This window comes from Peromyscus californicus, unplaced genomic scaffold, assembly GCF_007827085.1.
Source record: "Peromyscus californicus insignis strain IS unplaced genomic scaffold, ASM782708v3 Scaffold_8__1_contigs__length_139910024, whole genome shotgun sequence".
Taxonomy (NCBI): domain Eukaryota; kingdom Metazoa; phylum Chordata; class Mammalia; order Rodentia; family Cricetidae; genus Peromyscus; species Peromyscus californicus.
Window position 1 is genome coordinate 117,768,375 of NW_026294606.1, and position 63,129 is coordinate 117,831,503.

General features: G+C 43.8%; 1 protein-coding gene and 1 long non-coding RNA gene across 16 annotated transcripts; one reads left to right on the top strand and one right to left on the bottom strand.

The window, feature by feature from the left end:
• Positions 1 to 13,642: 13,642 nt before the first annotated feature.
• On the bottom strand, positions 13,643 to 56,442 carry LOC128104491 (peptidyl-prolyl cis-trans isomerase A-like). Of its 15 annotated transcripts, none has more exons than XR_008216030.1 (5): positions 56,172 to 56,442; positions 55,634 to 55,705; positions 22,432 to 22,667; positions 14,468 to 14,588; positions 13,643 to 14,136 (listed from the first exon to the last, which is right to left on the bottom strand). XR_008216030.1 is itself a non-coding variant. In XM_052729433.1 (5 exons), exon 5 carries the CDS (start codon positions 36,594 to 36,596, stop codon positions 36,102 to 36,104), a length of 495 nt encoding a protein of 164 aa, XP_052585393.1. In that variant the 5' UTR covers positions 36,597 to 36,639; positions 40,752 to 40,890; positions 41,340 to 41,600; positions 55,634 to 55,705; positions 56,172 to 56,429; the 3' UTR covers positions 34,177 to 36,101. The 15 variants fall into 15 exon arrangements, 10 of the variants coding, with proteins under 10 accessions (XP_052585393.1, XP_052585392.1, XP_052585390.1 ...); XR_008216029.1 differs by having other exon boundaries at positions 14,468 to 14,652; XM_052729433.1 differs by lacking the exons at positions 13,643 to 14,136; positions 14,468 to 14,588; positions 22,432 to 22,667 and adding exons at positions 34,177 to 36,639; positions 40,752 to 40,890; positions 41,340 to 41,600 and having other exon boundaries at positions 56,172 to 56,429.
• On the top strand, positions 25,507 to 36,477 carry LOC128104494 (uncharacterized). The gene is made up of 4 exons (XR_008216032.1): positions 25,507 to 27,707; positions 28,510 to 28,658; positions 29,694 to 29,894; positions 36,364 to 36,477. It is a non-coding gene; the product is annotated as an uncharacterized LOC128104494 (long non-coding RNA).
• Positions 56,443 to 63,129: the final 6,687 nt, after the last annotated feature.

The following is a 63,129-nucleotide window of genomic DNA, read 5'->3' on the forward strand; positions in this document are numbered from 1 at the left end:
CTGTCTCTGGTTTCTGAGGCTTGGCCACCATGCCCATTTGGCATTTACATGGGTTGTAGGGATCCAGACTTCTGTCTTTATACTTGTGTGGCAAGCACATTAACCTCTGAGGCACCTTACTGGTCCGCATTGTCTTTTGTGGACATAGATAAGAATATTCCCAAATCTACATGGAAAGACAAGAGAATTCGACTAAGATAATTTTGGGAAAAAAATCAGTTTACTCTATGCTGAAATTTATCATACAGCAGCTGTGTTAAGATTTGTCTTAGGACGGGTGGTGGTGGTGCACGCCTTTAGTCCCAGCACTCGGGAAGCAGAGGCAGGTGGATATCTGTGAGTTTGAGGCCAGCCTGGTCTATCAAGTGAATTCCAGCGATATACAGAAAAACCCTGTCTCAACAAACAAACCAAAACAACAACAAAACAAACAAACAAACAAAGATTGTGTCTTAGTTATGTTGGCAGAGAATAAACACAAAGGACAAGGGGGCAGAATAGAAAATGCAGAACTAGCCAGGAGGTGCTGGCACACGCCTTTCATCCCAGCACTCGGGAGGCAGAGGCAGGTGGATCTCTGTGAGTTCAAGGCCAGCCTGGTCTACAGAGCAAGATCCAGGACAGGCACCAAAACTACACAGAGAAACTCAGTCTCGAAAAACCAAAAAAAAAAAAAAAAAAAAAAAAAAGAAAACGCAGAACTAGACCTGCAAAAATGGATCCGACTGATTTCTGGCAAAGGGTAGAGAGTAACTCAGAGGGGAGGAGAGCCTTTTTGAGAACCTGCCCCTGAGCACCTAGACAGTTGACACAATAAAACGGCAAAAACATAAACCTCACTCTGTCTCACATTTCACACAAAAATTCACCCCAAATCAATCATGACCCTACATACAAAATACAAAACTACGAAACTTTTAGAACAAAATATAGGAGACTGTTAGAATCTAGGTTTAGGCAGAATTCTTAGACAATGTGTTACAGCACAGTCCATACAGGGAAACGCTGATAAGTGGGCTTCATTAAAATGAAAGACTTCTACAAAAGGCTGTCAGGGAGACCATCGACAAACTCTACCTGGGAGAAAAGGGCTGCAACCACACACCCAACAGATGTGTGATACAACACAAAGAACCCCGAGAACTCAACGCAAGAAGTCCGATCAGAAGACGTCTGAAAAGTATGAACAGACATTTCCCCGAAGAGGATCCATAGGAGGCTCTGCAGGCAAATATCTCAATGTCCTTAGCCACTGGGGATATTCCCACGAGGACCATAATGCGATGCTGTGACAGAACCGCCGGAGGAGCTAACAATAGAGCAGCAGTAAGAATCTCAAATGCTGTAGCTGTGGAGAAACTCGATCACTTACACACTGCAAGTGGGATTGAAAAACAGTACAGCATTTTAGGAAGCACTTGGGCAGTTAAGAAAACAACTGAATGTGGGGCTGGGGAAGCGGCTCAGCAGATAAAGTGCTGCTGTGCAAGCATGTGGACCTGAGTTCAGATCCCCAGCACCCACATAAACAGTCAGGTATGTGTCTGTAATCCCAGTGCTGGGAGGCAGAGGCAGGAGGACCGCAGGAGCTTGCTGGCCAGTCAGTCTGGGCAATTGCTGAGCTCTAGGTCCAGTAAGAGAATGTCTCAAAAATATGATGAAGAGCAATTGAGGAAGACAGCCAGCATCTATCTCTGGCCTCTTACATGTGAACATGAGCACACACACACACACACACACACACACACACACACACACACCATGCAGTTATATGCCAGCCCAGCAATTGTACTGTGGCTCATACACACCATGATACACCATTCAGCAAAAAAAAAAAAAAAAAAAAAAAAAAAAAAAAAAAAAAAAAAAAAAGGACAAATTGATGGAATATATGCCAGTGTGGATGGATTCCCAGAGGTGCACACTGAGTGAAAAATCCCATTGTTTCCTTACTGTATATAAAATGTTGAACTGAGGAGGATGGAGAGCAGGTTAGCAGTAGCTGGCAGTTAAGAGACAGGATGAAGACAGGAAGTTAATGTGGCAGTAGATGTGGGTGTGAGTGCTCTCATATTGTGGTGATGGAAGTGTTGGTATTTTGATTGTGTAATGCAAGATGTTACGGTCAGGCATCACTGCATGAAGGACATGTGGAAATTCTTTACATTATTTTTACAACTGCATATAAGTAACCATCTGAGAATAAAATGTTTAAAGAAATATGTCATGAATACCAAATAGAGATCTGTTTCTTGAGGCCAGAGAGATGGTTCAGTGGCTAAAGGTGCTTACCACCAAGTTCAGTGCCACCAAGCCTGACAACCTGGGTTTGATCTCTGGAACCCACATGGTGTGAGGAGAGGACCAATTCCCACAAGCTGTCCTATGACCTCCAAATGTGCACGGTGGCACACATATATGCACACACAAACACAAATTCACAATAAACAAATGTTAAAAAATACGTATGTGTTTCCTAAGCCAGACATGAGGACTTACGTCTATAGTCCCAGCACTTAGAAGACTTAGAAGGGATTTCAAGTCCAAGGCCAGCTTGGGGCATACAGTAAGAGTGAGGCCAGTCTGGACTGTACAGTGAGAGTCTCTCAAAATAGCAAACGACACATGGCAAAACCGCCACTGTCTTCTGATTTGTGTCTTCCAGTGCCTCCTCCTTTGAGTCTTTGCAGTCCTTCCCTGGCAGCTAGAGTATGCTGCGACTCTTCACACCTTCCCCTGGTTGTAGGGCTTTACACGCATGAGTCATGTCATCCTACTTTCTGTGTGCTTGTGATATATTTTCCATCCGTCACAGTTCCATTTGAGTGCATTTTCATATCTGTTTCACCCTTCCCTCACTCCCTTCCCCTCACATTATTTTCCTCCTGCTTCTTTGATAATTTAAAAACAAATACATTTTATCTACTGTAGCCGAATTAATTTATTTCAAGGCCCTGATGTTCTGGCAGGAAAGCCACCTCACTCTCAGTGTCTCCTAGCATAAATGAAAACACAGTGTGCCTCTGTGATGCCAGAATGCACAGAGATGGCTCTTCACCAGCGAGCTAGCTAGCAAGTCTGCAGAGGACACCAGCTGGCTGGCCTCCAGTTCATTTCAGACCTGCTGCTCTCCACCTGGAGAGTGTTGTCTCCCACAGGTTGAGGGCTCAGTCCTTCAGGTGGGTCTCATGTTGGACATCAGCCACAAGTCCAGGCCTTCATAACTTCTGACCCATGTCTACAAAATGGGGCTTCATCCCCACTCTTCCAGCTCAGCTCAGGGAACTCAGAGAAACACTGCACTTTTACTAATAGGTTTATCATTATCTTAGGATTTTTTATTGTGTGAAGAGACAACATGACCACAAAGAAAGCATTTAATTGAGGTGGTGGCTTACAGTTTCAGAGGTTCAGTTCATTATCATCATGATGGGGAGCATGGCAGCTGTGGTGCTGGCTACATCTTGACCAGAAGGCAACAAGAAGTAGACTGACTGCCACACTGACTGAAGCATGAGAAAAGAGACCTCAAAGCCCACCCCCATAGTGAAACACTTCCTCCAACAAGACCACACCTACTCCAAAAGGCCACACCTCTTAATAGTGCCACTCCTTTTGGGGGCCAATTTCTTTCAAGCCACCACTATCATAAAGGACACTTAAAAAATACTAACAAGCATTGGGTGAAAGTGAAGTCTGGAAGGGAACTGGGTCCAGGAGCCTCTGCTCTTTGCAGTTGGAGCATAATACCTCCCAGCAGGCAAATGAGCACTATTCTCTTCCTCCAAGCCTCCGAGGCTCAGCTGTCCAGAAGCTCTCTGCTTCTAACTTGTCCTTTGGGTTTTTACAGAGACATCTTTGCACAACCAGGATGTAAGCATGAGCACCTATGTAGAAATGGGATTGGACAAAAGGGTGTGCCCTAATGCTAGCAGACAGAGTGGGGAAACCCTGCAGGGCCCATCTGTCCAGCATCTCCTCCTCCAGGGTATAGAACAGGATCCCCTTCTGGAATGGGAATCTTAGAATCTGCTAGCTGGTAAGGTAGATCAGAGAATTTCTCTATGGTCTGCTCATATCAGGAAGACAGGGAATGGATGATTAGAGTACACTTTTAGTTTCTATGACCCACTGTGGGGAAAAGAAACTCTAGTTTCTATGGTCCACCTTTGAGAAAAGAAAGGGGCAGGTGGAAGGACTGTAGGAGAGATTGAGATGGAAGAAGGGAAGGAGGGAGGCAGTGAGCTCCAGTGGTCCAAGAAGAGTGCTTGTGTGGAGAAGAAGGTACCATTCTGGAAGGGAACCAGTGAGGAGCAAAGAGTTTTGGGGGGAGGGGTCAATAGGGCAAGGGGACAAATAGGAACCAAATATATTGGTGATTATGTCAGAGTTAAATTCATTACTTTGTATGTTAATTTAAAAAGTAAATCACTCTGTGGCTGTGATAGAGTTCTGTGGGTAAAGGTGCTTGCTGCCAAGACCAGTGACCTGAATTTGATCTCCAGGCCCCATACGAAGGAGGAGAGAACCAGCTCCTGCACACGTGCACTGTCCAGTGCATGAGTGTGCATGTACATGCATACACAAACTGCTACTAATTATTATTTATAAATACAATTAAAAATGATCACTCTGAGCCAGATGGTGGTGGGGTGGTGATTGTGCATACCTTTAATCCCACTTGGGAGGCGAAGGCAGGTTTATTTCTGAGTTCAAGTCTAGCCTGATCTATAGAGCAAGTTCCAGGAAAGCCAGGGCTGCACAGAGAAACCTTGTCTTGTTAAAAACAAAACAAAACAAAATAAAACAAGCAAACAACAACAACAAGAACAACAACAACAACAACAACAGATTACACTGAAGCCATTCATTCCAAAGCCGATCCAAGAAGCAAGAGCAAAAGGTCAAAATACTGTTCTCTCATAATTATCGTTACTGTTCTAGTCACTCAGGAAATATCAAGGGGTATGGGATTTATGAGCCGAGAACCATGGATGAAATCAAAATACATAAAGCACAGCAGCAGACAATATAGCCCATAGCTTACTGCAGCTTTTTCTCGTGTGGTAGTTTTTTCATCCAGTGTTACAGAACTTTGGTTTGTGAATTTATCCTCAGTGAGACTTGGTAGGATCTCGCAAAGTCTGTGTTGATAGGCTTTCTGTAACAGTGACTTTACCCTAATCAGTCTGGGCACAAGGGGGAATTACCAGCTAAAGACAATTTGCAGTCTTCTCAGGCTGGAGATGTAGCCCAGTAGGAGAAACTTTACTTAGCATGTGACAGACCATGTACTGAACCCTCAACAGTGGGGGAAAAGCAACCCAAGTATGCAAACAAACAAATAAATAAAGCATTGCTTCTTTTCTTTTCCAGGGAAGGCTGTAGAGACTAGCATTCCTGTTTCCCAAGGTAGGCAACTTGGAGATCCCTCCACCTCACAGGTAATCCGAATATGAATCCCAGCTGCTGTAGTACTTCATCATTATGGGGGTCTGTTGTCTTCTGTTTCATGAGAGGCCTAAGTTAAGCATTAAGTTTCTTCTTTGGGTTCTCTTTTCTTTTTTACTTGTTTGCAAATTGTTTATGATTACCTTGTAGATTCTATTAACATGTTTAGTGTTTTGCTATATTAGACACAGCTTCCTTTGCTATTATAATATACATATTTCAGCTATTAACATATGCTGTGGGATGTTCTGTATGGCAAATGTGTTGCTAATTAGTCAATAAATAAAACACTGATTGGCCGTTGGCTAGGCAGGAAGTGTAGGCGGGGCAAGGAGGAGAATAAAGCTGGGAAGTGGAAGGCTGAGTCAGAGAGACACTGCCAGCTGCCACGATGAGAAACAGCATGTGAAGATACCGGTAAGCCACGAGCCACGTGGCAAGGTATAGATTAATGGAAATGGATTAATTTAAGCTGAAAGAACAGTTAGCAAGAAGCCTGCCATGGCCATACAGTTTGAAACCAATACAAGTCTCTGTGTTTACTTGGTCGGGTCTGACGGCTGTGGGACTGGCAGGTGAGAGAGATTTGCCCTGACTGTGGGCCAGGCAGGAAAACTCCAACTACAAATGGCGCCCAACGTGGTGGCAAGAGTTTCCACCTAAAAACCTGAGAAAAGATTCTAAAACGGAGCTAAAAACAGTTCCTAATTGTCTCTCTCAAATGAGCAGCAGCTGCTGGTTTGAGCTACTGGTGGGTTCCTAGCGTGCGTGCTCGACCTGCCTATGGCGGGAATGAGGCCTTTGCAAGTGGCACTTTGAGCTGCATAGTGGATTTAGCCTTTGCTGGTGCAGAGCAAAAGGGGAGGTTTCTGGGCTACACGCTGCTTGGCTAAAAGCATAGACCCCTGATAGCTCCCAGAGCTGGCGGTAAACCATGGCCATGTTGGGAAGCTGAGGTGGGTGGATCCAGCAGCCATAGCTGCTGCAGTTTAAGGCAATAGATTCACAATAAGACAGATTCAGATGTAATAGTTTACAATGTGTGTAAAAGATACGTAGGCTTGAAAGAGACAAAAAAGGTGATATATAGAGTTATAGAAACAAATACATAGTTTTAAAAAATAAAGTCTTTAAAGAGACAGTAAAGGTAGTATAAAATATAAGCCATGTAAAAATGGATATTACACAGAGAATCTGCATTGTCTTGTCTTTGGGACTTTTAACTGCAGAAAAACATTTCATTGTAAAAGCTGTTGAGTTACGCCAAAATGTATATTTTAAAGGTATCTTGACTTCAAAATTTGAATATAAGGAGATGTTACTTTGGAAAGGAGACTCTGCTTTTGTTCCCACAGAAAGCCAGAGGCTATGGATTTGTTCAAGATTAAGACACATCAGGTTTGACCAGCCAAGACCCCCTGAAAGGTCTCCGATGACACCATGGCCTAGATGATCCAACATCCAGAACGGTTTGAAGGCAACTGGCTCAGACGATACAGCCTCATGGACTATTTCATAATCCTAAAATTTTCTTTGTTTCCCCATAAGATACAGCGCCCCCCTCCAGCAGGAAGTAGTAAGAGAAGCTACGCCCAAATTCCCAAATTATATGTAATTTTACTTTGTTAAGGTTAAAACCTTCCTTTTTGAAAAAAAAAAAAATGGGGGAAGTGCTATGGGATGTTCTGTATGGCAAATGTGTTGCTAATTAGTCAATAAATAAAACACTGATTGGCCGTTGGCTAGGCAGGAAGTGTAGGCGGGGCAAGGAGGAGAATAAAGCTGGGAAGTGGAAGGCTGAGTCAGAGAGACACTGCCAGCTGCCACGATGAGAAACAGCATGTGAAGATACCGGTAAGCCACGAGCCACGTGGCAAGGTATAGATTAATGGAAATGGATTAATTTAAGCTGAAAGAACAGTTAGCAAGAAGCCTGCCATGGCCATACAGTTTGAAACCAATACAAGTCTCTGTGTTTACTTGGTCGGGTCTGACGGCTGTGGGACTGGCAGGTGAGAGAGATTTGCCCTGACTGTGGGCCAGGCAGGAAAACTCCAACTACAAACATATACTGGTTTCAATATGTTATTATTTCCAGTGAACTGTGATTGCTTCAAAATAAAACTCACCAAGAGCTATAATCCATTGCATGTAAGCCACAGTTTCATTCTTTCATCTTTCAGAAAGCCTTGGGTTTCTGTCTTTAACCATTTCTTCTCTGTTTGAAGATCCTCCCTTGCATTCTTTTTTTTTTTTTTTTTTTGGTTTTTCGAGACAGGGTTTCTCTGTATAGCTTTGCGCCTGTCCTGGAACTCACTTGGTAGCCCAGGCTGGCCTCGAACTCACAGAGATCCGCCGGCCTCTGCCTCCCGAGTGCTGGGATTAAAGGCGTGCGCCACCACCGCCCGGCCACCTCCCTTGCATTCTTAAGAGATATTCTTCTAGTGATAAACTTCTACTTTCTTTACTTGGGGATCTTGATTTTTCCCTTTATTTCTGGAGGATGGTTTTGCTGGATATAACATTTATGGTTGGCAATTCTCTCCTTTTAGAACTTTTAAAAAAAATGTTATGCCGTTTCCTCTGGCCTCCATGATGAGAAATATGTTGTCATTCAACTTGTTTTCTCCTTTAGTTAATGTCACATTTTTCTCTGACTCATTCCAAAATATTTTTTCTGTAGTTACCTTCAAGAACTTTAAATATCTTGTGTCTTGGTCTGGATTCTTGAACGTGGAGACTATGAGGGTCTGTAGGTGGGAAAATCTCAGGCGTATCTGAATAAAAAGGCTTTCTGGGTTGAGCTACCTGTCTTGACGAAATTCTTCTTGCTGGTGTCCCCTGGACACCTGGTATCTCCCATTTATTTGACCAACAAGAGTTCTTTGATTATTTTGTAGTGCTATCGAACATGTCTGGTGTCTGACTCCCATTTATTTGATCCAGGGGAGAAATGAGGTACTCAGTTACTTGGTTGGTAGCTAGGAGGTTGGGAATGCATTTCTTCTGTTGGATGGAAGGTCAAGAGAAGCAACTCTCTACCCCTTCTCCAAGGACTAGTGAGGTCTCTAACTAGTCCTTCTTTCCAGTATTCCAAATTCTTCAACTGTGTCTTCATTCTATTTGAGTTTATAGCTGTCCCTAGCTGGGTGGGCCAGGAAGGAGCAGGTCCACACAATCTTTCCCAGACTGTACATCCTCTACTCATTTTCAAACTTGGGAATTTGAAATTCTCATGATTTTATTACCTAATCAAATTAACAGTTTTATTCATAATACTTTTTAAAAGTCTTTCCCATATAAAAATTATGCACAGATTTAAAAATATTTCTATTTTCAGTTGGCATGCACTAGTTGTATACAGTATGGCATTTCCACATCTGTGTATTACATGTAATAGTTATATGAAGGTATTTGGAATATCTATATCCTCAACAAATGCTTTTGCTTTGTGTTGGGAACTTTGGAAATCCTCTTTACTGGATACTTCAAGATATTCACCTGCTTAGCACAGGTGTGAGTGAGCCAGCCCTCAAGTTGTGAGTATGGGAGAGTTCTCCCCACTTCTCATCTGTCTTGTGGTGGCATGGGCAGGGGAATGATGCCTTCTGTCTACCTATCAATGCCTGAGGCAGGTGGCAGAGCTGGCCTTCTGGTCATAAGAGTGGGAGAACTATCCCTGATCCCCACTAGCTGCAACACTAGGGAGAGCAGGCCCTACACTTCACCAGATAAGCACAGTGGAGCCAACCTTGTTAGTGCAGGTGTGGATGAGCCAGCCCCGAAGTTGTAAGCATGGGAGAGCTGTCCCCATTTCACATTTGGTGGACTAATCCTACAGCTGCCAGGCTCAGACCCAAGGGATATGACTTGGCCTGCCCCATCATCCACCCCATCTATGATCTGCTGGAGCACATGAAGGAAGCTGACCTGAAGACCCAAAGCTGAGGGATCTCCACAACGTAGGGCAACACCAGGCTATCCAAGAAGAGTCCTAGTGAGGGCCCAGCATTGATAGTGTAGTAGAAACCAGAGGCCTTGAACCAGACCAATGACTCTTTGCAAGGAACACTTGCAAGTAAAGGTAAATGGACAAAGGGTTAAAGGCGTGACTCACTGTGTCACACTGCAGCTTCCATGATGAGATTTTTAAGTTTTTCTCTTTTTTAAATTTTATTTTTTCTTTTTTCCCCTCTTTTTTCTTTTAAATTTTGTTTTATTTGGGTGTGTGCGGGGGTGGAGGGCAGATACAAAGGGATGGGGAAATGAATGGGATCAAGATACATGATCTATGTGTAAAAAACACATAGAATAAAAAAAATAAAAGACATTCAACTAGTTGTGGTGAGCCGTATTATCCTACTGTGTTCCAGATCGCTGGGAAGCTATTTCCTCCTGCCAGCTACACCTTTATCTATCCCATTCCTGTAACCCCCAACTCTTCTCAGAGACTGGTAAGCACATTCTGTTCCCCATGTCTTGAGATAAACTCTGTAGATTCTCCATGTAAGTGACAACATGTAATATCTACCCATCAGTCCCTGACTTTTTACTTAATGTGGTGCCACCCAGGCCCATCTGTGTTGCTACAGATGACAGGATTTCTCTTTATGGCTGCATAATATCCTACTGTGCACATATCCCACATTTTATTTATCAATTTGACAGTGGATTCTATTATCAATTCCTTGTCTAGAATCAACTCAAGTTGATTCTGCTATGTAGATTTTTGTATGATACATTATTACTTCATAATGTATCACACATGAACTTTTGTTGCCGTCATCCCCCCCCCAACATTGATTCATTTAGTAAGTTTTTTTCCCTTCTTGTGCTGAATACAGGTTTCACACAGCATCCTAGGTGAGAGCTCTACTCACTCCTAAGCCATGTCCCCAGCCTTGATAAAAAATATTTTTTAAAAGATTTGAGGAATAGTTATGGTTGGGGAAATTATTCCATTAAGAGTGATTCTCTGGATGTCTCTCAACTCACTGCCTTCCATGGCCAGATCAGCTGGGGGAGCCAGATGGGCTTCGAAAATATACATAGTTGGAAAGAAAAGATGACTCTGCTCAGTGGAAGAGAGTCGATGGACAGTTCGGAGGGTGTAAGCAAGAAGAGACAAACTTCTGCTAGTATTTTTATGCCCAGGTCTGAGAGGGGTCAAGGCTGGCTGGGCTGGCTGAAGGGTACCTGTGACAACTGTGTCAGTGACGAGGAGGGCACAAAGGGGTGTCCGTGTCTGCAGGGTCTCCACAGCAACACCACCCATGCTCTAAGCAGAGGAGACCGGTTTCCTTAGAAATGATACCCAAAAAAGGAAGGGAGTTCATGAGGAGTAGGTTTGCCTTGGTGAGGCGCAAAGAAAATTCTAGAAAGCTGAAAATACAGCTTTATTTGGCAAAACTGAGACAAGTAGTGTTAGGCCATATTGAATAAAGGGCTTGGAGGGAGAAATTATTCACAGTCATTTTCAAGGTTACCCCGAGGAATTTTATGTTTTAGGACATAGTCATCAAAAAAAAAAATCTTTCCCTGATTAAGTGATTTTCCCCATTAGATCCATCAAGTGGCAATTTTTTTTCCTTCTGGCAAAATACCTGAAGGCTAAGAGAACAAGGAGGAGGAGGAGTTTTGTCTGGTGCCACCCACCACGGTGTGGAGAAGAGAAGGATTCACCTCTCACCCTCTGCTCTCTAGGTTGCCAGTGACACCACCACGTTTCAGCTTCTTGGAGTACAGAATCAGTAATCCTAACCTGTACCAAGAGGGCCTTAAATCGGAAGGGGTTTCTCTGTCTGTGACACTGTGAGAGAATGAACATGGCCAGATAATTCAGACGGGAATTTCAGACTTTGAGGACTGGGTGGGAAGCTTGATGTAGAGGAGATAGCCTTTGGGAGAAAGAATCTCTGACTTTGGGTAGGCATTCAAGAGCAGTTTTGGAAATGTAGAGTGTTGAAACAAGCTGTGAGGAATAGTTCCCCTGCCTCTCCTGGAGGCTTACATAGCATTCGCTCACTCCACTCCTGCAAATAATCAGTACTAAATCTAAGCACTTTCTCCTCCTCAATCCAGTGGCGAGCCCCGTGAGCCGCAGTGAGGGAGGAGGTAAACGAGGCCAGGTGTTTCACCCTGCATCTCTGTTGCTATGGTTTCTCCATTGACCGCACACTATAGTCTCTGGACACCATGCTCTGCTTCTTATCTTCACTGGTCCCTTTCCCACCCCTGAAGCCTGGAGGTGTGTGGTAGCTGCCCAGCTGCTGTTGCTGACCTTGGTCTCTGACTGCTCTGCATCTTGTATTGGCCACGGTATTATAAGTAATCCCTTTGTAAAACTGCAGCCAATCAGCCGTGTGTGTGTGTGTGTGTGTGTGTGTGTGTGTGTGTGTGTGACTTAGTTTCCCCAGTCCGCTGACAGTCCCACTTGTCTAAGTAGGTGATGCAAAGCATATATGATATGCCTCTCTTTCTGAATTCGGAGAACTTTAAAGATGCTTCTTCAGGAAGGTAGGGTACAATGTTTTAAAAGGAAAACTGGCCAGTGCCTATGGGCAAAAACTTCCTTCTTAAAAAATGTTTCTCAAAATGAATCTCAGCCATTGTTACTTCATTATCAAGAGTAAAGAAATCAGATGATAAGCCAGCAATCAATTCTTGTTTTTATCCTCTCCTAAAAAAATGTAACATTAGGTATCAGTAAGGTAAACTGCAAGAATCTTCTTCACACTGGGGAGTACAGAAAACTATAAGAGAAATGCTCCAGAATCAAGATCCTTGGGCTGTTGATACGTGTGGCTTAGAAAAACAGACTCTTAATTCTTTTGAACCATCCTTTCCACATTGATAAAATATAGGGATTGGGCTACATCATTCTTAAATGATGTTTTAGCTATAATAGGCTATGTGATTATCAGGGGACAGAAGGAAGCTGAAGTGTAGTTTATGAATAAGGAAGAAAATGTCTACATAGTGAAGACTAGGGAGTGTGGTATGTAGATGGGGAGTACTGGGGTATGGTGTAGGGATGGGGGTACTGGGGTGTGGTGCAGGGATGGGAGGGATCAGAGAGTGTGATGTGCAGATGAAGAGGAGTGGGGAGGATTTTTTCTTGGGTTAGTTAGACTTTAATACAAAATGGAGGCAAAGAAAGGCACTAAAAATCAATTTTGAGGAAATAGAGAAATTCATGGTGTAACTTGGGACATTGCTTGATGGCGCAGAAGCAGAAAGTGATGGCATCTCTCCATGGTGACAAGAATGCCAGTTCTAATGTCAGTTCATCCTGGTACTAGAGTCAAGCAATACTTACTTAATGAACTGTGTGAACTTCTATAAGGGAAAGTGTAGAGATAGAGATCCCAAGTTTGGGGGCGTGGCTCCCCCTAGCTCGTTGTGTAAATGTGACCACTTTTTTTCTTCTTTATGTCCTTGAGTGAGGTTAAATGATACTTTATGACCTCTAAGGTCACTTCCACACTGGAGTCCTAGGAGCCTATAATTCAGGCTATGGTCTCAGGTGGTTTAGAATTTTTCAGAAGGTAGGATGCTGACCCCTACAAAACAAGAAGTGGTGATATAGGCTGAGACCAAGGAAAGGATGTGGAAGAAAGAGAAACAGTAGACATCATCACCCTCTTCCCAGGCTTTCTGTTATGGTCAAATGGTGTCTTCCTCCTCTTCCGAATTAGTTTGGAAGAACAGTGCCACACACATTTTACTGTTCATTGTAGCTATTGACAAATAGTCAAGGATTTCTTTCTGTCCAGAACAGATGTAGCTTTTGTGGAACCTAAAGCATATATGAAAATATAAAATACAAAAAAATCTTAATTTATAAAGTTTATAAGGCCCATGATTATGTAAACACATCATTTGAGCCTCTCCTGGGGACTGTAGGGTGCCCCATGCACTCAGCGGAACTAAAGCTTCACATTACCAGTTTCCTAGAGGACTTTCATTCCAGGCTTCTGGTAGAAGCCCGTGTTTCCATCTCTTCTAAAGTTATTCATGTCTGTCTAACTTGGGTTAGTACATGGACTATAATCAGAATTGATATCTGCCACATTGTGGTAAAAGACTTCTAAGCCTGGAGGGGCAGGAGGAGGGAAGACAGGGGGATCTGTGGTTGGTATGTAAAATGAATAAGAAATTCCTTAATAAAAAAGAAACAAACAAACAAAAAGACTTCTAAGCCTTTATGTGATGTGACACACCCATTTCCACCTCGTATGAGAACTGTGGAGGCAGTTCTCAGCATGGAGCTCCTACCACCTGGGTTCCCTGGACTACCAGAACTCTATGGTTATGGAAAATGCATGGTGAACAAAAGCCATGTACAGTGTGAAACCAAGGGGACTTTGGGATTGTTTGTTACTGCAACATACTCTAGCCAAACCTGACTGTAACAGTGAGTGCTGATGTGCTTTCATGGGTGGCATTTATTTTGGAAAAGCAGATCGAACTCAGAAAGGCCAAGTGTCTTCGGGAAAGGACAGTAGGTAGACAGCCTGCAATGGAGCCCAGACGGCCTGGTGAATGTGGTCCAGTACTCATCTGCAAGGCATCTACATTACCCATTTTCTCCATTCTCTCTCTCTCTCTCTGTGATCCCCAGTGAAGTCTAGATGTTTCCTGGAACAAATGCTTCACGTCCTTTTGCACAGCCCAGCTGGGTCTCTGAAAGGAAATGTTACAATCAGACAGATGAAAATTCCCAGAGAAGGGTCTCAGGTTCTCTTTTCTGGAATTCAGATGAATTAGAAAAGTGTGCATTTTGAGTATAAAAGAAATGCACCCACAAACACCTCATCTATTTCAGACTGTAAGCTATCCTTGCGTATGGTATGTTGCCAACCACACCCTACCCCACGGAAAACTGAGTCTTGAGAGAAATTGCTTTAGTTTAAATTTTTAGTGACCACTAGACCCAAACCAATGGGATCGTTTTGACTGAGGGAAAACAGGCACCTCAAAGAAAGACTCGTTTCCCGGGAAGTGTAATACAAACCTCTAGCTGCACTTCTGGCTCTAACACCAAGGGCATAATGGAGGGAAGGATTCCCATTGGTTGAAGGTGCTTGATCCAGGGCACTGATGCAAACCTCTCAGGACCCGTAGCAGCCGGAGATCTGGCAGGAGATCAATAGGCTTGAGATGAAATGAGACTCATCCAGAAAGTTGAAGAAATATTGCCTGCAGAATTGCAGGAAGACGTGGTCAGTTTGGAATTGGCATGCTGGAGAAGCTATGAGACAAGTGTAGACCTTCTCTTTGTGAGAGTTGAATCCTGTGAACTCTCTGGGGCACTTTGGACTCTGTTACCCAGAGGTAAGAACTTGAGAGTCAAGTATTCTACTAGAAGTAGTTTTTCTGTTGGCTTAGGCTCCCCATCCCCCATACACACTTCTCTGTCTCTCTCTATTTCCTCTTTTTTCATTTATTTCGATGCCCCCAAAGCCTATCATTTCATGAGACTTTCCAGACTCCGTCTCCTTAACGTATGGTTCAGAGAAACTCACAGAATATGAAGCACAAGCTAGACAATGAGGCAAGACTCAGGAAAATTGGATATTTTTTCCTTTTCACTACATCTTTCTCCTCAAAATAAGTAAATTCCAAGTCCAAATCATTAATGAAATAATACCCCATTATCCAGAATAGTGAGGGCAAATACAGTGTTTTGTTAGAAGGAGGCAGTATATAGACTTCAAGTAGATTGTCAATGCCTGGCTCATTACAAGACAGGGAATGTATTTAAAAGTCTGGGGGCGTGCTTCTGGCATTTCAGAAGGTCCATCGTGGGCTGGTGGGTTCATTAACTTGTTATGTTCTGAGTGATCCTCATTATTTAGGACACCAACTGGGTGAATATAGGAGGCTGAGCTGAGCCTTTGCTGACACGTGGACCCCCTGGGGGGAATTTATATACATAATCTGTCTGATGTAAGCTTGATTTCTTTGACATTTCTCTCTTTCACAAGAATAAAGGGCTGAGAAAAAGCGTCTGTTTATTTTAGCTTTACTTTTGTTTGGGTTCTGAGAAGCAGGAGGCTTGTAATCCTCTGGCTTCTTACCATCTTTCCAACCATTTCCCATCTATGATTTCATCTATCTTTCTAGGTAGCTGGAAAGGGACAGTTCGCATCAGCCTCATTCCTGCAAGCAGAACGCTTGTCATACATGAAGTGTATTCTATTTTGTCTCCCAAGCTAGAACTCCCCTGTGTCTTCATCCATTGCTCTGCATCATGAACTCAGGGGTGCAGAATCTTTTTCCCAGCGTGCGCCCCAGCTCTTTAATGTTTGGGCCAATAGTTGCAGTCTCGAGGGCTCTTCTCTAAAGAGGCAACTTGGTACAAGAGAAACATTTATTCAGAAGCTGGGAAATTGAATCTCACATCCAAGCTTCACCTAAAACTTCTTAGCCTTTTGCCAAGAGCCATATATTCTGATTCCCCTGAGCCCACTTTTCCTCCTGTAAAATGCCTTAGTCATCTTACCCCGCCATCTGTGTGAATGTCTAGTGAGGAATGGCTGCAGTTGTTGGCAGGGGAAGACTTGCAGGGCTGTGTGAATGGGAGAGGTGTTCCTTTCCTTGTCTTTTGGTCCTGCTGGTGAGGTTTCTTTTAGAGTGTTGGGTGCTGGGAGGGAGGTGTTTTGAGATTTGCCTGAAGTTTAGGAGTTTGGAAGCACCTAGTTGTCCAAGAATGGAGCATCTGTGAACTCGAACCAACAGAAGTTCAAGCTCATGTCTAAGTAGCAGGTTGGTGCGGTATCTAGGTCAGACTGGGGTAGACTCATTGGAAGCTCGCACCCTCACTCCTCTGGCCCACTCTCCCTCTGCAGATGGCCCAAGATGTGGGATTCGCAAGCCCTTTAAAGGCGCCTCTGTTCACCCTCATCACCTTGCCTTTCTAATTTCAACATCAGCCTTCTTTTGAAGAGCTCTGAGCAATGAAGGAAGTGGTCTCTATCCATGCTGCCCACCACAGCAGCTGATAGCCACAAACAGGTATTGAATACTTGGAATGTAGCTGGTGTCACAGAGGTGCTGAATTGTTAATTTAATTTAATCTGCATTAATTTAAATAGCCACCTGTGGGCACATGGACCAGAATCTTTCTTTTCATTAAGTTTCAGTATGCGGAACACTGTTCAATTGCTTCTGTGTTATTATTATTTTGAAGCAAGGCCATATGGCTAAAGATGGGTTTTGGCATGTGTGTGGGGACAAGGGAGGGGAGAGAAGAGGAAGCTTGCCAGCAAGGCCAGCTTGGTGGCTCTCAGGAGACCTCTAAGGGAACATCTGGCTCTGTCTTCAGGTCCAGAAACAGGATTTTTCAGGGCATGGAGAGTCAAATTGATCTTTTGAGGTGGGAGCTTTTTAATCAAGCTCCCCAAATGGATGCAGTCAACCAGAAAGCTAACATGTCAATGTGCAGGGAGTCTGGGAAGCCTCTGCCTGCTAGGCACTGGGTGAGGGAAGGAAATCTGAGGTCTAACATAGAGGTAGTTTGACGAGTATGCATGCATCTGGAGCAAGTAACATGAAATCACTCAGATGGTTAATGGGTATGCGGTCACTGCACAAAAGACCTTACATGTCCTGGGAGGGAGGCAGCTCTGTTCCTGACAGTAGCCTTCCCTGCTCCGAGAGTACTTTGGTAGTTATCAGCAGTTTTGTTTCATTTCACTTTGTTTTATATTTAAATTTTAAATAGGGTCTTGCCACACAACTTAGGCTGGCCTTGAACTCATGACCCTCTGGCTTCAGTCTTTCCAGTGCTAGGGTTACAGGCATGTACTACCAAAGGCTGGCTATAGTGGCAGGTTTGCTCGACACCACTTCATTTTCTAAGTTTCTGTGGTTGTTTTAGCTCATTTGTGCTGCTCTAACTGAATGCTATTGTCTGAGAACCTATAAACTGAAAGCTTCCCCTACGGTCAATATAGAACTAAGAGTCCAGCCTCTGCTTTGTAGACAGCTATGCTTTTAGAATTACACCCACATCTGGTGACAAGAATAAAGTGCTCTCAGGGGACTTAAAATAAGGGCGCATGGGTCTTCTCCCTCATGACCTCACATGACCTCACATGCTCCACCTCCCAATGCCATCACACACAGAATCAAGTTTCAGTGTTAATTTAGGGGACAGCTGATGAACATTCAGGCTGTTGTACACACTGATACATTCTTTATTTGTATCACACATATAGCCAGGATCCTGGCTTTCACTGCACACTTGTAGGGGAATGTATTTCTTTAAAACTACTTAATCTGAATAGCCCTGAATGGGTCTTACATTTTTGTTGTTTCCATATCCTTGGTGTCCCAAAATACCGACTGCTTCCCTTGCCTGTGAGCACCATATATTGGTTAGATATTGACAACCGTATGTGATTGACCCTTGATAAGTATTTTGGCATAAAGACTGATCATTGAAATGCTATTGGAGCCACACGATAACATGATGAGGGACCCATGGTGGACTGGTTGCCGTGACACACCTGGTAACAGGTGGTGTGGTGCAGACTGGGGTGGACATGCTGGAACGGAAGCCCAGACACCCCAGATCTTCTTGCAAAAGGAAAAGTGAGTGTCTGGATATAACTGTGAAGTCTGCTGCTGTTGGATCATGAAGCGTCTCCCGAAAGTATGTGTTTAATGGTCTAGTCTTAGGCCTGTGACACTATAAAGAGGTGGTGGGACCTTTAGGCGATTGGGCCTAGTAGAAGGAAGTCAGGTCACTAGGATGTGCCCTTGAACAGGATGTTGGGACACTGGGACACTGACTCCTCTCTTCTTCTTCTTCTTCTTCTTCTTCTTCTTCTTCTTCTTCTTTTTCTTCTTCTTCTTCTTCTTCTTCTTCTTCTTCTTCTTCTTCTTCTTCTTCTTCTTCTTCTCCCTCTTCTTCTTCTTCTTCTTCTTCTTCTCCCTCTTCTTCTTCTTCTTCTCCCTCTTCTTCTTCTTCTTCTTCTTCTTCTTCTTCTTCTTCTTCTTCTTCTTCTTCTTCTTCTTCTTCTTCTTCTCCCCTCTTCTTCTTCTTCTTCTTCTTCTTCTTCTTCTTCTTCTTCTTCTTCTTCTTCTTCTTCTTCTTCTTCTTCTTCTTCTCCCTCTTCCTCCTCTTCCTTTTCTCTTCCTCCTCCTTCTTCTTCCTCCTCCTCTTTGTCCTCTTCTTCCTCTTCCTCCTCTTCCTCTTCCTTTTCTCTTCCTCCTCCTCCTTCTTCCTCAACATCTTCATCTATTCCTCCCCCTTCTCCTCCATTTTCCTCTTCCTCCTCCTTTCCTCCTCCTCTTCCTCCTTTCCCTTCTTCCTGGCCACCCTGAAGTGAGCAGCTTTGCTCCACCACATGCTCCCTGCTATGATATGCTGCCTTGCCACAGGCTCCTGAATAATGAGACCGACCATACATGGTTGACTCTAAAACCATAAGTCAGAGCAAACCATTTTTCCTTTTAAGTTGATTATCTCAAGTATTTTATCACAAGGATGGAAAACTAACACATCTACTAATTTTTCAAACATGGAAACTGATTTCGTTAAAATGTGGTCCTGGGACTGGAGATTGTACTTCAGTGGTAGAGTGTTTGTCTAACATGAGAAAGGCCCTCGGTTCAATCCTTTGCATTGCAAGAAAAAATAATATGACATGAACAGTGTGGTATAAACCTACCAAAATATAACAATAAGTTGTATTTAACTCATGAACTAAGGTTTAACGTTTCTGGCTATCACAGGAGACCCCAGCCTGCTCCTTTGGGTTCTTGTTAAAAAAATTAACTCACAGCTATTGGGGAAGGCACATCCCTCTTTCTGCTCAGACTCTGTGAATTAAGTGTCAGTGAGACGATGTCTTAAGATTTCCTCTTGCTTGATGTCAGTGTCCCAGGGCTGACATAACCAAGTGCCCTAAGAAATACAATTGTGTTTTCTCACAGTTGTGAAGTCTGAAAAAAGTCCCAGATCAAGATTTTAGCTGCTTTGGTCTTCTGAGATCACTTTCTTTGTTTTGTAGATGGCTACTTCTTCTGTGCCTACACATGGCTTTTTGTGCATAGGCATCCAGATACCTATTCTCCTCCTCCCTCTCCTCTACTTTCTTCTTTTTAAAAATTATTTCTATTTTTAAAAGGTTCTATTAGTTCTTTGAGAGTTTTGTACATACTTTGATCATATTCATCTCCCCCAACTCTTCCCAGATCCACCCCCCCTTCTCTACCCACTCAACTTTGTATCCTTAAACAAAACAAAACAAAAAACATTAAGACCAATCTGTTCTGCCTAAATATTCCTGCATGTATGGTCTTTTACTGGCGTGTGGTTGACTTTTTTAAAAACAATTTTAAAGAAATTTCTTTCTCCTTTTCCCAACAGCTAACAATTGCCAATAGCTCTACAGCTAGGGATGGATTTCATGCTCAACTCCCATCTCCATGCTGGGGTCTGGTCTGACTTGGGCTTGCACTGGTCATGTGTATGCTATCACCACTGCTGCGTGTTCAGCTACCCGCTATGCTGGAAGATGCTGTTCCCTTGTAGCCATCCACAGTATCGGACTCTTACACTCTTTCCATCCCTCTTCTGCACTGATCCCCAAGCTTTGGGAGGAGGGGATGCAGTGTACACATTCCATTTAGGACTGAGCTTCTACAGAATCTTGTTCTCTGCACCTTGGCCAGTTGTGAGTCTCTGTGTTAATTACCATCTAACGTAAATAGTAACTTCTCAGACGAGGGTTGAGAGGTGCATGAATTGATGGACATAGTGATAAATCATTAGTAGTTGATTTAATACTATATCTGTATATGTAGTAGGTTCTGCCCTGGTGTTCATGACCTGTCTGTCCATAGGTTCTTGGCCTAATAATAGTGCCAGGTATGAGTTCATCTGTGGACTAGGACTTAAATCCAATCAGAAAGTGGTTGGTTACTCGCATTCTATTTGTGCCACTATTGAACCAGTGGGCTGGTCTTGTCAAGTCATTCCTTGTTGTAGTTTGCAGTATACCTGGGCATGGTTGATGATTACTTTTCTCCCCTGATAGCATGTGTAGCACCTTGCAGCATGATGAAATCTAGTCAGTAGGGATGAAGCTTCTAGGTCAGTACCAGTTTGATCTCTCCATGTCCTATGACCCGAGCATAACCAAAGGCAATGGCAATAGCCTATAATGTTCTGACACTAGGCTTTTTATTTGTTAGCTTCTGGTATCTATTAAGGGCATTGTTGCCCTGTTATAGGGTAACTCCATTTTCTCATTTTGTGTGTGTGTGTGTGTGTGTGTGTGTGTGCATGTGTGTGTATGGATACACGTGTGTAGAGGCAAGAGGTGAACATAGGGCGTCTTTCTTGCTCACTCTCCATCTTATCTTTTGAGAAAGGGTATCTCACTGAACGTGGTGTTCTCTATTGGCTAGACTGGCTTGTCAGTGAACTGTGGGGATCTGCCTGAATTCACCCTCGCACTATGGTTTGTAATACCTTCTCTCTGTGTCTACACGTGGCCCTTTGTGCACAGGTATCCCAGATATCTCTTCCTAGTCTCCTTCTCTCCCCCTCCTCTTTTTAAGAGATATCTAGTCATTTATTTTTTTAAATTACGAATGTGCACAAAGACATCCAGCCTTTTTCTGTGGTTCTGGGAATCTGAATTCAGGTCCTCATGCTTACATAGTAAGCAGTTTACCCAGTGAACCTTCTCTCTAGTCTCTCTTCCTCTTCATATAGGGGCACCATTTATATGCATTAAACCCCACCCACTCTTACAACTTCATTTAACCCTACTTACTTCCCTAAAGCAGTTATTTAGGGGTTAGGATTTCAGCATTTGCGTCTCCCAGGGGAAAAAACCCAGTCTGTAGAATGTTCTTGCAATCTGCACTTTGTCAACAGGTCACAGAGCAAGACCATTACTCCAACCTGGCTGTCTTCCCCTTGCCCCTCGGGGTCCTCCCTCTATCTTATTTCATCCTATGCTGTGCTTGGTCTCTGGTCTCTGTGGACAGGACCAATGAACTTCTCTGCCTTCTGCCTTCAGTTAGGCTTGGCTCATAAGGAGTCTAACAATAGACTGAGTGGGAGTAAGGCTTGGAAGAGGTTGTCACGGGCTAGCCATGGCCCCTCTGTCAAGGTCACATCTCTTGTCCTCCAGCCTCTGTCACCAGGTTCCCCATCAGCCCTGTGGTGGTAATACTTCCATGATTACTGACCACAGGACCTAGCACCAAGCCCAGGACTTCCTTACTCCCTACCGCATTTGTGAGAAGAGTCTCTATTACACTAGCCTCAAATCACCCAGCCGGGAGGCGCGGGACCTTGACTGGCATTGCCACGGTAAGAAGTCCCATTGATGGGTCATTCTGCTCACCCTCTCCTTTGCAGCCTCGCTCTCCTCACTCAGTTTCTAGACAGCTCTGCCTTGGCCTGAGGCTTAGCTGCCTTCCCTCAGGCCACACACTTGCTTCCTGAGGTCAACCACATCACGACTCCAGCTTTCTGAATGCCCTTGCCATCACCCACCGCAGCCTCTTTCTCAGAAGAAGGAGCTGGTTGGGAAACGCAGTCCTCTGCGGCTGCTGCTGCAGTCGGGTGAAATGTCCCCGATGTGCTCGTAGATTTGGAATACTGGTCCCCACTGGCGTCACTATAAGGTTGTGGAACTGTTTAGGAGGCTTCTTGCTATAGGAAGTGAAGGGGCCCTGGATGTGAGCCTTGGGTCATGAGATCCCAGCCCACTTCCTGTTGATCTCTGCTTCTGTTCCATCAGCATGAGACGAGGTCCCAGCTGTACACTCCTGATGCTCTGGAGCTTCCTGCCTCCATGCCTTCTCCTCCACAATGGCTATATCCCTTCAAACTATGAGTCCAGAACAGACCCTTCCCTCTTAAGCTGCGCTTTGTCAGGTTTTTGGTCATTGTAACAAGAAAAGTAACTGCCTGGATAAAGAGATGGCAGTGGTTTGAATACCTACACCAAGCGGGCAGGCGCTTTTCCAAAGATGAAAGGATATTAGGATGGTTTTGGCCAGTTTCTTCTCATGTTCAGAGACCTCTGTGGGCACGGCAGGTTCCATTCTTTATCCACAATGTTTACATTGACTCCACCACCCCCTTAGAGTGATGTTTCACAGAAGATTCAGACATAGTCCTAGCTATCGAAACAGATGGAAATTGATGCATGGGTCCAAGTCGGTAATGCATTCAACATCTGGAGAGAGTAAGGGAGACAGACACGTGCATGATAATGTAATAGGAGGTGGGGCACATGAAGAAGGCACTGTAAGAGCCTGTCAGCAGCAGGGCTCGGTGGGGGCACAGGAAGGTATTTAAAAATGAGAGAGCGGGATCAGGCTGCCTGACTTGGAGTCAGAGTTCACTTTTTAGCGCTTCTGCTGTGTCAACCTGGGTGCTCTGTTTCTTAAGCGTTTGCTTCCTCAGCTGCTAAATGTAGGCAGTAATAAATGACATGTAATGTGCTTTGTCCAGTACCTGGCCTATACTGGGTGCTTAATTCTAGCTTTGGGGATTTAATCTACGGTCTCATGCATGGTGGCAAGTACTATACCCCTGAGCCTTTTTTTTTATTTTTAACGCTTTGTTTTGAAATGGGTTCTTTGTGATGATTGCCTGTGTGTGTGTGTGTGTGTGTGTGTGTGTGTGTGTGTGTGTGTGTGTGTGTGTGTGTGAAAGTGTGGAGGTCAGAGATTCATCTTGGCTGTCACCCCTCAGCAGCTGTCCACCTTGTCTTGAGCTAGGGTCTCTCTCTGGGATCTGTGGCTTACAGATTGGCGTAGTCTGGCTGGTCAGTGAGCCCCAAGGGTCTGCCCTTCTCCGTTTCCCTCGACTGGACTCAGGCCCTCATGCTCGCATGCCAAGCGTCTTACTGAGTAAACTACCCCTCCAGCCCCCGTCAACCAATCTTGATTGTCATTTTGGCAGGACCCAGAATCACTTAATAGACAAACTTTGGGGCATGTCTGTAGCGGAGATAGGAAGCCTTACCCTGGGTGTGGGTGGCACCATGCCATGGGATGAGACTTAGAACTAGTAAACAGAAAGTGAGGTGAGTACCAGCAGTAATCTTTCTTTGCTTCTCCTAAAAATACTTACTTTATTTATGGGTGTTTTTTCTTCATGTATGTCTGTTGCTCACAGTGCATGCCTGGTGTCTGATGAGGCCAGTAGGCATCAGATTTCCTGGAACTGGAGTTACAGACTGTTGTGAGCCAGCATCTGGGTTCTGGGATTGAACCCAGGTTCTCTGGAAGAGCAGCCAGTGCTCTTAACTTCTGAGCCACCTCCCTAGCTCCTCTCTCTGCTTCTTCACTGGGGAGTCAGTGTGACCGGCCACCTCCTGCTCCAGCCTCAATGCCGAATGAACTAAACCACCTCCAATGAGCCACAGTAAACCTTTCCCTTCTCCAGTTGATTTTGCTGTTGTGTTTGTCTTTGTTTCCCACTGACAAGAAAAGGGACTTGCCCAGGCTGGCCTTGAACTCAGTGTAGTCAAGGAAAACCTTGAACTTCTCACTTTCTTAGTTCAGCCACTTCAGTAAATGAGATTACAGGCCTTGGCCACCAGGCCCTTGCTTAACTTGTAATTTAGCAAAGACTATGCAAAGGAATGGGGTTTGGGGAGACTTGAATAAGGGTCCAGTTATTAAGGCGAGGTAGATATTCTAGAATGTACATAAACATAGAAAAAGGCTCAAAATAAGCATGATAGAAACTGTTAACCTAGCATTTACAAGGGGGCTATTTATTAGGAAAAACTTCAGGGAAAGTTTCAGGTAAAGCCATACCACTGAATACCAAATGAAGTGCCTGTAGATATTTTATAGACATTGAAGAGTCACTAAAAGGTAGTGGTGGTGGTGGGGCTGGAGAGGTGACTCAACCCTTAAGAGCACTGGCTACTATTCCAGAGGACTCAGGTTCTATTCCCAGCATCCACAAGGTGGCCCACAACTGTCTGCAACTTCTGTCTCAGCGGATCAAATGCTCTATTCTGGCTTCCTTGCACACCAGGAATGCATTTGGCACACAGACATGCACACAGGCAAAACACCTATACACATAAAAATAATGTTTTGAGGCAGGGTCTTTCTGTGTAGCTCTAACTGTCCTGGAACTCTCTATGTAGACCAGGCTGGCCTCGTACTCACAGAGATTCACCCGCTTCTGCCTCCCAAGTGCTGAAATTAAAGGCATGTGCCACCATACCTGGCCCCAAATAAATAAAATCAGAGAGAGAGAGAGAGAGAGAGAGAGAGAGAGAGAGAGAGTTATGAGGGAATTGGGGGTGGATCTGGGAGGAATTATGAAAAGGAGTGGAGGGTGATAAAATATGATCAAAATTTATTGTATTCATGTACACACTTCTCAAATAATTCATAAAAATATATATTAAAAAATAAGGAGAGTCAGGTGTTGTAGAGGGATGCCTTTAAACCCAGCACTTAGGAGGTTGGGGTAGGCAGAGCTCTGTCAGTTTGAGGCCAGCCTGGTCTACATGGAGAATTCCAGGCCAGCCAGGGCTACATAGTGAGACCCTGCCTCAAAACAAAACAAAGCAAACCAAATCCCCTAAAACCCAAGGGGGCTAGACAGATGACTCAGCAGTTAAGAGTGCTTACTGTTCTCACAGAGACCCCAAGTTCAACTGGGGTCTCCTGCTCCTGGGGGACTGATGCCCTCTTTGGCCTCCAAGAGAACCTGCACTCAAGAGTGTACACACACACACACACACACACACACACACACACACACACACACTCACGGACACACCCCCATACACTTTAAAAATAAATAAATCTAAAAAAAACCAAATGAACAAACAAAACAATCGTGATGATTTAAGCAGGGACTATGTATATTTAGATAAAATTTAGCAAATTTTCACCCAGAAGTTTCTCTCCGTTTTCCTTCCTTTAGTCTATTTATTTAATTTTTTTTTTTTTGAGACAGTTTCAAATGCTACGGCCCCGGGTGACTGGGAATTCACAATCTAGTTCCCTATAGCCTTAGTCTGCATTGACCGTCCAGCTTCAGTCTCCCAAGTGCTGGGACTACAAGTGTGAGCCGCCATGCTCTGCTTGGCTGGAGCTTTCTGTAAACTGTGTTGACAGTGGAGTGAAAGGTGGTCAAGAGAAGCATGAGGCTCTCTATGTGTTGTCTTTGGGGTAGTCATAAGACCTGCCTGATGAGAAACTTGACACATGTCAAGCTCTCAACGTCACACGGAGCTAGCTTGGCAGAAGGCAGCTCAGCTGAAAACGATACGCTGAACCACTCAAGTCAGATGGCCAGGCCTGACTGCACCCAGAAATGAGAAGCAGACACTCAGTCCCAGAACCGACCGTAACAGAGCAGCAAAAACGTTGTAAAATTCTGATTTTAACTTGTCGTTTTATTTATTTATTTATACAGAGCCTACCTGTATTGCCACCAGTGGTACTGGCATAGAGGTGTCAAGATCCACGTATTGGTGACGGTGGGTGGGGCACAGGGTATACATATGCAGGCTTTGACGTGGGTAGCCACACAGAGCATGTGGTAGGAACTTGAGCAGCTGATGCCTGTCGTCAAAGAGCACATCCCCAAGCTCGTTCAGCCCCCCTTGCAGTTCCTGCCCCATGCTGGCGAAGATGCCTGCTAACATTTACTCAGTGTTTTTTTAGATAGTGCCTTGGCTGGCATTTCCACTCGTGGGAGCTAGCTGTCCCAAATGTAGCAAGAGAGTGCCCCAAACCCACATACCAGACCGAGGAAGATACAGAGAAAGGCTAGATGGTCACCTGGGAAACCAAGGGTAGTTAAGGAATGTAGTAAGGATGGAGTCTCTGAGTTCCTGTCCTCACCTCTGGGAAGAATCTAAGGCGCCTTCTGTGATCTGTTAAAGGTGTGTTGTCCCTCTTGAGGGTGGAGGTGCTAGAGGTGTATACTGGAGGTAAGACGGCTTAACAGGGGTGAGTCTTTGATGAGAAAGGCTGAGTATGCAGACCCCCATTTCACACAGCTGATTGGAAAGGCTTGTAGAAACTTCAAAACATTTTGGTCAAAAGAGAAGGAAAAATTAACTCCTCAATCAGAGGAATCCAAACCACATTTTTTTTTTTTTTTGTGAACATCAATACGACCTTTCTAACCATTGATAATTTTCTCTTTTCGTCTTCCTAGTTACAGGATCAAGATAAATAGGCTCTAAAGCGGTGAAGGGAGAAAGCAAAATAAAGTCTGTGTTTCATTAAATTGGAGGAAACCTTTGCTAGGGCAGTTAAAGCTATGATTAGGAAAACCCATGTGGGCTTTGGATGCCAAACATTTGCTATATCTCAGGTTCTAAACTATCACTTTGGTAGGGAGTGATTTTTCTGGAACCCTAATGTTATAACAATGCAAGGAAAGAACAGGGAAGTGTTTAGGGTAAGACCAGGGCTGAGAACCAACATAGGGTGGCCAGCCTCGCTCTATAGACACTGTGTGCAGGAAAAGCAGGGAAGCTCCTGAAGAGGCTCTGGGAAAGCCATGAAAACATGCAAACTGTAGGCAAAAGGGTTTCATGGATGCATTTTTACAGAGAGCAGTTGATAGCTTTCAAAAGATTCCCAAAATGTCTAGGAACATCTCTGTGGTAAGAACCAAAAGCATCCAATCATACCTCATATTTACGTTTATGAGATATCAACAGATAGCCCATTCTAATATGTCAACTAAGAGAATTCAAAATAATATTCATGTTATGTATTTTATCAAAGCGTTCTAACTTGGTAGGAAATATTTCTAATAAGTAAAAAACAGTGTTGTTCTTTTCCATTGAACCTATTCCTTAGGGGAGCCTAGAAGGTGGAGACAACATCAAGAAGCCAGGTGATGCCTGACAAGAGCTTCTGACATGATGAGATGATTGCCTACCTGCCTGGCATCCAGGGATACTCCCTGCATAAGACCATCACATTCCTGTGTCAAAGCTGCATGCCACACTGTGTCCCCATCTATCACCAATTGTGGCACTAACAATGGCTGAGACAGGAGATCTGGAAAGTGGGGTCAGCAGAGCTGCAGACTGACCTTTCGGTTGCTAAATGCATTATTCACCTTGATGAGAATAAGAACTGGTACTCTACTGGATTGTTGAAGAACTGGGACTTTACTGGATTGTTAAAGAACTGGGACTCTACTGGATTGTTGAAGAACTGGGACTCTACTGGATTGTTAAAGGCCGAAGCTTCAACTGGAGAAATGATAGGTAAGTGCATATAAAATTCTCTTCCTGCACGCTCATCTTCTATATTTCCTGACTCTTCATCTGCAATGATTTAAAGAGCAGAGTGAATGAGAGAGTGTGAGGTGTGTGGCCACATCATCCATGGAGAACATTTGATTCCTCTCAAGTGTCTTTGACAGCTCAGCGAGCTGACAACCTAGAAAATATGTGCTGTTATTTTGGTAAGGGCAGAAGAATAAGTACAGTTTTATGTTGGAGTTTTCCATGAAAAGACCTAAGCTCAGGAAAACAAAAGGAAATGATCCATGGGCTGTGATCTGTGGTGTCCTAGAAGGTTCTAGGTACCTAGGAAGATGGGGGTTCCAGAAGCAAGGAGGATGACAGGGAACAGCCTGTTCAGTGCCAACATCTTATCTTAGGGCAGAAGCAGAGGCAAATATGAGCTAAGGCAGCGCTGATCTGGAAAGAACCCAGACTTGGGAGACAAATGGCTCTGAGGCTCCAGATCCAGGCAGAGAGGCTGAGATGCCACACATTCCAATTCTCAAAGGGCAGCCATGAGTTCAGTGCCTATTTTCATGTGTGGGCTCTAAGTGTTAGGGTGGACAGGGACCGTGGAGGTATTCTGGACAAGCTCTGTAGACTCACAAACATGTTGCAAACCAGGACTGGAGCAGGCCGTTCCTGCCTGTGTGCAGTAGACTTACCCACCACTTCCTTATTTTCTGTTTCCATGTCCTGACTCAGGAGTAAGTCGGGGAGATGTCCATGACTTTTGGAATTCCCAAGAAAAGACCTAAAAACACTTATTCTTTTTGCCCAGGTGCACTCTTGCGGCTAGGATGTCAGTGGGTATGGAATCGGCTCTATTTCATGGTCACTTTGGCAGCTACGGAAACTCTGCCATTATGGCAGATCTAAAGCATGTGCTGAGAAGTGTGACATCATTTAACATCCCAGCATCCCCCTGTGGTGAGAACTGTCACTCTCCTTGCTTACATATGAGGGAACCTGTGAAAGAGATGTTAGGGAGCTTGCCTCCTTCACACTGACAGTAGGTGACAGAGCTGGCACTCAAACCTAGGCTGTCATGCTTCAGTGTCCAAGCTCTCCTGCCTCTTTCTTAACTCTTGGAATGAGGCATGGGGCTCTCCTTCACCCTTGCCTTTCCCCCAATTAAGTCTTTCTCTTGATTAGCCAAGCTCACCAGCTCAAAAGAGAAAGGAGGGAACTGTCTTTGGGCATGCGTCAGGATGTACCTCACAAGGTGGGGACAGGGGTCCAAAGTCAGCCTTACTTAAGATTCCACTTTGCCACCGTTTCCTGCATGTCAGAAATGATGAGGAGTGTGTACCCTGGCAGCGTTTTCTTCTTTAAATTTTATATGGAGGGTCAGCAAGAGAGAGAGAGGGAGAGAGAGAGAGGTGATTCATGGGGGCTGTCTCAGCTCCATAAAGAACAAGGTGAGAGGGCGTGGTAGCTGAACTGAATGGGCTATCCACACAAGTGCTAGCACATGATGTCCTTTCTAGACCTTAACTCCTGTGCCAGGAAAATACTGGTGGTGGATAGGACGGCACATCTCAAACATAGGCTGTAGGACCTTCATCCCTGTGAAATTTTATGTTCTCCTAAATGAAACTGCTAGTGTCCCCTCAAATTAAAAGCTTGAGAACACTCAACTTGTCAGTTGGCCAGCTAGTAATTCATTTTGTCATGAGCTTTGCGGCCTCTTGTGTAGAGTAAAGTACAGGCTCTTAGTGAGCTGTTTAAATATTGACGAGAAGCTCAACATTGTTTTTCCAACTCATTGAAGAGAATTTATGATGCTGTAAAGTAAAGGGACATTGCCTTCTGAAGAAAATGGGGATGAAAATCTGGAGTGTCCCCCTTTCCAGTATTTTACTCGTGAGGCTAAATCAACATGTATTACATTTTAGCATGCGCTAACAAAGCCTGATCTCAGAGACAGGATCTATGACAGAAACTTGAAAACTGCATTTCCAGGTCCTCTGCATGGTCATCTGAGGCCTGTTCTCACTCTTGAGTCAAGCCCACCACCAGAAAGATGTTTAGGCCATTAGAACTCCATCTAAATCTTGTGGATACCTTTGAAGTTGATGACGTGGATACGAGAACCAGCTCCTGCTTCCATCAGCTCACCAAGGAAGTTGAGACTGCAGGCTACCAGCAAAGTCGGGAACCCAGGTCAGCTTTGGGAGCAACAAACCTGTGACCATTGTCTAGTTCCAACCTGAGCCTATCCCTAGAGCTTGAAAAGGGCTTTTTTTTTCTTTTTCTTTTTTTTTCATCCATTAGCTATGAGCTATGCCTGAGCTCCTCCACCTAATGCCTTCCTGGGTCTATCAATGTTTATGGGTGATGTATGTGTGGCCTTTACTGAAGTGTCTAAATGCATTGGGTCTGCACTTTAAGTATAAGAACATGCACTTTGGATCCCCTAGAGATTTATTTAGTCCTGGTCTCTGCAAGGCACTAAGCTTTCAGCTTTGAGCAACTGATGGCTAGTCTTTGGTGAAGACTGTAGATCACATGAGCCCGCCCTTTGTGAACCGTCTCCTAGCGGCAGCCCAGGAGGCTGTCTGTCCCCTAAGGAGTGCTGTTACAGGTTCAGGGCTCAGCCAACCTTACTACTTGTAGCTTTCGCTCAAATCTTTGCTTTCTAATCAGTTGTAGAGCCGTCCCTTGTTATGATGAAGTAGAGTTTTTGCATGGGCTTGCTTTGATCCACCTTGCTGTGCCAATGGCATTTGGCACGAGACCTTCTACAGAGTACAAATTAACAAGTGAATGATGAATGAAACCATCAACCAGAAAAGTGCCATTCACTCCTAGAATCTTTCACCAAATCAAGGACCACAGAAACAGAAATTCTCTATGGCTTTACTTGGTGAAATGTCTTTTAAAACACTGTCCTAATCAATTACATTAGAAAGAACCTCCAGACTCAGTGTCTTAAGATGCCAAGCTGTTGCCTCTCTTGGTTCTGTGGACACGCTAAGCTCAGCTGGGTGTTTTTTTGTCTGAGGTCTTTCATGCAGGTTTCATTGTATAGATGCTGGGGCTAGAGTCATCAGAAGGATTGACTGGGCAGATATCCAAGATGCACTCACATTGAGGACAGCTGATGTCAGCTGCCGGATTACCCACACTTGTGTTGGACAGGACCAGCTTATAACACTTGGCCTCTCCACGTGGCTTGGGTTTTTGACAGAATGGCAGCTGGCTTCCCAAAGGGAATATCCATCAGTGAGCATTCTGAAGAGCCAATAATGAGCTGCAAGCGTCTTATTACCTAGCTGTAGGATCCATAGCATATCACTACATTTTATTGGTTGAGTAGGTCACAAAGACCAGTCCAGACACAGGGAGGCTCTAAAGGCATTGACAGTGGCAATCTTTGGAGCCAGTCTGACTACAAGCAAATACATTGTTTTGGGGACTTGGTAGAATGCTTGACTAGCATGTGTGAAGACCCAGAATTGAGAAAACAATATATTTCAAATATGATATCCAGGAAGACAACCCATCTCTGCAAGGACCTTCCTTTGTCAGGAAATTTGCTGCACTGCTGAGCACTGGGAACAGCTCAATATCAGCTGCATTTGGAGGAGGTAGGTGGTAGCAAGGAAGGAGAAAACCAGTAGTGTCTGAGACCATGGTTAAGGAATTAGATTTGACAGAGATAATTCAGGATATAAAATGAGATAGGGAGATGGAGGGTTGGGTAAGTGCTATAGAAAAGCTCGCCTATCCCTTTCACTGGCTCGATGTATGTTGGTGTGGATTGGATCTAAAGGCAAGCACAGGTGAAAAAGTTATTGCAAACATTTTTGTCTACTGTTGAAGTCACGTGTAATTCTAACGAAGATTGTTCAAAAGATGAGAAAGTCTCACGTGTAATTCTAACGAAGATTGTTCAAAAGATGAGAAAGTCTCACGTGTAATTCTAACGAAGATTGTTCAAAAGATGAGAAAGTCTCACGTGTAATTCTAACGAAGATTGTTCAAAAGATGAGAAAGTCACCCACCGCTCTACTAACTGGACCCAAACATGTTCATTTTCCTTTTCATGCATGCTTTGTGTCCATGGCATCGTGTTGTGTTGAGCACGGGCTCTATGCCTTTCATCTGGACTCATTTTAGAAATGTTCCAGTGTTCGCTGTGGCCTTTGCCTGCATCGTTTTAGAGCCTTCATTCCATTCAGACTGAGGGAGCTTGGCAATGGGCCAGTGACCTGGGCTTGATTAGGGAGGTGACTCAGGACTCCCATGATGCTGCCCTCACTGGTGCGTGGATAAGGCTCTAGGGAAGCTGGATTTGATACCTCCCATTCTGTCTCCTAGCTTGGCTACCCTGCCAGGGATGAAGCCCTTAGGGTGCTTCATCAATGTTTATAACTGCCAGCAGGAAACATCCATCCTTGAGGAGGAGGCAAGAGGAGGATGCTGCTTCTTTTTCTCTTCAACCTTTCAAGGAGCATGCTGGTTTAAAAAAAATGGTTAACCTGGCCACAAAGGTTTAGATTTCTTGTCCCTATAAGGGCTTACATTTCTTCCAGGAAGGGGGATTTAATTTTACTGTCATAGCAATATTTAGGGCAAGAATCTGATTACTTCTTTTTCAGACACTGAGATGCCAGACTTGGCACATTCTGGACAGGTAGAGGGCACCCCACACTCCCTGCCGTGTCCTCTGCTGTCCTGTCTGTCCCTCTTCAAAGCCCACTTCCCATTATTCTTTGTCTTCCTAGTGGCCTCCTCACAGTCAGTTTCTGAACTTTTAAACCTTTGCTCTTTGCTCAGTCAAATTTTCCCAGAAGGCATCATGTTATGAATGGACCCTGGACTGGAAATCAGGGCACTTCAGAGCACGTCCCTCTGTTCCATCTGTGTGACCTTGGTTAAGTCTTGGCAATCCCCTGGCTTCACCTTCTCCAGATTTAAAATGAGAGACTGATCTCTTTTGTTTCTTCCTTCAGTGAGTTCATGATGTGAGTCTTTTTGGCCTTTAAAGGTCATGCTCAACACAATTCTATAGAGTTCTGGAAGCTTGCCGATCCATTCATGTTCATTCCCTCCCAATCACCTTGAGTCTTCTTGCTCATAAGACACCATCTCTAGACAATGTGGAAGTGTATGGTATTATGGAAAACATGGATTGGCTCTCCTTTTCCTGCCCTGCCTCTTATCACTCTGTTTTTCATTTGGTAAGTAGGCTCACACTGCTCTTCCTTGCTGCTGATGCTCTAAATCTCTTCTTAGGATAAAGTACAACAAATGGAAGCAACTGTCTGAAGACTGAACTTCAAACACTCTATTAATGCAACACACAAGCAACATCCCAATCCCAGTAGAATGCCCACAGACTGATTTGGTTCTCCTTTGATGAGGCACAGATGCAAGGCAATAACTACCCTCTTGGAGGGAGGAGTGATTAGCTAGAGGGCTGCAGAGTCCCTGCTAGCTCTGTCATCAGAGTATGAAGAACAGCTCCAAGGACGAATGCTCAGCCCTGGAAGTCGATGTTTGCTCGCTTCAACACTGTGCAAGATTCTGTTGTGCTACAAAGATGATAGAAGCAGTCTTGAGGGAGAGGGACATGATTTGGTTTAGAAATCAGAAAAAGTTAGAGATTTTGAAGGCCATTTTTGGGTTCTAAGAAGTCATATGTTTGGTGGAAGCTACCATTGTAGTTAGTCAGTGGCCATCACATGCTCCCCAGCTGCCCAAGATGTTTCATATCCTCTGCCTTCTACCACTGGCATCCAACCTATACCCCCAGTTCCTGGGCATTCTTTCACATTCTTCCCTGTGTTTGGGATATACCAGCCTGAATGATCACCATTATCATTTTATTCACTCTTTGGGACCAAACAATAGGCCTTGGAGTCTGAGTAATACAGGATTAAATCCCAGTTTTCTACTTCTAAGGAAGGTTATCTAATTTCTCTGTATGCCTTTAATTTTCTTATTTGTAATATGAAGCTAGTAATCCCTGCCTTACAGGGTTGCAGTGAGAATTACATGTGACGGCAGGAGACTTCACAGGGCCCAGTGAGCAGCTTTTACTGCTGTTTCCCTTATGTTTGTTCTTTATGGAAACGATAGAGTTGCTTTGGTTTGGAGATGGCTTGTTCTCATCAGGGTTAATGTTTTGGAAGCCTAGTCCCTAGTCTGAAGATGCTAAAAGGTAATAGACTCCTTAAGAGGTCACTGGGAGAAACAGTCCTAGAAAGGGTTAATGCTAGCTAGTCTTGTAGAGTACCTTAGTCCCTCTACGAGTAAGTTATTATAAATGAGGAAGACTTATGTCTCTTTGGTCAATGGCTTCTTGCTTCACCATGTGACCACCCTCTCAGTTCTCTTTCTTGTGCCCCTCCATGAAGACATCTGTAGTATTATCATGAGCCACAGGGGTGCCCACTAGAGGCCAAATTGATGGGACCAGTATACTTCCAGCTTCCACTGTGAGCTGAACCAATTTATTTTATTTATAAAATACCCAGCCTTGGGTATTTTGTTAGGAACAGAAATGGAAGGATATACTATTAACAGTGTTGTATTTATGTAAACATATAATTTATCCCACTGGTTGAAATTTATCCTTCATTGATAGCTTCTTGAGGGTAGGAGTTATTTGACAATCCTGTTTATTCCTTTCAATGTCAAGGACAGAGATTGCAGTAAAGCAAACTCCACACGTTTGGTACAAATGAATTGAATCAACTACATCATTTTATTTGCCTTTTCCTTCTGATTTTACCCAAAGACAAGAGAAAGTCAACCATGCAAAACAAAACAAACAAAACAAAAAACCAGGACAAAACATCCTATATTTTAAATGTAAAGCTCTATTTTCTCAAGAGTGCAGCATTGGGGTCTTCTTGTCAGTTCTAGGGAGGAGGGAGGCGACTGCAAGCGTGACCTTTTGTATGTGCTTTCAGTATTTAGTGCTCTGCAGGGTGCTTGCTGAATATTTAAGTGTGTTGCTATTCATGATAAAAGCTTGTCGAGTGACAGATCTAGGAGCAGAGAGGTAACTCAATAATGGATTTCATCTCAGACAAATGCAGGAGAAAGCTTGCTTAGGGTTGTAATTGCTCTAGCTACTCAGCCCCATCCCAAAATTCTCCACAAGGGCAGCCCTGCTGCGTGGGTAGACTTCCTCCTGGTGAGGGGCCCTGCTGTTCACTCCTGATACAGAAGGAGAGGCCCCATGAGCCAGGTGAGCTCTGCTCAGGAGAATTCTCTATGTTCTTTTAACAAGTGGTCCAGCTTGTGAGGAAGTTGTCATATGATCGGACTTTGGCTTCTGTGTTGGTGACCCTAGCAGGACAGACAAAGCTGAGGAAAGCAGAGTCAGCACAAATGTGTGGTAAAAAGCATTGGCTTGGGCCAGCTGCCTGGGTTTGCCTCCCAGCTCCATATGTTGCTTGCTGGTGACCTCGGGTACCTTACTCAGTTTCATCAAGTCTTGATTTCTCCATCAGTAGCTTGGAGGTGAGAGTGTGCCTGCCTCCTAAGTTTATAATGAGGGTCGCAGGACAGAGCTTTATTAGCATCTGGAACTCTGCCTGGGGCACAGTACGAGCAACACAGACAACACTGACAACACTGTCACTCTACTAGAGCTGGAAGCCTGCTCTGAAGGTTGTGCCGCTTGCACACCTCAGCTTGGCAGCATTTGGCTCTTCATTAGGAATGAACTCCGTGGGTGGAAAAGGACACCATCTTCAGTGGTCCACACAGGAGACGCAGGTTGGTGTGACAACACTAAGGAGGAGAGGGGACAGATCTGAGGGATGTATAAAAGGAACTCATGATCATTTCATGCCCAGCTCAGGAAAGGCCAAGGTGGCCAAGATCCAGGATCTAGGGGCCAGTGACACCTTAAAATAACAAGAGGCACTGTAGGAAAAGAGGTTTGTTTGAGGATATTAAAGAATAGTGTAACGGCATTTGGAGACAGTCAAAACGTTTTGGAGCGCTGGCAAGAGGTCCAAGTAGAGCTTTACAATGAACACCACGAGAGCCAGAAGCCAGAGAGTTTACTGTAAAGTGCCTGGCGTGTGGCACAGGTCCAGAAGTTCACACTTCATTGGTTTTGGGCTATAAGGTCTCTGGTGCCAGTACTCTGTGTCATTTTAGTTTGACAATAGTTATAGATCATATATATATATTTTAACGGTTCTTACTTAGTTTTTAATTCATAATCATAAACTTAACTCTGCAATCCAACTAGACTTGGGAAGGGAATGAGGAGAATATGGAACCCAGAGAACTTCAGTGAGAGCGGAGATTACAGGGTACTGTGAGCGGATGGGGTGAGGGTGCTCTCCTGAGCTACAGAAGGAATGGTCTGGTGGGTAAGAAGTCTGCAAGTCGAAAGAATTAGAGTTGTCCACAGTCGGAAATGGTGATCTTCTTGCTGGTCTTGCCATTCCTGGACCCAAAACGCTCCACAGCTTCCACAATGTTCATGCCTTCTTTCACCTTCCCAAAGACAACGTGTTTGCCATCCAGCCACTCAGTCTTGGTGGTGCAGATGAAAAACTGGGAACCATTTGTGTTTGGTTCAGCATTTGCCATAGACAAGATGCCAGGACCTGTAGGCTTCAGAACAAAGTTCTCACCCTCAAATTTCTCTCCGTAGATGGATCTGCCACCAGTGCCATTATGGCGTGTGAAGTCACTACCCTGGCACATGAATCCGGGAATAATCCTGTGAAAAGAGGAACCCTTATATCCAAATCCTTTCTCTCCAGTGCTCAGGGCAGGGAAGTTTTCTGCTGTCTTTGGAACTTTGTCTGCAAATAACTCAAAGGAGACACGGCCCAAGGGCTCGCCATCAGCCGTGATGTCGAAGAACACGGTAGGGTTGACCATGGCTGCAGCAAGTGGTGACAGGGGACAGCGGCATCTGCAAAGCCTAGATCATATTTAAATGAACGATGATGTTTTTAAATAAAACTTTATTTACAAAATAGGTAAAGGAGTTGCTTGTCCTTGCTCCAGAGTTGTGCTTTGCACACAGTAGGTACACTGTATATTTGTTGGGTGGCTAATTTACTAGCTCTGGGAACACGAATACACAAATGTGTGTGTGTGTGTGTGTGTGTGTGTGTGTGTGTGTGTGTGTGTGTGTGTGTGTTGTTGTTGTTGTTGTCGGGACTTGAACCTGGGGCCTTGTGAGTGCTAGGTAAGCACTCTACCACAGAGCTCCAAACTCATGCAGGTTTTACAAACAGTTTTGCCAAATTATTTGAAGTGCAAACAACTTTTGTTAATGATACACAAAGATACCCACAAAGACAGATCAGAAAAAGGGTGCTTGGATTGTTTATTGCTGCCATAATATGAAATGAGCTACTACAAGTTAGAGATATACTCTAGAACAGCAAAAGATCTAGCTAGAAACTTTATCTGAACTGCTGTGGGATGGTCTGTGTGTCAAATGTGTTGCTGATTGGTCAATAAATAAATCACTGATTGGCCAGTGGCTAGGCAGGAAGCATAGGCGGGACAAGGAGGAGAATAAAGCTGGGAAGTGGAAGGCTGAGTCAGAGAGACACTGCCAGCCGCCACGATGACAAACAGCATGTGAAGATGCTGGTAAGCCATAAGCCATGTGGCAAGGTATAGATTTATAGAAATGGATTAATTTAAGTTGTAAGAACAGTTAGCAAGAAGCCTGCCACAGCCATACAGTTTGTAAGCAATATAAGTCTCTGTGTTTACTTGGTCAGGTCTGAGCTGCTGTGGGACTGGCAGGTGAGAGAGATTTGTCCTGACTGTGGGCCAGGCAGAAAAACTTTAGCTATACTGAACCAAGCCCTAGGCTATTGATTCAAGGCGGGACTCTTGGATCTCCCTGGGAAGGGGGAATAGAAGAGATTTCGTGAATGGACTTCAGGCAGGTGGCGATGGGAACATGAGAGATCAGGTTGTAGGGGCAGGGGTGGGGGAGTATTGAAAGATACTACTGGAAAGGGAGGAGGTGGATTTCAGGGTCAGGTAAAAACCTGGCACAAGGGAATCTCCCAGGAATCTACAAGGATGACCCCTGCTAAGACTTCTAGCAATAGTGGATATGTAGCCTAACTGGCCATTTCCTGTGACCAGGTAAGACTTCAGGTGGAGAGAGTGGGACACCAACCCAGCCACATTACCTTCAATCTGCACTCTGTCCTCCCTATTGGATATGCTGGGGTATGGTGGCCTACAGATTGAGGGAGTGGTCAACCAATGGCTGGTCTAGCTAAAACCCATACCAAGAGAATAAGCCCACCCTTGACTGGAGCACCAAGAACCATAGGCTGGATGGCCCAGAGACCTAGGATAGAACAAAACACGACTGGAGGGGAAAATGTCATGATGTCAATGTAATGATGCCTAGACTCATAGATCGGTGCCTAGCTCAGTTGTCACCAGAGAGGCTTCATCCAGCAACTGGTGGAAATAGATGCAGACCCACAGCCAAACATTGGGTAGAGCTGGGGGAATCCTGCAGAAGACAGGGAGAAAAAATTGTAGGAGCCAGAGGGGTCAAGGATACCACAAGAAAACCCACAGAATCAACTAACCTGGGCTTATAGAGGTTCACAGAGACTGAACTCACAACCAGGGAGCCTACATGGGACTGACCTAGGCACTCTGCATATATGTTACAGTTGTGTATCATGGTCTTCTTGTGGGACTCCTAACAGTGGGAGCAGGTGCTGTCTCCAACTCATTTACTGGCTTTTGGGATCCTACTCTTCATACAGGATCACCTTGCCTAGCCTTAAAACATGGGCAGGTGCTAAGTCTTATTGCAACTTGATATGCCATGTTTTGTTGATATTCATGGGAGACCAGTTTCCTGAACAGAAATGGAGGAAGAGTGGATTGGGGGATGGAAGCAGAGAAGGATGCGGAGAGGGACTGGGAGGAGAGGAGGGAGGGGAAACTGCAGCTGGAATGTAAAATCAATAAAGAAATTAAAAAGAACACGCTAAACCAGAATGGTGAGCTTCAGGGTCAGGTGTGAGAGAACCAGAGGATTTTACCCCCACCTGAGGGCCTTGGGAGAGGCTTTGGCTTCCAGGAGAGTACTCTTAAAGCACTCAGGGACCCTACACAGCACTCTCTCCAGGCTCAGAACATTGACTGCAAACACATTAAATAATTAAGAAACAGAGCAGGAGAGTTCATAGCATCCCTTGTGAAGAGCTGGTCAATGGGAGGAAATGGAGCATTTCTACTGGAGGGAAATGGAATAGCAGATGGGGAATCGGAACCATTCAAAGGAGTGTGCGCTTTGCACTCAGGAAACTAGTCAGAGAAAATGGGGGAGACAGAGAGGAAGAGGGAGGGAAAACAGTGGGAAGGATAAGAAGAAGGGGAGGGGGACGGGGTTCCTTTCTTTGAAACAACCAGATAGTAAGATGGGTTGAAGTCGTAGCTGCAACATTAAACCTGCACTGTACACCTCCTTGGCCTCTTTCCTAGGGACGATTCAGAGGTCTGTCAAGAGATGGGAAGCTACCTTGAAGAGGAAGCTTGTGTTTGACCACAAGCTGCAAGCCACTTTTCTGTTTCCAAGAACAATGTGAAAGGGGCGTGCAGGAGCCCAGGGTTCCTGAGGGACCTGGCAACTCTGAGGTATGGCGTATCTGTGGTTCAGTGTGGCCGCAGCTGCCTCTTGTGTACTTGTGTACATGTACACACAAACATGTATACACATGAATTTGCACACGTGTATAAATACACACATATATTTGTGTGTTCTACATATGTGCCTATGGCTGGATTACATGTGGACAAGCAGGTTTTATATACTGAACTGGGTTGCTGGCTGATGCTGCGCCATCTGAATCCCCCCCATCTCCACATGCAGCAGGAGGACCATTCTGTATTTAATTCTAGAGTTTAGACAGTACTGGGGATGGCAAACATCAAAGGGACCCTGGATTTTAAAAGTCAAAGTTTCTTTTAAAAATGTAAAATCATCCATGTCCTTGGATGTTCTCTCCAGCGTGGCAGTGCATGCTGGCCCTGAGCAGGGGCCGTCGACACAGCTTTGCTTCCAGCATGCTCTCTACAGTTTGTGCAGGTCCGAAGGGCTTGCTTCTCAGTCTGGCAGCCCTGATGTCCTGGGTGCATTCACACTTAGTCCCTTGACTGTCGTATTCAAGTCAATCTTCTCTACTCTCCGACCAAATCATTCTTTTCAGAGCTCAAGTTCAATCAGACTACATCTTGCATAGGACTCCCCAGTCCCCAAAGACAAGGTATGTAATTTCCCTTATCTGGCAACAACACTTTTTTATCACCCCCAAAACATGGCCCCCCCTCCTCTTTGACTTTTTCTTCTCTACCACACAGTGCACCCTACCCTCTCATTTCCTTTATTTTCATCTGACTACCCATGCATTTTTCCATCAACTTAAACACTTGGTAGACTTCTACACAAGCTTGGGAACCCAGTTCATTGCTCTTGTGTGTGGAGCACGGCGGATCTCCAATACCTCTCACACTTCTATGGTTCTCTGTGTCTGCCTCTTTCTTCTGTCTGGCGTGACACCTCTTTCTTCTGTCTGGACATGGGCTTAGGTTGCATCTTGATCGAATCCTAGCTCTTCTGTTTGCTATGTGGATTTCTTTTGGACTCTGACCTTTAGGTCTGAAAAAATGAGAATGTTCAGAGGGCCTAGTGACAGGGTTATTGGGGGTCTCAGTTCAGCTGAGTCAATGGTGTCAATAAATTTACTTATCACAGAGCCTAGAACACAGTAGGTATTCAATAAATATATTCCTACTTTTCAAAGATCTCTCTCTCTCTCTCTCTCTCTCTCTCTCTCTCTCTTTCTGTGTGTGTGTGTGTGTGTGTGTGTGTGTGTGTGTGTGTGTGTGTATTTCTCCTCTGCTTGAGATTGTGGAAGCCTAGAATACGACTGAAATATCTCGGCCACTCAAATGCTCTGGTAGTGCATGGCTGACTATGGGTTTCTGATTGCTGATGAAAACACAGCCCAATGGAAAGTCAGAAGATGTACCTACCTGTTTGATGGAATGGTGTGGTAGATTAGTGTGGATCCAAGAGTTCACACCTTGTAGTATATACTCATGACTTTTACGTTGCCTCAAAATTATTCCATTCCTTGGAAAGAACTGAGTACCATCACCTAGGTTTTGTGATCTAGGTATGTAAACATGAGATAACAATACAATGCCAAAGATGTAAAGGGCAGCATTGCTGAGAGATGGGAGTAGCTTTAATAGTGAAAACAAAACAAAACAAAACAAAACAAAACAAAGCACACCCAAGTCAGGTGAGGGATTATGACTGACCTTTGCTTTCTAAGACTTATTTCCAGGTCTGAATGGGGAGAATGAAGTTAGAAGCTTTTGTGAGTGCTGTTGTCCAACAGTGGTTTCCACAGGTTGAGCAGCCCTTGCCTTAATGTATTCGGGAGCATTTGCCCAGGACCTAGTCCAAATTCAGTTCCCTGTGTATGATCTCAAGTGCTCTGATTGACATTTCAGAGTCAGGTTTGTTTTAGAGTCTCATCTCTGTGACCTTCAGAACATACTCATCTCTGCTAAAAAATAAAAACAAAAAACAAAAAACCCAGCTCGAATGCCTACCTTGAAGAGCTTAACTGGACAAGGAAATGGTACATATCTAGTACAATGCCTGGTGCCAGCCCTGAGGGCTCCTTTCTCCTTGGAGCAGCACAGAGCACATTGCTATAAAGAGGAAGGAAGAACCAAGCTGAACCCCAGCTGGGCCCCTTGTGTGTCCACTCCAGAGGCTGAGCCTGCTGGCCCAGACAAACTTGTCTTCTTCCCAGAGTGTTTGATGGAGCACATCCAGTTCAAATTGTCAGTTGTCAGCACGTCCCAGAACTAGGAAAATATCAGAAGGAGTTATTGACTGTCTTATTGATTTAATCAGATACTTTTACACAAATTATAGTCCACAAAATCATGGTCTCCCTGTAGTCTTGAACAAGGCAGAGCGTCAGTGTAGCTTAGAGTGGAAAGTACTGCCATCACTACAGGTGGGGTCCAGAGGAGTTGAGATGAATTGGGACAAATGCAGGAAAAGCAGAGGGAGGGATTTGTTCAGAATACATTTTTCTAGTGCTAGAGACTGAGCCCAGGAGGTGCTCTACCGCTGAGCTGTTTCTCAGTCAAATGTGTTAGGAGAGGGAAGGCAGGAGAGGGCTTGTGGCAGGAACACTTTGAATAATATTACCTTAAAGGCAAGAAGAAACCTTTAAAATTTTTTGAGCAAGAAAATGAGGTATTTGGAGCTTTGCTTCAGGAAGATAACTCTGGCGAGAAGGTGAGAATGGAGTTCTTTGGGAGGAGACAGAACAAGTGGGGACCAGAATGCTAATGGGTTTTACTGCTTTCATCTGGAAAAGAGGTGATAAAAAGTTGTGCCTGGGCTCTGAGAGTGAGAACAACGGCAGACATATTGTAGCGCCCGGTCTGCAGCACTGTTGACTGACTAGGAGAAGGGAGAGGAGGAGTGAAGGTGATTCAGGCCTTCAGTCTGAAGAGAGTGTGTGAGTTTGCTGATTTAACACCCAGGGTATAAGCACATCTATCATTACCAACATATACTCATTTATTCCTCATGCAGATGTATGGGGGTATAGTCAGCTTTATGTTAAATAATATACGCCAGTAACAAAATATGCACACATATATGCATACCATACAAACATACATACACATATACATACACATATGCAACACACACATGCATGCATATACACATATACATACACACACAAAGGCACATACTCATATAAAAACACATATACACTGAGACATGACTATACACACATACACATATATACACATAGTTATATAGATAAACACATCAATACACACCTATATATACACACACATGTACCCTGATAAACATACACACCACACTGAATTTACTTTAACTGGATATGAAACGGCATACTCTAAAGTGAGGGTTTGAGGTTTTCACACTGGCAGGCGAGAAACTTCATGGCTTTGAAAAGACATGTTTGTCTGACTAATAGTAGGAGCTGCAGCGACTGAGTACATATGTGTCTCTATCTCATGCACTTTGTTTCCCTGGTCCTCACAGCAGTCTGCAGGTAGAGACCGTGAAGGACCACTCCCCAACCCACTCTCAGTCCCCTCCTCCCTTTCCTCACATAAAGACTGACCTTGCACTTAGGCGTGACCATAAAACCCATATCTGGACATGAGAACATGTACGGGAGTTTCAGGTGAGACGCTGGCTGCTTCCTGAGAGAAGGGACAGCGGGAGGTGTGCAGCTGGCAACCCCTCTGTGCCTGTTTGTGGCTTAACCGTGTCTGAGTGTGATAACTGAAGCCCCAGGCACCATTTTCCACCGTAAATGACAGGTACAATGAGGAAAGTGGATGGTCCTAGATGTCAGGAGCAGGGGACACAAAGGTGTGACCTTGTTGCAATGCTGAGTTACTGTACCAGCCTTGAACTCACTGTGTTAAGATTTTTTTTTGACAACTGCAAGCTCTCTTTTTGTTCCTTGCAGACAAACACACCGTGCTGTTCCGTGTCTTGCCCAAGGCCAAGCAAAGAAATGGTGGAATTGGGACTTTCACCCGTTATTCAAAGTGGTGTTATTAGCTACTTGTGATAGATCATAAGAAAGATATTTGGTCCTTGTCCCTGATTCCTGGCACGGAGTTGTTAACTCCTGGAATTTTCTGAGTGGGAAGGATAGTAGGAGCATGCTTTGTTTTAATGAAGCCACTTTCACGGAGCCATGAGAACCAGGATGGGGGCTAGTCATCAGAGATACCTCACCTTGATTAGAAGCTTGGAACATTCAGCATTATGCTGCCCCATCTTCTGGACAAGGGGAAAGTGTGGAGATTGAATTAATTATCAATCACTAATGATTTAATTAATTGTACCTGCATAAGAAAACTCCTTAAATAGCTCCACAAATTCCCAAATGATGACATTTGTTGAACTTTGGATTTGGTACATAGAGTCACGTGCTGGAAGGGGAAGAGCCATCACTCCAAGGGTCAAAGACTCCCACACTTGGAGCACTTCTAGACTGCCTTACCTTTCACCTGGCTACTCACTTATATCTCTTATAACAAACTAGTAACTGTATGTGGAGTGCCTTTATGACTTCTGTGAGCTCACTTGACAAACAGAACCTGAGGAAGAGGTTGTGGGGACCCCTACTTTCTAGCTATTGTCAGAAGTATAGCTGGCATGACACTTCTCATTTTTATCTTAAGTAGGGACACTTGTGAGGCTAAGTCCTGTAACTTTCAGGCAAGGTACAGAACTGAATTGTGTTTTTGGACACTATGTTTATCGAGAGTTGGAGAAATTAGTGGAGGGAAAATTCCCTCACATAGCTGGTGTCAGAAATGTCATCAGAAGAAACAACCCAACCCTACTCACACATTCTCTCTTCCCATATGCTGGAACTATACAGGGCATATTTTGTTGTGATGGGCACATGCTGCCCCTTCCATGGTGTCTACCTCTCTTTGTATCCACAGTGAATGAATCTTAGGTAAAATAGGACTCTGCTCCCTTATTCCCACTCTTGAGTTGTTCATGATACAGGGGAGGGGCTCATTCAACATTTTGGCCTGCTGATATTTTTTGTCTGAACTGGAAGCAAAGAATGTTTTTTTTTCCATCTTCAAATGGTAAAAAGAAAATCGTTAAAGATTATTTTGTGACTAGGAAAAATTATATGAATTTAAATTCAATTTCACTGAACATGAATGCAATTATACTGGAATGCAGTCATGCCCAATTACTTTGTGTGTTTTCTGGGGCAACCTTTATGCTATAGCCTCAGAACTGAACAGCTTGAAAAGCTCAAGATATTATTATCTGACTTTGGAGAGTATGGAGCCTGGGAGGGATTAGGCAAATGGACAAACCATTGTAGGTACAGGAAAGATTTCCCCACATAAGAGGAATATCTAAAGCCAAGTGTTCTCAAGATGTTTTCCCCTTTAAAAGATATTTTTACAAAAAAGACAAGGTTGGGCAGGGCATAATTTTTGAAACAGATGAGGGGGACCCACTTGGACACTGGGAAGGTAGAAAGCACTGTTAAAGTCTACTAAAAGTAATGTTGATATGAATAATAATTTCTTTCAGTTTATATTTATAAGCATATGAATAATAATTTCTTTCAGTTTATATTTATAAGCACTCTTTCTGATGGGCGTTTTCCAGTAAGTGAGCAGAGACTTGGGTATGAGACAGTTTAAGTCTCTTGCTGCTGGGGCCAACTTGAGCAAAAGAACTACCAGCCTAGCGACCAACTGGTCTACCCTCGTGTCCACACCAGGAATCTTGAACACTCCATAGATACCTTGAGACAAGAATTTGCAGCTGCTTTTCTCAGCTCTTGAAGATGTAGCCCAGGCCCATTTGAAACCAAGATTTTATTTTTGGTTTGTACAAGATTTTTTTCTTTCCTTTAAAAAAATGTTTCCGCCTTGATGAACCATTTCTACTTTGGTCAGAGGGTTAGAACTTCCTCTGGTGGGGGGATGACTTTGATGAATGGCATGGTCCTTAAGGGTCAAAAACACAAGTGATGTGATGGATGAGTTCACACGTACTTTCCCAGGCTGTATAAGCAGTTTGCTTAGACTCCTTCAGTGAGTTATTTGGGGGAGTTATTATTGCACTATCTCCCATAGTATTGTAACATCAAGTCCAATGGAGACTCTCAAGTGGTATTTCTTTGCCTACCTTAACTAGTGGTAGTTGAGCTAGTAACATGAAGGAAGCAGCAGGGACAGCAGAGGATGGTGGAAATGGGTGACAATGGCTATGGGCACAGTTTGAGCAAGCATGCTGCAGAGTAGGGCAGTAGCTTCAGGGACTGGGAAGACACTGGCTTTGTGGCCAAAACCTGATAGTCGAAGACCCTAAAGGCAGTACTCAAACTCAACACTCCCTGACACTGCCTGCCTCCCAATCCCCTATTCTGGGTTCCTTTCTTCTGAGCCCCAGGCCAGGACTTCTCAGTGTAAAGTGCTGGTGGCTGCTTCTTAACTGCTGAAGAAATGATGTAGTAGAGGCCTTGGTCTGGCGGCTGGACAGCCAAGGAAATGGTTGCTCAGCGAGGCCTGAGACCGACCACAGACAACACCCATGAGCCTGAATCTGTTTGGAAGTACTATATGGTACCACTGTAGCAGAAAGCTTGCTGATTCTCTTTGGGATCCTGTCCCTTGGGGTCCTGTCCCCATAGGAGTTGTGTGATTTCAGCTGTACCCATCACTTGGTTCCTAATGGATCTCTGGGTTCCCCCATCCCAAGCAGTGTCAGGCACTTGCTCCAATTGTACCCCAGCTTCTTAATCCTGTACCTCCAGGGGCGTTTGCCTCAAGTAGCAGCCATTGACAACCCAAGGAGCAATCCCAGAGTGGCCAGGGCAGGAAGAAGAAGGGAAATGGAACTTGAGAGGTGACAAGAGCTGATAAAAGGATAGCAGAAGCCAGAGCACAGAAGCCACAGGCTCTGGTCACCAAAAAGTTCCTAAGAGCGTTCACGTCTTCAGGGCCAAGGGTCTCGGCTCTGGGACTGACAGCTACACTACTGGCTGATGTCAAGGGGCAAAGGTTCCCTAGGCCTGTAGGTTATTGGCTGTCATTTCCTCCTGTCAAACACTGAGGGAGACACTGCTAGAGACCAGCACATCCAAAGGTTTCTGGGCACCCACAGTTTATGTCCGGGTAGATCAAAAGGACCCCATCCAGCTGATTGATGCCAGTTGGGGCTATTTATTAAGTTTAGTGATCTTTGCTCAGTGAATGCGCACATGAGAGATGGAACCACATACCTCCACACATTTGAATTCCACACAAATGGATAGAGAACAGATCAAGACTTCTTTTTAGTTTTTGGGTGCCAGGGATTGAACTCATGCCTTGAGCATGAGAAGCAAATGCTCCAATGTGGAACTTAACCCCTAGCCTTATGAATTCTTTTAATGTACATTATATCATTCCGAGTCCAGTGATTTTACCTGAGCAAACCTGATTGGCCTTTGAATTAAGGCCCTCAGAACCTGCCACACATTGGTGGTCAGCTGAAACTGTCACGTGCTTGTAGAATTCTGTGTGCAAATGGGACACCCCACTCAGATCCTGGTTCTGTCACATGTCTTGCTGTTCTCATGGGCGCCGTACATAATGTACCCATGGGGAACCACTGTTTTAGGATCCTGTCTTAAGATCCAAGAAGAATTTGGAAGAAGTGGTCATTGTGTCTGAACAAATTACTTGGAATATCCAGAAGGTTGGGGGAAGAAACCCTGTTCTTGATATCTCTGTGTGCTTTGTTTATGGAAGGAATAACAACTAAACAATGCTTATTGATTACCAGTGATGGCTTCATCTCCAAGCTATATGGAGAAACCAAGAGGCATGGCAGGGGAAAGGAATGGAAGATGTAAGTACTCACTACAGCTTCTAGTAAAGTCAAGTGAGACACCCTGCCTCAAAATGTACAGTGGAGAGGGGCAGGGGGAGACACCTGACATCAACTTCTGGCTTCTGATGTGCAAATATGCATACACATAAATCTTCAGTAAATTCTAAAAAGTATATATGGCATCAATATTATATTATATACCTATAATTTGCTAAAATTAAATACTGATTGCCAGCCGGGCAGCGATGGTACATGCCTTTAATCCCAGCACTTGGGAGGCAGAGCCAGGCAGATCTCTGTGAGTTCGAGGCCAGCCTGTTCTACAGAGCGAGATCCAGGACAGGCTCCAAAACTACACAGAGAAACCCTGTCTTGAAAAACCAAAGCCAAAAAAAAAAAAAAAAAAATACTGATTGCCAAACAGAAAGCAATCTTTCATTCATATGGAAAAATTAAAGGGCCTTTTTCTTAAATAACTCAGAGGAGAAATAGGGAACTATTTTAGTAGATAACAATAACAAAAACATCCTTTATCAAAATCTGTAGACACAGCCCGTAAGAGATGGTAATTCAGGATGACTGTCTCTCTCTCATCATTGTGTGACTTTACCTGGGAAACATGAGCAAGTATCTGTCCTTTCGCTCTAGATAATGCACCAACAATAGCCCAGGGCTAGCTTAGTGAAGCCTAGTTTATCAGGGTTCCTAACAGAACCATGGGGAGGAGTTACAGGGGCCTGGGTAACTCAAGGGCCGCTGTGCTGCCACAAAGCCCGCCCAGCATGAGTGACAACGCATGAAAGCTCCACCCTTGCCAAACTCGGAGGCAGCCCCACAGAGTCTTGGCTCTTGCTTCTACATCCTTGGAGGGCTCACAGGTCTTCTACGTTTCCTGAGCTTCCCTTTCTCTTCAGGTGCTAATGTTTCCATTCAGAGGAAACAGCTACATCAGTGGTATTCAATCTTCCTAATCCTGCAACCTTTAATACAGTTGCTCATGTTGTGGTGACCCCCGCAGCCATAAAGCTATTTCCGTTGCTACTTCCTAGCTGAAATTTTGCTACTGTTATGAATTGCAATGTAATTATCCATGTTTTCCAATGGTCTTAGGTCATTGAGGTCAAATGACCCACAGATTGAGAACCACTGAGCTACACAATAACTATGAGAACAGATTGCTTCTCCAGGCAGAGAAATGTTTAACAAGGTTATGACACACCTTGATCATGGATTCCTAGCTTCCGGAATTGTCTGGCAATACATTTCTGTTGCCTAAGTCATCCAGCCTGTGGTCTTTCACGATAGAAACTTTAAGAAACCAATGCCCAGTTAAAGCCATAGACAGAGAAAAAAAAATGTTACCAGTTCCCCTTTGTGGGTTTTTAGTTTCATTGACAAAATAATTCAAAAATGGACTTGAAAGGAAGCTCGAGGTCAATTGTATCTAGCTTGAGAGAAAAACAACAGGGCAGGCAAGCTGCTCAGGGGAGGAAGATGCGGAAGAGAAAGAAACCCACAGCATTTGTGAGCAGCCACAGAGAGGATATTGGGGATGGAGTCACGTCAGAGAGGTGGGGGAGGGGCGAGGGAGGGAGAGAAAGAAGGGAGGGAGGGAGAAAGAAAGAGAGAGAGAGAGAGAGGCTTCGAAGAAAAAGGTTGTACTTTCTCAGTAACTTGGAAGAGCCAGCAGACGAGCACTGCACCACAGAGGCTTTTCAGTGGCTGCATTGAAGGTGGGGCTTCCAGGAAGGACACGCCCATTTTCTCGGGAAGGGAGTAATTATTCCTCCCATCTCTTTAGCATGGTTTTAGGTGGACTGTTTTTTTTTTTTTTTTTTTTTTTTTTTTTTTTTTTTTTTTCTGGCAGGAGTGGGGATGGGTGGAAGGTAGGGTGTGATGTCAGAGATGAATTCCTGGCCCGGTGATTGACAGGCCAAGCTGAATTAACTCTTGAGAGGTCATAGAATATAATGTTCTAATCTTGGAGCAGATCAGATGTCACGTCTTCACCCAGGGCCAGAGGTAGATTTTACTCTTCTGATTAGGAGGAAATAGATTTCCTTTAATGTGCCTCAACATAGCCTTGCTATCCATCCTCAATGGCCTCTGAGGCTACTGTGACATTTAACCATTAAGAGTTGAGATCCTAAAATCATCTAGGAGATGGGCTGAACCTGGGGAATTGACGAAATCCATTTTTACCCTGAAGATCCGGATGTTCAGTTCCTAAGCTGTTTGCAGGAAGGGCTGAGTGTCTGGATTAAAGCTCAGGTCACACTCTCATACAATGGTAGGTGCTGCCTTAGGGGAAGACAGGTAAGAAGCCAGAGACCCCTGCTGACAGTCCTGGCCTCTGTGAAGGACCAGGGACATTTCCTGCTTCTGGACAAGGACAAGAACCCATCCCTTTTGGGGTCCCTAAACTGTACAGTCAATTTTTCTCTTGTCCTCATCAAAACTACCACCTTAAATAACAAAGTGAGAATTTGGAAAAATAAGTTACAAACTTATTTTTCCAAATAATTTACAAACTTGGAAAAAAAAAAAAACCAAAACCTACCAAAATAAATCGAAAGATACCAGAAGGAAATTGTTAGTAATGTCAAAACTGGGAACCAATTATAAAACAGATTGACAGTACTTCAAAAGTCCAATCTCATTAGATAAGGCAATAAAGAAAGAGGAAATGCTGAAAGAGAGAGCCAACAAGGTAAAGGTAACAATTTAAAACTATAAGAAATCACTTGGTTCAGATTTAGGCAGATGTGAAAATCTAAATGATATGACTTCTTGGTCAATAATAACCATTAGAAGAGGTAAATTGTCTGTGTAAACTGACTTCCATATAGGAATTGAAGAAAGTGAACCAAAAATGGCCTTCCTTCCAAGGATGGTACCAAAGAAAAATTTCTGCAACTTCAAAAGAGCAAAAAGTTCCAAAGTTTCAGCACTGGTTAAAATGCTAAAATGCTTCTTAGTGTGGCAAGGTGTCCCCTAAAAGCTTAGAGTATCTTTACTGGGGAAACTGACATTCTAGTTACAGGCAAGGGCAGATTAGCAGTGTCCACCACTGTCTCTTATTACTGAAAATTATACTGGGTGGACTCTTGAATTCAGAATGGCCAAAGAAACAGACAGTAACAGTCTGACTGAGAGACTGAAACTGTCCCTGTCTGCAGGTGACATGACTGCCTATACATCAGACAAGCTGATTGCAGAGCTCACTCGAAAAACAGTGAGAAAATACAATGCTAAGAATTAGTCTTATCAGATATAAGAACATATAAAAACTTGATAAGGCAAGATAGCTACATTAAATAAACAGACATGCTCAGGAATATGAAAAATAGATCAATTCTGTGGTGATTCAAAACTCAATAACGAGGATGTCACAAATTAGAGAATAATTCAGAAAGTGAAACTGGAAAACTTGGAAATATTCCAAAGCTATCAAATTCTTGTTCTGGCTGGTGTTGTCAAGTTGACATGAAGTAGAGTCATCTGAGATTTGAGAACTTTAACTGAGGGGTTGCCTTTGCCACATTGCCTAGAGGGATGCATGTGGTCCATTTCCTTGATTAATTATTGATGTGGATGGTGCCACCCTTGGGCAGGTGGGTCTGTTGTATAAGAAAGCAGGCTGAGCAAGCCATGAGAAAGCAAGCCAACAAACAGCGTTCCTCGATGGCTTCTGCTTCGGTTCCTACCAGGTTCCTGCCCTGACTTCACCACAATGACTGATGGTGATGTGGAGATTTAAGCAAAATAAACCTAAGTTGCTTCTGATCTTGGTGATGATTACAGTGATAGAAAGCAACCTAGGACAGATTTGAATGTTAACTGTGGATATGAAAATATAAAGAGGAAACACAGAAGAATTTTCTAGAAGCCGTACAAGAAAAGATTGACAGCAGAGATACCAAGAAGAATTGTTGTATGTGTGGATCTGAGTTGAGGGCACCCGATGAGATTTCCAGGTTGTTGTGTCCCAGGACAAAACATTGAACCAGGCACTCATAGTGGTGCGAACAGAGACACTTTATTAAGAAAAGTAAAGGCACTCCTGGCTTTGGGAGTTGGCGAGTGAGCTGGGGAAAGACATGCTCAAAGGCATTAGCCAGGAGGCTTATGGCCCTTATAGGTGGTTTGAATAGTACCCACCTTCTCTCAAAGTTGTATACAGAGAGCTCTTTCTCAGACATACTTTGTTACATGTTGCCCAAGTGGGGAATATATATTAGATTTACCAGAGTGGCTTACAGACTGTGGTCCAGCTAGTCTAACAATGACTATCTCCTGATGGCAAATCCAAGAATCCAATAGTTGTTCAGTCCACGGGGCTGGATGTCTCATCTGGTCTTCAGCATATGTCAGAATCCTGAAGAAGTAGTCTCTAATGCCAGGGAAGGAATGTGTCAGCAGCAGATATGTAACCCTGACAATGAGAGTGAGGGCAAGCAGGCAAAAAGCAAAAGCCATTTTCTTCCACATCTTTTATCTCGGTTGCCACGAGAAGGTGTGGCCCAGAGTTCGGGCAGGTCTTCCCACCTCAAATGATCCAGTCAAAAAAAAATCTCTCACAGGTATGCCCAGCTACTTAGACTTTTAGTTAACTTCAAATGTAGTTAAGTTGCCAAACAAGAATAATCATCACAATGGGGTTCTTTCATATTTTACTCTTGAGGTCTGTCTTTCTCCTGGCAGAAAAGGAGACTGAAACTTGCTATTCTATCCTAACAGTAAGTGAAAACCTAAACAAATTCTTAAAAAATCAACAACTCCTCTTAGATTCTAAGAGTCTTAAGATCATGGGCCAAATCATTGTCTGCAGATCTGGGAAGACAGAGAATCACAGTTCACTAACGTTTAAACTCATGGATGGAAACCTCTAGAAACCAGTGCTTAGGGGAGAAAAATCCAACTTACAATTGACCAATTGCTGTAGAGTCTCTTTGAAATATATTTGAGAATAAGCTCTAGTGACCCAATAACAGGGGAGGGGAGCACATTTTCAGGTCACTTTTACTTTCAAGAAGCCAGCTAGGTTCTCACAGTGAATTCCAGTGCTTCTGTCATGGAGGAGAGACATACCCTAGTTCACTCTGCTCTAGCAAGATATGCCTTCAGAAGGTCTTGTGGCCACATCCTGATCTGCTGGGGTTTACTCAGAACACAGCTGCCTAGAAATTGTAAATAGCCAATCCCAGCCCACTCTACCTGTCCTGTGCCACTCAGGTGTGTCACAGCTCCCTGACACAGGCTCCGTGAAAGTAGGAGAGCAAACTCTGTGTACTTTGGGCTTCAAGTGATTAAGTCTATGCCAAAATAAAGTCACTAGTGGTGACAAATAAACTGTACTGGTGGAGTATACTGATACTGGAAGAGGCTGTGCATATTTGAGGGCAGGGATATATAGGATGGCGAATCTTTGTACCTTTCTCTCAATCTTTCTATTAACATACAACTCTAAAAAAGCAAACCAAAACTAAAACAACAAAACAACTCCCTATGGTAATTTGAAGAGAATGGCTTCCATAGGCGCCTATGTTTGAATGTGTAGTCAATGGGGAGTCTTTTTTGGAAGGATTAGGAGGTGTGGCCTTGTTGGGGTAAGTGTGGCATTATTGGAGGAGGCATGTCACTGGAAGTGGGCTTTGAGGTTTCTAAAGCCAATGGCAAGCCCAGTCTTTCTCTCCATCTGCTGCCTATGGATCAGGGTGCAAAACTCTCAGCTACAGCTCCAGCACCATTCCTGCCTGCTTCCTGCCTCTGAAACTGTAAATCAGCCCCAATTAAATGTCTTCTTTTGTAAGAGTTGCCTTGGTTTTGGTGTCTCTTCATGTTAATAGAACAGTAACTAAGACATAACTCAAAAACAAATAACAAAAGTCATCCTAAAATAAACCCATAATAAAAATCTCTGGATAGGGAAAAATAAGGAAATAACAAAATGGGACCAAGTATTTGCATATTTGCAACTCAATAAAGAAATAGGCAAGTACATCTTTTCTCTCTTATAATTCAATGATGTGTTTATCTAAGTTGTTCTATTACTAATAAAGACTTGGGAGTCAAATATTGGGGTGAAAACCTGATAGATCGAAGAAGTAGTAGAAGAGCAGTCAGCTGATCTTCTCTCTACACTTCCCAGATCGAAGAGGAAGTCCAAAAAGCCTGAGAATCTCCAAGTCCCTCCCTATTCCTGTGCCTCTCTACCTATATTTTGGGTCCTCCATATACTCTATGACTGATTCTTGTCAGCTAGTCACTGGCTCTGCTCCCTGATTCAAGGTTAACTTTATTGGTACAGTCTTGGGGAGTCACAATACAATCAAATATCCCAAAATGAATAAATAATGAATTAAAATTTGGACTAAGGATATGAGGACCTTTCTTTAAAGAACATATTGAAATGATCAGCTACACACATAAAGAGATGCCCAACATCACCAACTATCAGGAAGTACAGATGGATGTCACCGTGAGAGATCACTTCATACCGAGTATGATGGCTTGAATATAGCAAACAAAAAACAATCAGTCAAAGAAACAAACAAACAATAAGAGAGTTGATTTGGTGAAAGTTTGGAGAAATTAGAAACTTCATTTAGTTCTGATGAGAGTATAAAATGCCTCAACTATATAAGGATATAAAGACAGGGAGAACAATGCCTTGATCTGGGAACACAAAAGGAATAGGTAAAGAGCTCTAGAAGGATGGTGGAGAGTTGGGGGCTGATAGGTAAAGAATATGTGCTTTTCATTTTCAGGGTGAAGACAGTGCTCTGAGGTTGATCGTGGTTATGGCTCTACAACTCTGGACACACTGAAATACTTTGTATTGTACATTTTAAATGGGTAAATTTTATGGTTTTGAATTATATTTATCAAAAACTAAAGCTTTTGTATTATAAAACATCCGTGTTTATGCTAACATCTGAAATCATCTTGGTGGATGGAATAAAACCATCTTTAGTGGTCACACCCCAGTAAACACAAATTGTGTAAGTAGAAGCCACATAGGGATGCGCTTAGCAAAGCTCTTTTAAGTAAGGCTCATCATGAGGAAGCAAAGAATTCTGCAGCATGGCACTTCCGTGGGACAAAGTAATATCAGTGTCCTTCATGGGGAAAACAACACCACTGTTCTAGACTGAAAGAGAAGGAATGGATATGTCAACTAAATTCAGAGTATGACCGTTGAGTGAATCCTAAATCTTAAATGTTGAAAACAAGGGACCAAATTCAGAAAGTTCTTTTTGATACTTTTATCTTGTGGCGTATTGCCTCCCCTTTTCTGTAAGCTTTAGTGACTCAGATTTCACAGTGAGGTCTTTGATCTATTTGCTGTTGGTCTTTGTGTAGGGTGATAGATAAGAGTCCAATTTCATTTGTCTGCATGTAGACATCACATCTCATTTTCCCAGCACTATTTGTTGACAAGACAGTTGATAAGCTACCGTGGGTGGCGGAACTCTCACAAGACCCCTAGATGGAGAGCTACAGACAGTTAATGACTGCTGAGGGAGGGAGATTAGTCTTCTCCGGGGATAGGCCACTGAGTTGGTTATTCAATACCAAATGTTCAGTTCTAAAAACATATACACATGAGCAACACTAAATGGACTCGGCAGGTGATATTTATGCATTTGTTCACTTATAGAGAGATTGGTTTGCATATATATGTAATAATATTTAAAGAAAAAGAGGCCATGAATTTGAAAGCGGAAGCAGGGAAGGAATTGGAAAGAAAAGAGAGATGGGAGGAAATGATGCAAATGTAGTAAGGTACACAAAATATTTTAAAAATTAAGAGAAAAGAAGCAATAATGACACAGAAGAATGAAGGAAATGTGAACATAGACTAAATGTTTCGTAATAGTGCCAATATTCAAGCTTAAGTAAGATAATGTTATTTGTATATGGGAAGATGCTCTTGTTTTTAGTGCAAATGCACTTAAATGTTAAGGAATAAAGTTTCGTGTTTGTCACCTGTCTTAATACACAAACACAAAGTAAAAGTGACCAGTTAGCAGTGAGAGAATCTCCAACAGGTAAAAGGTGTGCATGTGTTTAGGTCTCTGTGGATTTTACATAGTTTAAAACAGAAAGCTGGGAAATGAGTTAAAATAAAGAATTAAGAGAAGGACTAACTGAAGCAATGGCAGCTTTGGGCCTCAGCAAATAAGGCAATTGTCCCAATCTGTGGCTTAGTGTATGCATTTCACTTGACTATATACACACAGCACTTAAAAATCACTACTGATCTATCAACGGGGTTGGCATTAAAAAGAAAACTTATGAAGTTAAGTGAGAATACAGATCAGACACCCACACACTTTAGCTTGAGTGAAAAATCAGAACAAAAGGCTTAGGAAATGGCATGTCAATATCTGATGAGGTTGCTCTATGACCCACCATTCCATTCTCAATTATATACTGGATAGAAGTCTATATGGTGACGTACCGACATGTCCAGGGTACTCTCTGCAGCCCTGTTTCTCTCAGCTTCTACAGACAACAATTCCTGCATCCTTCACTACAAGAATGGATGAGTACGTTATTTTCACATAATAGCATACAATAGACAATAAAAATGAATGCATTGCTGCTTTACAGAACAACATGGGCAAATTCTACAATCTCTGTCCAACAAGAGGCTGAAAAATCGAGACACAAAAGAAATACATATATTTCTTTCAAACACTGAAATTTCATTTGTTATAGGTGAGAACCATGGTTTCTTTTAAGGCATAGTAATGAAAAGGAGGGGGAATGAGAGGGGTGATAATCTATCCTATGTCACTATCTGGATTTCTAGAGCCATGAGTAAGTTTGCTTTGCAAAAATTCTGTCAATTAAAGCAAATAATAATCCAGAGGCAGAAGGATTGCTTAGTGGTTAAGAGTGCACACACAAATATAAACATACATCAACAAAAAATAGAAATAGTTCAGTTGGTTGCAGGTGTCTGATTCAATGGATGCACAATTCGGGAATCTTACCAGAAAGAATGTAGGCTCAGATTTTGGGTGTAGCTCTTCCATTCTGCCTCTACCATGGTCAGGATGTGCAGTCCTCCCATGTTGTAGTTAATAGGCACTAATAGACTCTTGCTAGAACATGACATTTATCTCCTTCTCATTTGTACCATACAAATGAAGTTAAAATACTGACACCCTGTTGGCTCAGAGGCAAGCTAGTTCCAACGTGTCCCACTTTCTCTTGCTATTCAGCATTCAGAGTGGATTCAGAACAACAAATGCCTGGCCCAGTTTGAGAACACTGCCTGGTCCTCTGGTCCACGTCAGGGCTTGTTCTTCCAGTGAGTGCTGATTAAGGGTTCTTCCACCCTTCCTACACAGATGTACCAAGTGCCTCAAGTGGCTATACGAGCTGTGCCAAGTTCTTTCAAGGCCAAGGGGATGCAGTGGGAAGGAGGGTGGAAGAGAACTGGAAAGACTCTGGCTTATATATTTCAACCCTACTAAGATAGGAACCGGGAGAGCCACAGAACTATATCATTAGGGGTTACCATGGCAAGAGGCCTGGACACAGAGCCAGAATTCTGACTCGGCACCATACCTGCGATGTGACCTTATTCCGGAGTATCACATTTTATTGTCTCCAAACCCAAAGAGCCCTTCAGATGCCCTTGAAGGTGTCATTTCCTGATAGCTTGAATTATGATCTTCAAGGATTTTTGTCTTCATCAGTGAAGTGGGGAGAGTGATTCCTGCTATTCTGTCTCCCAGGGATGTTGGAAAAGGTGTGGAGGTTCCCTTAGTTGGAATAGACTGGGCTTGGAAGCTGCTTCCTAGATTTTCAGCAGCATAATCATTAACCATTAACCTCACTTTCTTTTATGGCCCTTTTCATAGGCTGCGTTTAGTTGGAGCCATTATCTTACATTAGCTGGCCTTTTAAGGTCTGTTCATCGCACAGAAAAGAGGCAATTCAGATTAATCATATGGAACCCACAGAGCAGTTTTCTACTGGCTGTTGGAGAGGGCTGGGTCCTCCCATGTTGATTCTACCGTCTCTCTCCATTTTCACTTGCATCAAATGGCTTTGGGAGAGTGATATACAGATAAATATATACATATGGGTATGTACACACACACACACACACACACACAGAGAGAGAGAGAGAGAGAGAGAGAGAGAGAGAGAGAGAGAGAGAGAGAGAGAGAGAGAGAGAGAGAGAGAAATCTCTCCCAAGGTTAACTGTAAGTACTGTCTATAGAGATAGGAAAGAATCGAGCTGTTCCTCTTTGTGAGGGTGGCCAGGGACCAGGATACCCTTGTGAGGGACTTGATAGACCATCAAAGGAGTGTGGATCAGGGTTGCTGACATCAGTGCTCTTCCTCTCTTGGGTTCATATGGCTTCAGGTAGCTTCAAACCCTTGTAGTTTCTCTGGGGTGGAGAAGTCTCAAAGGATGCCTACTCTGAAGGGATGGACAAGAGCAAGCAGCTCCTCCCTCAGAACAAATTGGAAAAGCCATCATACTGCTTACCTGTAACTGTGATGAGAGAGAGGGAAATGGGGGGAGGGAGGGAGGGATAGCCCTCGCTTTCCATATAGCTCTGTGTCTCATGTATATATACATATATATGAGAGAGGGAGAGACTTTATGATGCTAATGTATTAATGACAAAAAAAAAAAAAAATCCGGGAGGACTGGGAGAGTAAACATGCCAGATGGAGGGCCTGGCTGTATGAGATCCAGTAACTTCTCACATGAAGTGGACAGCATCCCATTGAAATCCTTGGAGGCTGCGCCAAGTTCATTATGCCCCCCAAACCTTCATGTTTATCAGATCCTTAGAATAGGACTTTCGTTTGAAATAGAGTCTTCACAGATGAAATTAGTTTAGTAAGGATGAGGTTGCGGTGGATTGATCTGGACCCTATCCTCATGATGGACATTTTAATAGGAAGAGGAACATTTGGGTAGAGAGGAAGACACACAGGGAAGATGGCTGTATGAAGACAGAGAGTGTAACAAAGGTGATGTACACACAACTGAGGAATGCCAACTGTCAATGGCAGCCATGGTAGATTACAAAAGTGCAAAGAAAGATTTGTCCCTAGATCTTTTGGAGGGAGGGAAGCTCTGCTGTCATCTTGATCTTTGGACTTGCAGCTTCCACATTAGTGAGAGAATAACTTTCGTGTTGTAAGACACCTTGGTTGTGGTGGGTTTTGATGGTGGCCCTAAGAAATGAACACAAAGGTCAGGTGGTGGTGTTTTCTGTGACTCTGCATAGAGTGTGTGGTGTGCTTCACCAACACAGTGCTGAGCTCTGGTTTGTTTCACCAGCAGCCTGGCCCCAGATAGAAATCTCCATTCAAAGGTCCCTGTTCAGGGATGCACCCATGAAATCTGAACGTTATGGCTGCCTAAACGAGACTTGCACACACAACGACAACGTCAGTTGACATTCCAATGTCAATGGGGGAAATCTAACAGGGCCCCATCCCTAGAAGAAGAGCTACAGGCAATTCAGAGCTGCCAAGAAAGGGAGAGTCAGTTGCCTCCTTGGCTAAACTTTCCAGTAGATCATCTAATACTAAGTGGTATGCTCTAAACACATAACATACAAGAAATACTAAATGGACTCAGGAGGTTATATTTATGAATACATATGTATTCACATGTATATGTAACAATAATTAAAGAAGAAGAGGTGATAAATTTGAGAGAGAGTGGAGACATGGGAGGAGTTGGGAGGAAGAGAAGATGGGGTATAAATAACATAAGTGGCGTAAATATTGTACTCATGCATGAAATTCTCAAAATAGTGTAAAATAAAACAACAACAGAAGGTCCCTGTTCCATAGAAGAAGGGCACTGCTGATTACAGACAAGGCACCACTGGGTCTGTTCCCAGCCCCGTGGACATACCTGTTTTGCCTCCCCTCTGTGCTCCATTTTACACTCATTCTTGGAGATCTTGTGGTTGATTCACACAGACCTTAAAGGCCTCTGGTCCCTAGTGAATGCTCCACTTTTCCCCAAAGTTGTGGTGATTTGAATGAGAATGGCCCCTATAGGCTTATATGTTTGAATGCTTGGTCCCAGTTAGTGGAACTGTTTGGGAAGGATTAGGTGTGGCTTTGTTGGAGGAAGTGTGTCACTAGGAGTGGACTTTGAGGTTTTAAATGTTCACACTATTGTCAGTTCTCTCTCTCTCTCTCTCTCTCTCTCTCTCTCTCTCTCTCTCTCTCTGTGTGTGTGTGTGTGTGTGTGTGTGTGTGTGTGTGTGTGTGTGTGTGTGTGTGTCTGTCTGTCTCTGTCTCTCTCTGATGCTAGAAAGCTGTTTTGTGGGTCTGCTGGTGCATTGATCTTGGTCTTCTAGCCTCCAGAACATACAAGTCTATAGTTTAAGTCACCCAGTCTATGGTAATTTGTTATAGTAGCCTGAGCTGTTTTCCTATCAGCTTAATCCTACTCACTCTCATTCTCCCTCCCTCCTAGCTATTCACATATTTTAAAAGCTTTTTTAATTGGTAAACTTTTTATATAAAAGGTTTACTAGTAAATATTTTAGATTTTGTGGGCCATGACTGCTATGTCTTGTGGTAGCAGTCATTGGTAGTATTTGAACAAATGAGTGTAACTATATTCCAATGAAACATTTTCAATGAATTTCTGAAATTTGAATACTGTATCATTTTTACCTGCAATGAAATATTCTTCCTCTGATGTTCCAATGAGGCAAAACCCACTGAGTTTGTGGGGTACACACACAAAAAAGATAGAGACTGTATTTACTATCTCCTGGGAAACTTTCTCCCTCTTCTTCAAGACAGTCTTTGCATTATGATATTCCATTGTGGACGCTCATCAAACAAGTATTGAGCACCCGTGATGGCCAGGGGGCAAGCTTGTATCAGATGCTGTGACATGCTCTGAAAAAGACATGGTATTTGGTCATGAACCTGGGCAGAATTGGAGGTAATTCCAAGGCTCCTCCTTTTTACAAATCCCCGGCAACCTTCAGTCATGGAGATGTGTGTTTCCATCTAAACATCTTTTGCATATTTTGCTCCTGTTATATGCTTAGTGCACAGTGGGACCGAAGACTCAGTTTAGCACATTCTGATGGCCTGCTGGCCTTTGGATTTTTTTGAGTCTCTTTTATGTCTCATGACCTCCTGTTCTTCTGGAGCTCATGGGAGCTCAATACTTGTTTGATGAGTGACCGTGGTGGTGGAATATAAATTCGAAGACTGTCTTGAGAAAGGAGAAAGTTTCCAGGGGCTTCCTGTCAAGCTGTACTCCCCATCCTTAGCCCACAAACTCCGTGGTTTTTGCCATGTTAAGTAGTTGGACCATCAGAGGAAGAATATTTTATTGCAGGCAAAAATGATAAGGTATTCAAATTTCAGTATCCATGGATAAAGTTTTATTGGAACACAGGAAGTAGACAAAGTATTTTCTTACTAAGATCATTGACCTGTTTATTGAAGAACCACAGGCTTTTAATTTATAGGATGCTCCTAAACTACTTCTACAGTAGTTTACATCCCAACTCAGGAACACTTGGAGAGCTGCAGGGCTTCTGTTGGTCGATTTCCTCATCTGCTCGGTGCAGAGACACTCTGGTTCCAAGGGAGCTTGTGCTGCCTGTTGGAGGGGAAGATGAGTGGCCCAATAGTGCAGTTCAGTGGAGAATCCAGATTTCAGGTGGTAATAAAGAACAAGGAAAGTCTGTCTACCCCATGAGCTCCAACCAGATGCTCTCGGGCTTGGAGGCTAGAGATGCATGAAGTGAGCCTGTGGTACCCCAAGTTTACAGATGAGATTTCTGCAAGGAAGCAACTTGCCTGAGGCTAGGTGGAGACTTGACCATTTTCTTTCTTTAGCTGCCTGTCTGGACTTAGCTCCAAAGCACCCTTGCTTTGGAGAAAGAGCCTCAGACTTATTCTCAGGACACTTCTAGCAGCCGGTGACAACTCCTAGGTTTGTTTGCAGAATGTAAAATAGGAAGGATCTGGATCCTTTTTACTTAAGATATGGTTGTCAGATCAGCAGCACAGACACTACCCAGCTGCTGGTCTCCTGCAGGGTGACAGGTGTTTCTAGGGCTTGTGCTAGACCTTGGATGGCACAAACCATCTGGAGTTGAATAAGTTCCTAACCCACATGTATCTCAGAATAACCAGGGAACTTACATCAGGCTAATGGAGACATGGGGTCTATCCAATGCTCCCTGCCCCCTTCTTCTGTGGTTTGGGATAAGCTATAATTCCTCACAGGATTATTTTCCTTCTGTAAAATCCCCAAATCAGTCATTTTCAATCTTAACTGCCCATTGTTACTGCCTGGAGAGGCTTTAAGTTGTTCTGATATCTAAGGGCCCACAGCCAGAAAATCTGTGTCAAATGATACATTTTCCACATCACTGTAATTGGTTCCTGACTTCTGAAGATTGGGCATCCAGTTTTGACTTTATGATGGTGTGAAAGTGATATATATTTAGTAAAAAGCACACCTTCGATTTTGATCTTTTTCCAAGTCAATGATATGTGATATGATACTCTCTTGTCATGGTGTCAACCAAAGGAAATGAAAAATATTTTGGAGTGGTTTGTGTGGCTAAGCTAGCATGTTTGGTAGATGGCATGTATGGAATATCCTTGAGATTACAATAGTTTGTCTAGCTCTAACATTTTTAGCCTCTGTATCCTGCAGGCAGTGTTGAGAGCCAGGGAGCCATATCACTGTTCTCAGACCTAAGGACACAGCAGCACTTGGCTATGTGATCCTCAGAGATTCAGAAGTGCAGGTGCAGCTCAGCTCTGGATTTATTCAGTGAGTCAAGCATCCTCCTCCAAGAGATGACTGCAAACAATGCTATAGTTAAACAAGGAGTGACGAAAACTCCTTCAAGGCTCTCTATCAGTTTTAACGCGTGATTTGGAAGTCAGCATGTGGTAAGGCTGAGCATGAGTGTGTCCAGTAGGCTTCATACATGATGCAAGAAGAGCAGCTTGGGAAACCCTAGACTCTGGCCCCTGAGGTCTTTCGGCTCCGATTCCGAGGTCCCTCAGGGTAATGATTCAGTCCCTCCTCCCCATGCAGGAGCCACTTGGTGACGGTAAGCTCAAGAGACGGCACCATTTGTAAGCTCAGCTTCGATGTCCCCTGAGAGAGCAGCCAGCTGGCAGCAGTTTGGAAAGCAGTAAACACATTTGACTTTTCTCTATTGGCAGTGCCACGGACATGATGTTCGAGAAGACTGGGTCTCTGGGTCGAGGCGGGCAGCAGAGCCTCTGCTGCTTTGCATCAGACCAAGGGCAAGCCCGGTTCCTGCTGTTTGCTCTGTATGTTGGCCCAAAGGTAGGTACTAGCCAGAGGCAGCTATTGCCCGGACCCCAATTCTAACCCTGGAACAGGAAGAGATGTCTTTAGACACGGTCTCTTGGGGTCAGCTCTGCGGAAGACTGGAAGAACCCAGAGCTAGAATAAAGAGCAGAGATTAGCAGATTCAGGCTCTGGGGCTGAGCTCTGACCCTGCCCTGACTCTGAGAGATCATGCTGGTGCCTCCTCTTCTCCATGTAGCGTGTGGCAACTTAGTGGCGATGGAATTCGTTGTGCGCAATGGAGTGTCAGTTGCTTCTTGCTAATGGATGACTTCAAATGTGGAGAAAGATGTATTCAGCAAGTCAAGCATAAGCCTCTAAGAGACGACTGTGAGTAAAAACAATGACACGGCTAAACAAGAAACTTTAAACACATCTTCCACATTCTCTATCAGTTTAACTGTGTGGTTTGAGAGCTTGTGGGGATTTGGCTCAGGGAATTACTGATTAAGGTTCTTTTCCCCTCCCCTGTCTGGCAGCCATCTCGATATGCTAGTGATGTGGAAAAAACAAGAGACAGACACATGAGTTTGGTAGCCTTTCACAGTCCCCAGGGTTGGATTTGTCGGTATTTAGTGTGTTGTCCT

Excerpts from the sequence above, each read along its gene's own strand:
- LOC128104491 (XM_052729431.1), bottom strand. The coding sequence starts at position 41,374 with ATGTACCATTTCCTTGTCCAGTTAAGCTCTTCAAG. Across the intron at positions 36,640-41,339 it reads GTCCAGTTAAGCTCTTCAAG|GCTTTGCAGATGCCGCTGTC; the intron begins GTAGGCATTCGA and ends AATATGATCTAG.